The following is a 72,089-nucleotide window of genomic DNA, read 5'->3' on the forward strand; positions in this document are numbered from 1 at the left end:
TCCACCACATTAGTTGTATAACTAACTGCCACCAGAGGGTGGAACATCAGCAGGCTTCAACAGTGAATCAAGCAACAATAACAGAAGTTATTGCTTAGGTAGCAATTACCTACTGTATACTGAATACCAGTGGGAAAACATGTGTTGCACATAATGTTTTAAAAAATACTGTCTCAATTAATCCTCACATTCGTAGGAGATCAACACTAACTTTGCATGGTTTTTATTTCTGCTTTAGAGAAAAGAGAATTAAAACTCAAAGAAGGCAAAATAATTTTCTGAAGTGCCCATAACTAGCAAATATCAGCTAAAGTTGTATGTTTTGACTTCAAAACTTTTTCCACCCTGAAATGCAACAGGATCCCCAAACTTAGCGGATTATCACATTCACCAGGGAAGGTGAAAGAAAGAAAAAGAAACAAACAAACAAACAAAGAAACTGCTTTCAGGCACCTGGGTGGCTCAGTCGTTAAGTGTCTGCCTTCAACTCAGGTCATGGCCCCAGGGTCCTGGGATCAAGTCTCACATCGGGTTCCCTGGTTGGCAGGAAGCCTGCTTCTCCCTCTCCCACTCCCCCTGCTTGTGTTCCCTCTCTCGCTGTGTCTCTCTCTGTTAAATAAATAAATAAAATCTTTAAAAAAAAAAAAAGAAAGATACTGCTTTCCTATTTACCCATATACACAATGAACAAGTGGAATGTGAAATGAGAAGCACAATAACACATTAACACTCCCAAAATAATACAGATATGAATCTAACAAAACGTGTACAAAATCTAAGAAAAACTACATAACTGATGAAAGAAGAACTAAATAAATGGAGAGATATTCCATGCTCATGGATAAGATAGGAAGACTCAATATTGTCAAGATGTCAGTTCCTCCCAAATTGATCTTTAGAGCCAATAAAATTCCAACCAAAATCCCAGAAAGTTATTTTGGAGATTTTGAAAAACTGATTCTCATGTTTATATGGAGAGGCAAAGGACCCATAACAGTGAACACAATATTGAAAGTTGGAGGACTCAAGGTACTCAACTCTAAGACTTAGTATAAAGCTACAGCAATGAGACGAAGTGGTGTTGGTGAAAGAACAGATAAATACGTTAATGGAAAAAAATAGAGCCCAGAAACAGACCCACATAAAAGTAGTCAACTGATCTCTGACAAAGGAGTAAAGGCATTATAACTGAGCAAAGAAAATCTTTTCAACAAATGGTCCTAGAACAACTGGGCATCCTCATGCAAAAACAAAAATGAATAGAAACATACCCTTGACAGAAATTAACACGAATTGGATCTCAGGCCTAAATGTAAAACACAGAACTCTAAAGTCCTAGAAGATAACAGGGGAAAATAGAGATGACCTTGCTATGAAGATGACTTTTTATATACAACATCAAAGACACAATCCATGAAAGAGGTAATTGAGGGGCGCCTGGGTGGCTCAGTTGGTTAAGCGACTGCCTTCGGCTCAGGTCATGATCCTGGAGTCCCGGGATCGAGTCCCACATGGGGCTCCCTGCTCAGCAGGGAGTCTGCTTCTCCCTCTGACCCTCTTCCCTCTCATGCTGTCTCTCGTTCTCTCTCTCTCAAATAAAATAAAATAAATAAATAAATAAATAAAAAAAAAAGAAAGAGGTAATTGATAAGCTAGACTTCATTAAATTAAAAATTGCTCCTCTGCAGGGGTGCCTGTGTGGCTCAGTTGTTAAGTGTCTGCCTTCAGCTCAGGTCATGATCCCAGGGTCCTGGGATTGAGCCCCGCCTTGGGCTCCAGGCTCCGTGGGAAGCCTGCTTCTCCCTCTCCCACTCCCCCTGCTTATGTTCCCTCTCTCACTGTGTCTCTCTCTGTCAAATAAATAAATAAAATTTAAAAAAAATTTGCTGCTCTGCAAAAAACACTGTTAAGAGAATAAAAAGACAAGCCACAGACTGGAAGAAAATGTTTGCAAAACACATATGTGAGAAGGGACTTTTATCCAAAAGATACAGAGAACTCTTAAAATTCAACAACAAGAAAATAACTTGATTTAAAAATGGGCTAAAAGCCGTAAAAGATACCTCATAAAGGAAGATATACAGATGGCAAATAAGCATATGAGCTGTACATCATATGACATCAGGGAAATGCAAATTAAAATAAAAATATAATACTATTACACATGTATTATAAGGGCTAAACTTCAGAACACCGACAACACCAAATGTTGGTGAGGGTGTGGAGCAATAGGAACTCTCATTCATTGCTGGCAGAAGTAAAAATTACTGCAGACACTTGAAAGACAGCTTGACAGTTTCTTACAAAACAAAACATCCTCTTAACATGTGATCCTGCAATCATGCTCCCTGGTATTTACCCAAAGGTGTTGAAAACTTATGTACACACACACACACAAACTGCACACAGATATTTATAGCAGCTTTACTCATATTTTTTTTTAAACTTGGAAGTAAAGAAAATGTTCTTTAGTAGGTGAATGGATAAATAAGCTGACACATCCACACAATGGAATATTATTTAGCATTAAAAAGTAATGAGCTATCAAGCCATGAAAAGACATAATGGAAACATAAATGCACATTACTAAGTGAACAAAACCAATCTGATAAGGCTACATACCATTTGATTACAACTATACGACATTCTGAAAAAGGCAAAACTATGAAGACAGTAAAGAGATTAGTGGTTGCCACAGGTTAGTGAGGAAGAAGGAATGAATCACTGTAGTAGAGACAATTTTTAGGGCAATAAATCTAGTCTGTATGATACTATAATGGTGGATACATGTCATCGTACATTTGTTCAAACCCATAGAAAGAACACCAAGAGTGAAATCTAACATAAACTACAGACTCTGGGTGATAATGCTGTGTCAGTGTAGGTCCGTCCATTGTAACAAATGTACCACTGGGTGGGGGTGAGGGTGTGGATGGTATTGATAACAGTAGAGACTGTGCGTGTGTTGGGCAGTATTGGGGAAATACCTTTTATTCAAATTTTCTGTGAATTTAAGTCACTCTTAAAAAAATACTCTATTTAAATAGAGATTTCTGAACACTTGTCCAAGATTTACTGAATCAGAACTTTTGACTTCCTAGTATCTACAATCTTTAAAGTACTCTGTGACTCTGACGATCACCCTGGTTTGCAAATGACAGGCCAAATTGCAATTGAAGCTGAATACAATCAATTAGAAATTATGAAAGGTTCACATAAAAATTGTATGAGGAAACTGGGACATTATGAAGGATAATGACTTAAGGAGAATGGATTCCCCCAAAATCTCATTATGCATTGTCATTCATATCTAAGTCATGATCAATGTGTGTATGAAAAGTGATGTCCTTCTCAAATGACCAAAGTTATAAAAACAAAAGAAAAAAGAGAGAGAGAGAGAGATGATGTTTGACACTGTTGTTCCATGGACCCTCTTTGAATAGTAAGGTCGTAGATTGTAAGCTCAATGAGGACAGAGCTCTCTTTGTTTTTGTCTATGTACCTAGCATCTCTCCTAATTCCTGGCACATGGTAGGTCCTCACATTGTGTCTGTTGAATGAATAAATCTCCCCCTCCTACAAGAATACCTGGGTCTGATTAAGGCCTTTTTTTGTGTTTTCCGCAAAATCTGTGTGTGCAGATATGACATATCTTTGCCAGCATTTATAATAGTATACTCAAGTAGAGCTTTTGCTTGTTTGTCCCTGCTTTCCTTTCACTAATGATAAATTGCCTGAGGGCAGGGACCATATAATTTTCCACCATGTTTCTCAGTACTTAGAACTGAAGGCACTTAGGAAATGTCTGTTAAATAAATAAATAATTTGAAAAGGCAAAATCTGCTTTTTTATCTTGCAAAGCTGCAATTGAGCTTCCACTGCCATGTATTTCCCATATTCTCAGGAGAGTGGATGGATGAAGAGGCGCGTATTGAAGACAAAATAGGAATGGGTGTCTGGGAAGGTACATTCTGGAGCAGAAATTCACAAATGGCGTCATCATTAGATAAGATGCAGGAGTTCAAAGGGCTCAGCAAATGAGGAAATGTCTCCACAGAAGCAGACTCAATACATCAGCAGTTGTTATTTTCAACTGGTACCTTCTGTCACGAAGAATAGCTGCTCTGCCAGGTCAGAATTATTTTGGCCACCTTCAAGGTCATTGTACTTTCCCAGATCTGGCACTGAATCTAGAGGCTGGTAAATCTGGCTTCTTAAAGTGGATTAGGTGGGCCCCACACAGAGCTCTGTGTCCTGGCTGTATTCCCAATTCTTACAGCCTAAAGCCCTGGGGATGTTTCTCTGAGGACAGCCACCTCTTTTGTCCCTATTTGGATTTGAGTCTAGCCCCCTGGACCTTAGCCTTGTGCACTACTTTATATACTCTCATTGCCCACATCTGCTCTGCTACAACTGCGAGCTTTTTCTCACCATCATAAGGGTATTCTGGTAGGGAAGACATAAATTAACCCGTGGCCAGAGTCCAGAATCAGAAATTGACTTATATATAACTGTCAAAAACAAAATCAAGAATGAATGAATGAATGAGTTTCTGTTGAAAAGCACTTGAGTAATGATATGAAATTCCATCTCTGTTTTCTGTCAGTTCCTTAAAATTGCTTAAATTCATAACCCTTCCATGTAAAAATGGGAGTTACATTGAAAGACTTTCTAAACCTTATCCAGAAAATCAGTGAGCTAATTATTTGAACCAGATGAAAGAACTGTCCATGCAGACCCTACTCCCTTGTCCTAATTTCTGTTTGAATTCCATCAACCTCTTATCTCAAACAAGGTGATTGGATGCAGTTACTGTTTATACAGAGAACAAAGCAAAGAAGTAGTGACAAAAATTTGAAAGTTCATTTCCAAACCCATCATAAGAAAATGGGGAGTGGTCTAAAAATTTTACCTAGAGAGAGATGACCAGTAATTACAGAATACTCTTACTTATTCTATCAGTTACTAGATTTTCATATTCCATTGTTCAATAGACTGGCATAGTAGAGTATGGAAAAAAAAGAAAATGACCAGAGGGGCTTGTGGCTTTGTGACTTGTGACTCTTCTCTCTCTTTTTCCATACACTCACAGATGTATATAGATACACACAGATATCTATATCTATCAATATATCTATATATCTAGATATATAAATAGAGCTATCGATGTGTAATTATATCCATGGATATATAAATAATCTAGGCATTAAATATAGATATCTAGGGATAGATGATAGATAGATAGATAGATGATAGATAGATAGATAGATAGATAGATAGATAGATAGATTATAGATAGATGATAGATAGATAGATGAGAGATGATAGATAGATAGTAGATAATTTTAAACTTATACAGTAGATTTTTTGTAACGCTGAAATAGGATATTTGGGTGGGCAAGCAACCCAGTTAGCTCTACAAGGAAAACTATCTTGTCTGGCTTGTGTGATAACTTCATTGTTGTTTTGGACAACTCTTAGGAGCCTTTCATTTTAACCCCATTTTTAAGCGGAAGGGACATGAATTTAAAATGACTTTGGAAACCTTCCCAAAATATCTTCAGAGAACCCCCTCACCAGGGCAGCCGGAACCATCCTCCACCCAAGGCCCATGGGAGGCAGTGGGAGAGGCCCTCTACTCAGTAAGAGATGTAAGAAACCATTTCAGGCAAAGTCTGGGAAGACAACTCTCGCCCCTTCCTCTCTGTTGGACTTCCAGCTGCTCCATCTGAAAACACGATGCGCTGAGACCCTCCCAGCCTCTCCATTCCCGGCTTCCAACTAGAATCCTGGGAAAACAGAATGCGAAATGACCCTCGGGAACACGCCCTCCTTCCCGGAGGAGGGAGAGGGAGTGGCCGATACCCGGCCAGCACCGCCAGGGCGCGGGATACCGCCCAGGCTCTGCCCCAGTCCCTCAGCCACCTCCTTCCGCACCCCCCACACCCACCCAGCGCGCGAGGGCACTGTCCCCAGCACCCGCCTCAGCACCACTTTGCTCTGACGTCCGCCTCTCCAGCTCTGACGATCGCCCCCGTCGGCCACCCTTATAAAGGGGACTTTTGCCAATACTGGGATCGATCGCCACCTAGCCCGAGTCGAGAGCCCTCCGCCCCGGCTCACACACCTGTCAGCTCCGCGCGCGCCCAGGTTCTGGGAGACCGGGGACTGGAACCCCGCCGCCTGGCCCTACCCCTCTCCCCTCGGCACCCCTGACCCTCCCCCGCCCTCCGCACCCTTGGAGCCCCCAACCCCCACGGGGCCTGGGCTGTGGTCCCGGGAGGAGCCCCAGACGGCGGAGCGCTTCCCCGCGCGGCGACCACTCCAGGTAGGAACAGAGCGGTCATCCGGGGCGCCTCGGAGTCCGCTCCCCCTGGGACACGGTGGCCGCCCCATCGGCGTTTTTAGGTAGAAGGGACGCGGCTTTTTCGCCTCTCGGTGGGGATGCGCGGGCGGGCCCACTGTCTGGCACCCATGGCTCTCGAGGTGTATCGGCGGGAAAGTCGGGGCGCTGGAGAGGGCCGCGGGGCCGCGGGAAGGATAGCAGGGAGCTGGGGAGCCGCCAGGCTGGGTCGGGGAAAGAAAGAACTTCCCAGCTCCGGTGTTCACAAAAGCGGAGCGCATCCAGCCTGCCCGCGCTTCTTTCGCTTCCCCTGAATCCGAGGGAGGCTAATTCTTTCGCCCAAGGTCTCATCACCCACCTGCGGACACAAATACTTGTATTTCCCCCAGAAACCTGCTTGTGTGAACGCGAGTGCATGAAATAGCCATAGTCACGAGGGCTGAAAAATAACAGAGAACAAAAATTCCAGAAAGTGCAGGCGTTAAAACTTGACATCTGTCTCTTAAGAGTTCTGTTTTTACTACCTTTGACGCCCTCATATTTTTAGGCAATGTATTTTTAAGTCGTTTTCTTGCATATACCATTAAAAGGGTGGGGGAGAGATGAAAAGAGCAAAGAACAATGGATGAGGAAGAAGAGCTGCCCAAGAGGGTGCACCCTTTAAACAATGTAACATCTTTAGTTGCTACAATAACTCGGACCACAGGCACTTGTTGAAAATTGGAATTGATGTGTTTTTGAAACTGATTTTCCTAAAGTATTTTTCCCCCAGATATTTGCATGTCACATTTCTTCTGGAACCATTCCCTGAAATTGTTTGAAAGGAGAGATAGAGGAATGAATGAATGAATGTAAGACTGTTAGAATTCTCAGAGTACCCTTTAGTCACTGAATAATGTAAGTTAGTTCCAAAAGCCAAGTACATAATCTTTGTAAATGATTTCTTGACCAAGTTACAAGGTTAATTTTAAATTGTAAGAATTTATTAAACACAAAAAATGACGGTGGTTACATTTGTTAAGCAGCATTTTCTATTTTTTTTCTTTTTCTTGAAAGCTCAAAACAATATTAAACTGTTAAATAGTAATTAGAATAAAATAGTGGGCATGTGTTCACAACTGGTAGTGTCATGTAATTTCAATGTGCTTTGTCTGTAAGCGACACAGGATCTCTCATGAGCCAGCTGGTTTATTCCCAGCTGCCTATGCATGCTTGGCTGGTTTATAATGTATTACTGTATTTTCTTCAGAAATCTTAATGAAGTAGCTAGCTGTGGAAGAATCTGGACCCCTAAATAAAAATGGCTTTCCAAGTGGAAGGACTGATAGCTATCATCGTGTTCTACCTTCTAATATTGCTGGTTGGAATATGGGCTGCCTGGAGAACCAAAAACAGTGGCAGCTCAGAAGAACGCAGCGAGGCCATCATAGTTGGTGGCCGAGACATTGGTCTGCTGGTGGGTGGATTTACCATGACAGGTAGGTTCTGATAACTCCGCTCTGTGCTGCCCACCCCTCCTTAGCTTCTCAGAGTGACAAAGCATACCTTAGTCTTTGTCCTTTGGGGATCCCTTATATTCACTGCTTATATATTCTAAAAATAATTTTACATTTATCTAAAACAAAAATAAAATGGTTTCAACTCAGTAGTACTTAAACAAAATGATTTTATAATAAATCGCTGGACAGAATATCAATGAAATGAATCTGGGCTATCTGGACAGTTCAGTGGGTGGGAACAGAGTAAAAACAAAGAGGTGGAGAAAAGTGTCTTAGTCTTACAAGTTATGTGATCAAGTCAGTGTCTCATGTTCACTAACACAGGCACAAAGTTGTGACTTTGGGTTGTCTTAAATGATGATGGTTTTCAACTAAATAAATCAGTTAGGGGCAACACAATTCCAAATTGATAGATGCCCTGTCTTGAAACCTAATTTTCCCATTTAATAAACTAATTAACTAATTCCCTCAGGGGAAGACAATCACATATTAGGAATCCACAGCACTGGAAACAAAACAAAACAAAACAAAACAATGATTTCCATGAACCTTGATATAAAAGGGGAAAAGCTAGGGCGTGTCCTAACAGGAATGCCTCAGCCAGCATCTGCAGCCCTCTCCCTCTCAAACCACCTTTGGACTCTGACGGTCTGATGCCCTGAGATGGCTCTGTTTAAGTGGTGACTTGTTTCTCTTTTATATTCTTCTTGGTTGTGGAAAATGTTTCTGAAAAACAACAATTTAAAATTATATCTTTAATATTCACTAACAACACACATTTCACTTCTGATTCTTACTAGGTTTTTAAACATTAGCAATATAATCCACACTAACTGGAACTCTGAGGGCCCACTGGAAAATATCCCATCAGAAATCATATCCAAATGATGCCCAATTTCATTCCTGACGTGCTATTCAAACAATTCATCTGTAAATGGAATAGTTTACCAAAGCAATCTGTGAAGACTACATCCCTGCTGGCCATCTGAAACCTACCATGTTCTAGAATAGTTTAGGGACTATAGGTTTTATTTTTCAGATATGCATATTTTATGTTCTTTAACTCTTTGTCAACTGTATATGGTTTCATATGATCTTCATGAAGCTCTTTATGTTTGTGCACCGTGAAAGGGCTCTGGGGTTAAGTAAGGACACAGAGTTATGTGGTTAACAAGGACAAGAATCAGCACCAAACCCATGTCTTCTGGCAGCAATGCCCTGAAGCCCCTGCAGGGTGCACTGCATGCAGACCTCCAGCTGAATTCACTTCCTTTCTTTATAAAGGCACTTCCTTTGTAAAGAGGTCCTTTCTTTTTTACCCTCTGTTGCTCAGTTTTTCCATAAACACATATATAGAGCAAATTGTATCATGCAAAATATTTTCTGTGCTAGCTAATATACACAGTTAGATAAGTACAAAAACAGTAAGAATCATCCATAAGCCTACCACCTGCATGTATGTTTACTGAAATGTTGGTATACATTTTCAGATGTGGTTTCTCTTATTATCCACCTATTGATGAACACCATACACAACTTTACATCTTCATTTTAATTGTTTATTATACCACAAACATTTCTTCTCTACCCTAAAGATCCAGATGCGATACTGGCATCTGAAGTGAATTAAAACATTGTGATTATATTCCCTTCAGGTTTTTCCTGTACAAAGAAAATGAGAAGAAAAACAAAAAACAGTGAAAGTTGATCTCCCTTAAGAAACTGTTGAAAAGAATAAATGAGCTGCTCTATATCAAAGTCTTTGTTCATTGTAAATATTGTTCATTATAATGTTCTATTACTCTAATGTTATATCTATTGTGTTCATAAAGATAATATTTCAGAATTTATTCTTTTATCATCTAGAATGATTTTTTCAATGTAATAGTCTATTAAAGTATATAGAAAAATTTGAATCATGATATTTCATATGAAGTGTCATGGTCTAGCTCATTTTTTAAAGATTTTTTTCAGTCTTTCAGAACTGAAAAGAATCTTGGTCAATATAATAATTCATTTAAAATCTGAACCATATTATCTAAACCTTGTCAGATTCATTAATTATATACATTTGACAAAGAATAAAGATTAAAAAATAAAAATGCATATAGTTTGAAAGAATTCTTGTTCTCACTGGTGAATCTGACATGAAATATACAGACATGAAGAGCAAATTCTGGCCTAAAAGGGATGAGACTGGTAAAAATAGGAGGACTTTAACATGATAAGTAACCAAGTCTTCACTTCTATATTATAATGTTGATATTCAGTCACCAAGTTTGTTTTGGACAAGGGAGAGGAGACCTGCACAGTGAAAAATGATCATTAATAAGCTTTGTGCTCATAAGACCATTTACTTTATGCAATGAAAACATTGCTTGCATGTTGTTCCAGTTGCCTAGCAGGAAAATCAGGTCTGCTTCTGCACCTGTGAGAATCATTTCTTCAAGTCCTAGTTAGACATCCAGTGGAGGGAGGAAACCCTATTTATTTTTTTATTTTTATTTTTATTTTTATTTATTTTTATTTTTTAAATTAACATATAATGTATTATTGGTTTCAGAGGTACAGGTCTGTGATTCATCAGTCTTCTATAATGCCCAGTTCTCATTACATCACATGCCCTCCTTAATGTCCATCACCCAGGTACCCCATCCCTCCAACCCTCTCCCCTCCAGCAACCCTCAGTTTGTTTCCTATGATTAAGAGTCTCTTATGGTTTGTCTCCCTCTCTAGTTTCATCTTGTTTTATTTTTTTCCTCTCTTCCCCTATGATCCTCTGTTTTGTTTCTTAAATTCCACATATGAATGAAATCATATGATACTTGTCTTTCTCTGATTGACTTATTTCGCTTAGCAGAATACCCTCTAGTTTCATCCACATCATTGCAAATGACAAGATTTCAATTTTTGATGGCTGTGTAATATTCCATTGTGTGTGTGTTTGTGTGTGTGTACCCTATCTTTTTATATTCATCTGTCGATGGACATCTGGGCTCTTTCCATAGTTTGGCTCTTGTGGACATTACTGCTATAAACATTGGGGTCCTTTGGATCACTACATTTGTATCTTTGGGGTAAATACCCAGTAGTGCAATTGCTGGGTCGTAGGGTAGCTCTATTTTCAACTTTTGGGGAACCTCATACTGTTTTCCATAGTGGCTGCACCAGCTTGCATTCCCACCAACAGGGTAAGAGGGTTCCCCTTTTTCTGCATCCTCGCCAACATCTATCATTTCCCAACCTGTTAATTTTAGCCATTCTGGCTGGTGTGAGGTGGTATCCCCATTGTAGTTTTAATTTGTATTTCCCTGATGCTGAGTGATGTTGAGTATTTTTTCATGTGTCTGTTGGCCATGTGGATGTCTTCTTTGGGGAATGTCTGTTCATGTCTTCTGCCCAGGGAAACCCTGTTTAAATTTTCTGGAAGGCTTAGAATGAGAGAAACAAGTAATAGCATTTGTTTTTTGTTAACACCCATGTAAAATCTCCCAAGCAGATTAGAGTGGCTGCTAAGTGTGTATTTGTCCACTTTAGGATTTTGTATATAAACTTTCCATTTAAATGTGTCTAAAATTCCTTTGCGGGGAAGTCTTTTCATGTTAACCTTTAAATAATAGTACTAACCCCACAACATTCTCTTCTTTGCTTTGTATTTGGATCAAAAGCCAGATAAATTTTGGCATGAATACAATAGGTGTCTACCTGTCTTTGATAGTTCCATGTACATATTTTTTATTTTACTTACATTCTGTGAGATTTCAAATAATTTTTCAGAGTCAAATTTCATTCCCAGCTGGATGATATAGCCTAGAATTCAGACTCATATCTGGTAAGCCAGGCTTTGTTCCTCATAATTTTATACAAATTCTACAAGAGATTTTAACATTTTGGCAATACTCTTGAAAGGATATAAACTATAAAGATTTAAGTGTTCCATTAACTTTAGCTTTTCAGGAATAATCAAATATGATATTGTCTTCTCACAGAAAATGGTAGAGTTTATAGATCCTTCTTGGCCCAGCCTTGTTTAACCAACATGTCTTTTCTTTTGTTCCTTGACCTCCTCCTTCAACTATTATGTTACAGATGTTCTATTAAATAATACCTGAAGAAGATAATATTTCTTATTTTTCTCCATGAAATATCAAATATCTTACTAAAAGACCCAGATTAAAACAAAGAATACAAGTGGGTATGCAGTCAACATTTCAAATTTAAATTATTTCTTATGCCTAAGTGCATGTTGGGACTTGGGAAGAAGGAGGGAAAAGATAACTTATACTCACTTTAGGAAGCCTTGGAGCAAAAGTGTCATCTCTCCTTTAACATTTTAAGAAAGTAAGTAAGATGTTTAAGGTGTTTAAGAAGTGACCCTATTAATAAAAATAAAATTTAAAAAAAAGCACATGCATCCACAACTGCACATGTGCATACTCCCCCTGCCACTCCCCTGCACCAGGAATATAATTGTGATCAATGTGAGAACATAAATACAGTTAAAACAGAAGGCCCTTAAAATAAAGAAACTTGACCTCATGTTATGGAGGCTGGAGCGTAAGTTATACTATTATTGAGAATAGAAATAGTCATACAATATTTTGTATATAATGTCAGACTTTGGGATATAACAATATTGTTTGAAAATATTGATGACTAAATAGACTCAGAAAAGACCCAGGGCAACACTGTCCAGAGAAATATGATGTGAACCATAAAGGGAATGTTAAATTTTCTACAAACCACTTTAAAGAACATTAAAAATTAAGGGAATAAATATAAATAATAGAATGTATTTAACTCAATACATTGAAAATGTTTTCATTTCACCAGGTAATTAATACAAAAAAAAATACTGAGACAGCTTACATTTACTTTTGCATACTCGGTCTTTGAAATCCAATGTGTATTTTACACTCAGAACATTTCAAACCAGAGTAGCCAAATTTCAAGTGCTCAATAGTCACAGGAGGCTAATGGCCACTGTGTTAAACTGAGCAGTATGCTAAGTATGGCCGTGTCTTTCCCTCACTGTTCATTCTATTTCAGCCACCTGGGTCGGAGGAGGTTACATCAATGGGACAGCTGAAGCAGTGTATGTACCAGACTATGGTCTAGCTTGGGCTCAGGCACCAATTGGATATTCTCTGAGTCTGATTTTAGGTAAGTGAAAGTTTAAACCTTAGTGACCCACTCAGTAAAGCATAAAGAACAGAAGTACAAACAACAAGTGCAATAACAAGTCAAACTGTGAATAACTATTGTAAAAAAAAAAAAAAATGTTACCAGAAATCTCTCAAGTAGATGTTACCAGAAATCGGTAACACTAATGCTTAAGATTATTTGATCCCTTGATTATGGAGTATGATTTTAAAAAATCCCTTGATCTATGGCAAGAGAATTATGAATTTCTTAACATATGTTTTTTTTTCTTTCAAAAATAGTATAGAGGTATCATTAACAATGAATCAACTTGAATTGTACCTGAATTTCTTTTTGTAAATCAAACTAAGAAAAGGTCAAGAATATTATATAACAGAGTTCCTTTTTTTTTTTTTTTTTGCACTTAAAATACATTTATTGGATCTTGTGCTTAATCAGTATCTGAATGCTATGCTGGGTGATACAAAGTCATTTTAGTGAGTGCCACACTGGTCCATGTTTTTCAATCCACATGCCTTAGATACACCATTCAATGGCCCTTTGGCTGCATACAATGACAAATGTATTAAGAAGTTCATGTTTGGTTGCTAAATATGTCTTGGTTCTGTACTCACAGTATATTTCAGACTAGTTCTTCCACACATATCAGTGTCCTAAAAAAATTATTTCCCTTGAGAAATTATAGCATAGTAAAAAGTTGGCAAAACTATTATCTTATGAATTTTTTATTTTCTCATAAACACTTGTTTAATTTATTTTAGGTGGTTTGTTCTTTGCAAAGCCTATGCGTTCCAAGGGATATGTGACCATGTTAGACCCATTTCAGCAGATCTATGGAAAACGCATGGGTGGGCTCCTATTTATTCCTGCACTAATGGGAGAAATGTTTTGGGCTGCAGCCATTTTCTCTGCCTTAGGTAAGGACCTCTGCCTCTCTCTGGTTAACGGAACATCACATACCCAACTTTACTCCCTTAAGCCACAGGCCAGGCCGCCTGCAGCCTCCCTCACCTGGATGAATGCAACCATCTCCCCGCTTGTTGTTCAGCACTCCTCCTCTAGTCTACACATAGTACAGACTCATCCTTCTAAAATGCAAATCTGATCATGTCCCTTTACTGTTCCTTTCCAAACTTTTAAGTGCATAAAGCTTTTTATGACTTAAGCTCTGATTCCTCTCATCATCGCCCCTCCTCCTTCCTTTTTCCAGAACTCTAGACCTCACCTCCTCTCTTGCCTCCAACACTGTACAAGTCCAGATGCCCTCTACTTTGGACTCATTCCCCCCTGCCCTTTTGCACATCTGCCTAGCTAACCAGGAAATGTCCTTCAGTCTTCTCTTAGATGTCACTTACTCAGACCAGTAATCCTGACCTTTCTGGATGCCTTTCCTGTGGGCTTCCTTAGGCACCTGGAATTTTGTTTTCACTGGACTTGTCACTTTGTATGATATGTGCCTGTTTATCATGCCCAAATCCAACCTCACAAAAGGGATTATAAATTTCTTGAAGGCAGGACTTGTGCCTTGTAATCTTATCACGAATGAATGAATGAGTGAATGAGTGAATCCTCTCTACTTTCTTCAAAAGAAAAACAATATTACTTCTTTTCTCAATGTAATCCTAAAGTACTGGGTTCTACACATGTTTAGGGATCTAGAAAATGAACTGAGACTCCAGTAAATGCTAAGGACCACCTATCCTGGGCTCAATGATTCTCAGCCCACTTAATAAGGTTTAGAAAACGAGAGATTTCAGTGGGATGGTGGGAGATTTTCAGTCAGGTTTGATAACCTGCCTTTTGGTCAGGGGAAAATATAAACTATTTCACTGAGCGTTGAGTTCCTTCTTGAAGATCAACAGAGTTGGAAGTTCCACAACCTTCCTCAGTGAACTATGTCTGTTTGACATCAAGGTATCTATGTATGTTTCTCTCCATCTGTTCTTAAAAATGAAGATAAAGGGCTTCAGTCTACAGCTAGACCCCAAGTAGTCAAAGCAAAAGTAAAATAAGATGAATGTCCTTCTGTGGTATTTATTCCAGACCACAAACTTGTCTTTTGGCTTCAGTATTATTATCATATCTAACCTCTGTAATATCAGATATTAGTTTATGTTACCTTTCACTCCTTTCCTTTTCAAACTCCCATATAATCTTTCCTTCTTGATCTCCATCTGTAAACTGAATGGATGATTTGATAGAGAGTTTGATAACTATAAAATGCTGTATAACTCAGTTGAAAATGTTGCACTTTTTTGGTGCAATATAATAATACTCCACAATTACCATTGCACTTATATCCTAATGAAATTATGTGTAAAAATACACCTCCCTTCCCACCTTGCTCTCATTAGCCAAGAAGCAAGCAATGGGTAGTTTATTTGTCATTGGTTTCAACACTAGAAAATGTTGATTTTAAGAACAAGCTGCCTGCTGAGATATTAAAAAAGGAGTGGGCTGAATAGCTAACAAAGTGTTCACTCTCATGGAATAAAGATCAATTTATATAACAGAGCCCTAAAGGGAGGATTGAATTAATAAACTAATATTTCTTTTTTTAAAAAAGATTTATTTATGTTAGAGACAGAGAGAGCATGAGCATGGGGAGGGGCAGAGGAAGAGAGAGAAAGAAGCAGACTCCCTGCTGAGTGCGGAGCCTGAAGTGGGACTCGAACTCAGGATCCTGAGATCATGATCTGAGCTGAAATCAAGACTCAGACGCTCAAACAACTGAGCCACACAGGTGTTCCAACTAATATTTCTAAAGTATTTTGGAAATATAAACTTGAACTACACTCTGAACTTTGTTGCAATTAGTTGCTTTTGTATATGTGTGTGTCTATGTCTGTGTGTGTGACAATATATATGTAAAATATATGACAATATTTATGTAAAATATGTTGAGATATATATATATATATATATCCCTCTCTACATAGATGCACACACATATCAAACAACGTGTATAGAATCATTGCTGCTATTGCTTGAAATATATGCTCTGGTAAACAGAATGTGTATTTTTAAATTAACACATATTTTCTTCAAAGATAATAGTTGGACATAATTCAAAATTAGAGTTTATTAGAAATGACTTGGAATGCTTAAGAATAGACAAATATAAGATCTATTACTACCTTCCTGTGAATGTGCTTAGTTCACCACTGAAACTGGGGAGAATTTTAAACTCTCTTCTTGGCATAAACAGACAACATCCTTCACATGCATTTTTTTAAGAAATACATATTTAGGGGTTCCTGGGTGGCTCAGTCAGTTAAGCATCCACCTCTTGATTTCAGCTCAGTTCATGGTCTCAGTGACATGGGATCAAGTCCTGCATCAGGCTCCACACTCAGCTCAGGGTCTGCTTAGGATTTCTCTCTTCCTGTCCTTCTGCCCCTCTCCCAACTCTAAATAAATAAATAAACTCCCATTCACTATAAATAAATAAATAAATAAATAAAATCTTAAAAAATGTATGTTTACACTTCTCACAACTCAAACTCAGTGAATTTTTATAACTTTATTTATAGTATATTTATTTTTATGGTTGCATGAATAAAGTAATATTTCATAGCAGATCTGGAAGTATAACTTATTTTACTCACTACAAATGATGGAATTATTTAGAAAATATTTTAGGGGCACCTGGGTGGCTCAGTTGTTAAGCATCTGCCTTTGGCTCAGGTCATGATCCCAGGGTCCTGGGATCAAGCCCCACATCGGGCTCCCTGTTCCATGGGAAGCCCGCTTCTCCCTCTCCCACTCCCCCTGCTTGTATTCTCTTTCTCACTGTGTCTCTGTCTATCAAATAAATAAATAAAATCTTTAAAAAAAAAGAAAATATTTTAGAGAAAAAATTGATCCTAATCTTAATAGTGATGGAAAAGTGGGTAACTTCTTTAAAACCACTGAGTTGCAACCAAGTGGTAGTATTTACCAGTATCCAAATCTTTAGAATCCTAGTTCAGTGATCTTTCTTCTATACAGTCTCCCTCCCTACCTTTTGGAGGTATAGAATTAATAAAATTTTAACTAATGGGTAGAAAATTAAACAGAAGTCCAAAGAGGCAGTACTTTTCATAATTCATGAGATATGACTTAGAAATGTTGTTATTAAAGAAGAAAACCAGGCCAAAAGAAGAATGGCAAAGAATTGTAACTAAAGTTTCAACATGAAGTAAATAATTGCAGGGAAAAAAAGCTTGTTAAATATCTATACAACAATAACTCAGTCAGTTATCCAAAGTCACTTATAAATAATTGAAATAATTGACCGCCTTCCCTTGCCTTCATCTTCCAATTCCATACCAGAATTTTCATCTTATTAGTTGGCTTTACTCAAGAAAATAATTTTGTTACCAAATCCAAAGCACTAAGAAAAAAAATCCTGAAAAAAATTTTATATTTTTATCTTAGATCTAAATATTTTATGCTGCTCTTTCAGAAAATGGATTTTCATCTGTGGTAGGTTGCATACACAGTTAGCATGCAATTGAGGAGCGGTGGCAGAACATAAGATTGCAATTAATGATATAAAAAAATCACAGATTTGTTCCATGTATGTTAAGATTCCTATAATTGCTGTGTTTAACAATATAAAATATATTACTTTTGAGAACAATGGGGAAAGGGTTTGTAAAGCAGCAAGTGAATTCTGAACTGGAAATCCAAGAACCATAATGGTCCAATTGTCCATTCCCTAACATTCTCATTGGAAATATAGACACCAACAAACAAAACAAACGAAGTCATAACATAAGAAAAACATAAATTTTATTTCTAAGGCAGGTTTAAAACTCTGATAAAGAAAATTACTTAAAAAGATGATGTTGAAATCTAGGGCCCTTCAACACATTGGTGTCTTAGCAGTGGGACTGGAATAAAATTTACCAATTTTACTATTTTCTTCAACAAAATTATCTTAAACCTTGGTACTTTATACCATCTGTCATCTAAAAAAAGTTAACAAGGAGGCACCTGGGTGGCTCAGTTGGTTAAGTGTCTGACTCTTGGTTTCGGCTCAGGTCCTGATCTCATGAGTCATGAGATGGAAACTCAAGTTGCGCTCTGCACTCAGTGGGAGTCTGCTTGGATATTCTCTCCTTCTGCCCCTTCCCCTGCTTGCTCTCTATTTCTCTCTCTCAAAAATAAATAAATCAATCTTTAAAAGAATAAAAATAAATTTAAAAAGCTAGCAGAGGTCAAAGTTAATGCAAAATGGAAAATGGGTGATTGTGCTTATCTCAAGGATTTGAGTAAATATAATGCATATAGCTAGTAAAAATTATTGCAAGTTCTTATAGTAGTATTAAATTTAGTATATTTCATGGAATTCTGAAGTCATGTCATGAATTTTGGGCGTCGCACATAAACAAGTTACCAAAGCATCAATTTCATAAAGAAAGAATATTTTTAAACATACGTGTATTTATATGCATAAGTATATATATGTATATACATATGCAAATTATAGAGATTTTAAGATTTTAATATGAAAACTTACATTAACTGTTATCATCCAATATATTTCGCATGACACAGGGAAATACCTGCTGTCACTGATCATTCAATATATCCTTGCACAGAAAATGGAATCCATTTGAGTACCTTGACAACAGCATTCTCTTGTCCGCTTTCTTCAGGAGCCACCATCAGCGTGATCATTAACGTCAACGTGCAAGCTTCGGTCATCGTCTCTGCACTGATCGCCACTCTGTACACGCTGGTGGGTGGTCTCTATTCTGTGGCCTACACCGATGTAGTTCAGCTTTTCTGCATCTTCATAGGCCTGGTAAGTGGAGCCATTCACAGACTTTCTTTGTTCTTTTACTTTCCTCTCCTTCTTTCTAAAATGTAATGTGGTATTTTATATGAACTCAGCAAACATTAATAGAAATGTTATTTTCCATCATGAGTAATACATAGTAAGTCATGTACCATTTGAAATTTTAGATTTCTCAGTGAATTAATTGGACAAAAAAATGTAATCATTTTGTTAGATTTTGACAGAAAATATGCCCTCAGTTTAATTCTTAGAAAGGTCTAGGGCTTCCTTTCCTTCATGCCTATGTTTGATGGAAACTTACGTGTGCTCTTCCTTGAGTTTGAAGGCAACACACTTTACTCAGAGTTAAAATGTAACTGAGCAGGGAGTCTGAGGTGGGGCTCGATTCAAGGACCCAAGGATTATGACTTGAGCCAAAGACAGATGCTTAACCTACTGAGCCACCCAGGTACCCGCTGCACTGGTCTCTTAACCTTCCCCTGTAATTATTTTAAGTGATCCATAAGACTTCTCATAAGACAGAAATTATCACATTTGAAAAACTGCAGGTTTCAATATCAATCATCACTATTCGGGGCCTAAAAACAAAGAAAAGGTTTAATTATATAAGATACTAGAGATATTTATTATATATTGCTTATAAATCCTAAACTAAATTAGGTAATATATGTGTGTTTTATTCAGTAAAAGGTACTGTATAATTATGAGACGTATTATTTGTATTACATTAAAAGTGCTTTTGTGTATTATGAACACATTTTAGTCAACATTGAGCCTTTGCAAACTCAACATCTTAAAATGTGAAGACTGTATTATTATACATATAATAATATCCAACACCTAAGACATATCCAAGAAAATGGTGTGAGTACTCCGTGCTGGGCACTGTAGTGGGTTCATACACATGTATGTTATCTCAGCTGTGTAGCCTATAGGACCAGTGCCCTTGGAGAAGGGCCACAGAGAGAAGCAGCTAAGGCTGCACATCATGACTCCCTTCCCATGGATAATTAAAGCACCCTGAGCCTCCTCTTTTTTCCTTCTTTTTCTCAGAATGAAACGCTCTTCACTCTATTTTAATGCTTACACTAGACATTTAGGAATGAAAAATGAAGTCGAAGCTCATACTCATTTTTGTTTTGTTTTTTATTTTCTAGTATCTGTAATAATGGGAGGAGCATTTTAAAAGAACTGACTACAACTAAAATTACAGTTTAGCCATAAATTTACATATGCTAGCAATGATCACAACATTTCCTCTTTTTCCCTTAGCATCTATGTGCATTTCATGGAATCTCATTCACTAGTATCCTAGTTGAATTCGAGTCATTTTAATTTGCTTAATTACTCCTACTTTCTTATTTTTAAATTGTCAAAAGCAAGTGGGCAGTGCTGAAATTCAGAATTCTGCTTAGTATCACCATAAACTTCCAGAAATAAATCTCTGTTCAGAACTTGGAGGCAAGTTTGGTTTGGCAATGACAGATCTCTTAGCTGATGCACTTGGTATACCAAGAAAGACAATGCTAACGGATGAAGTTATTTATTGATGATATATGTAATTTCTCATTGCTTTTCATGAGATCAGAACTTAAAATACACAGGAGCATAAATCAAGCATGCAAGTATAAAGATGATAGGACAAATATATGTGGGGATAGATGTTAGAGTGGTTTTCTACTAAAAATGTAACTAAACTAATGAGGAATCGAGTTGTCTTGGTTACTAGTTAAGAGCCTATTGACTTGACTGAGTAAAAGGCCAAGCTTGATTTGTTTTCCAAGCTTCAAATGGCTATACATGCATACATAATTAATGAATCAATTCACACCTTAAATGATCTCCTCTCAAATTCTCCAATTCTGTTGATTTTATCACCATCCTTGGAGCTCCACAATTGTAAATTTGAGGTTCATCTGTTTATTTTCTTTCTCTAACCTCTTCCTACTGTTAATCTAAGGGCTGCTCAGTCTCCCTTCAGAACCCTTTTCGGTACCAATGTCTTTCCATTTCTAGTATCATGGCTCTATTTAAGGCCTTTATCTGGGTCATATCAGTGCACCTACTGCTTTTCCTAATTCCTCCTTCTCCTAAGCTCACTGTTCACATCTATAATATTAAAATGCAGAAGAAATCTACTAAAATCTTTTTACAACTCAGAAGAAATGCCTCTAGCTTCCAGTTGCCCACAAAACAAAATATAAACCCCTTAGCTTGCAATTCAAATTTCTTGCCATATATTTATGTTTATCTCTCCCATTTCCCTAAGCCACTCCCATGCCAGCACACCTTGTCATGCAAAAGATCTGTGTGCACACCCTGTATGTTTTTCTCCTGTTTGCCTTGTTCCACCTAGAAGGCCTCCCTATTCTCTTCCTTCTTTTATTAGCACTGGGCTTGCCCTTGAAGTTTTGTCTCACCCACCAAGTTCTCAGTCAGATCTTTCCTCTTCAGTTTAATAAATGGACATCTTTCTCTAATTCAAGGAAAACATTAAAAGTTTATATATCGATATAATGTTCTCAAATTCAATGTTTTCTTCCCAAAGTATGGCTGACTGCCCCTATAATTGATATGACATGGTATAATTAAGCACAGGCATGGATAATGTGTTCTTCTAACTTTTGTAAATCAGTATTTCATGGTGTCCCACAGAGAACGTGATTCCAGGTTCTTCTCTGTCTGAACAAGAAGAACAACCAACTATGTGGTCTATGAGAAAGTAAACACATGGTTAAAACTTGTGTATATGAGACAGGCAAAAGCCATAGCTTAACTCTGTCATGTCCCTCTCTGGTTGCAGTGGATCAGTGTCCCTTTCGCCCTGTCACATTCTGCAGTTACTGACATTGGGTACACTGCTCTGCATGCCAGATACCAAAAGCCTTGGCTGGGGACCATTGAATCATTTGAAGTCTATACTTGGCTTGATAGTTTTCTGCTGTTGGTAAGTAATGCCCTTACCTGGGGAAGGCAATCTCATTTTTCCTAAAATCAAGTGCATTTTTCAGATTTAAGGTTTATATGTAAATATCACCTACTGGCTCATGTCTATTTCTGCACTGACTACTTCCTGTTGGAAGGATGGAGCCACTTACTATGGTAGCTGACTAGTGTCAAAGTGGAGAGAGAGTGAAGCCTTAAAGGGAGAATGTCTACAGGGTGATGTATGGTGTATCCACATTTCTATTGTGCTGTAAGTAAGGAATACCATGTCCTACCCCCAGGGACTTCCCCAGTCTGAGGCCAAGCCATCTAAAAGTTTTAATTTGTATTTTGGATTAAGGCATTAAAACCAGGTTCTTCTGAAATAAGTAACCCATTCAGTTTCTAATTACTGAGTAAGTAAATTATTGCCAAAAGCCCTTTAGTGCAGACAGAAGTTGGGAAAGGAGGTGTCATTCAGGAAAGATGCCAAGAAAAAAGAGCTGGGAAGACAGAGACAGCTTAGGAACTTGCAGACATCGGGGTGAAGGTGTCGGTAGTGAGACGTGGGGCACAGAAGAAATAAAGGTTTTCTTTTGGAAAACCAAAAGAACCTGCCAGATTTTGTGATTTTGCTAACTGGAGGGGTTACTTACAAAAGTAAAACACTGTATTTAATTTCAAAATAAGAAATAGATTAACGTTTCTATAAAAATTAAGGGGAAATTATTTTGTTTCCTTTTTTGAGGGTTCACAATATTTTATGATTTCACTTTGTATTTGTGGCACTTTGCTAAATTTCAGCACTAAAAGTAGATGTGTCTGTCCCAGTAGAGAAATTCCTGGTAAGAAGGCAGGAAAACATGCAAACAAGTTGTTTCCAGGGGTGGGGGGGAGGGCTTCTTTCCCAAGGATTGTTAAGAAATGTATTGGCTGACATTTTTCTAGAATGGCTTATAATTATGAATTGAATGGAGAAAGGGGTTAAATATTATAAGTATGTGAAATTATATCTGCATGGCAGTTACGTTTATGATTATAAGGAGGAGATTATGGCACTCAGAGAAGATAGGCAGTCTTTTGATAATCACACCATTGTGTGAATGAGGGATTGAAATAAAGCATCAAGACCCTAAAATCATTTCTCCTACACTACACTTTAGTCCTCAGATTTATTAATCTTCAAGATAAGGCATTATATCCAATGACTGCTAAAGTTTCTTCCATCCCCCCAAAATTATATGACTAAGTCATATTCATTCTTCAAAATGTAGCATAAGTGGTAGTGAAATGATAGATGTTGAATGAACGAATGAGTGAAATGTAGAAGTATGCCTCGAAATGTTTCACCAGGGGTCTCTGATCTTCCAACTGTCTCTCTCAACTTCTACTTGTCATAAGTGACTTGTGGAGTCCTGCTCTGGATACCTTCCACCTTCCACGGATCTCCCAGCCCCACCCTGAACCTGCTCACTGACAGCATTCCTCAGCTGGCCTATTGTGGTGGCCCTTCACAGTCTCCATGTGGCAGCCCACCCGCATCTCACTTGTCCAAACCCTTCTTCCACCTTGCCATCAGGCCTTCTGTTTGTCCGCGGAGGTCAGATTTTACCTTACTTAGAAAGCTCTGATGACTTAAATGTCCAGAGAGATTGGCATGTAAATTACGGTGTATCAATTCATACAGGCATTGAATATTAATGAATATTCATTAACATAGAAAATGTTAATGATATTCTGACAGTCCTGACTTATAATGGTTTGACTTAACAGGTTTTCAACTTTGCAGTGGGGAGAAGGCAATAGCAGTCAGTAGAAACCCTAGTTTGAATTTTGGTCTTTTCCCAGGTTAGCAATAGATGGTATGATCCTCTCTCATTGTGCTGGGCAGCGGCAGCAAGCCACAGCTCTTAGTCAGCCATGAGGGTGAACAACGGATACACTGACAAACATTCTGTACCCATACACCATGCTGCTTCTCATTTTCAGTATAGTGTTCAATAAATTATATAAGATATTCAACACTTCATTATAAAGTAGGCTTTATGTCAGATGATTTGCCCAACTATAGGCTAATGTCAGTGTTCTGACCATGTTTAAAGTAAGCTAGATTGAGCTATGATGTTCACTAGGTTAGGTGTATTAAATGCATTTTTGATTTTGACTTCAGATATTTTCAACTCATGATGGGTTTATTGGTATGTAACCTCATCGTAAGTCAAGGAAGATCTGTATTGATTAACAGGTTGCAAACCAAAGGAAAAGTTTTGGAAGAATACAGACTTGACACATGGATTATGAATTTTAGAATTTCTTCTTTTACTTTTTTTTTACTTTTGAACATGTATAGCTTTTATACAGAAGAGATTATCCTGGAATCAATATGTAAAAAGCACACTGATTAACACAGAGGTGAGAGTGATAAACAAGACATCCCAGAATTTAGAGCTCAGTGAGAGACAGGAAATTAAAGAAATAACTTCAGTACATTGTAATATGGAAGATTCATTCACCAGTTCACTCATTCATATGATAAATATTTATTGAACACCAACTGTATGCAAGTCAGAGAACCATGGCAGTAATCATGGGTGGAAGGTATTCCCCAGACTCCTCTTTAGCCACTCCCACACACCCTAACCTTTAATTAAGCCAAAGACACAGTGGTCTCAGAGCTGTTTCATTGCTCTTTTTTCTTTCTTCCTTTTTCACACTGAATTCTCTGCCAGGGGCTCTCTTCTCTCTCCATCTCTATATAGTGACACCCTCTCAATGCTTTGGAACTGACTCCATGCAATTCTGTAGGTTTTCCTGATTACCATGCAGTTATCCTTTGTCCCACTTTCCCTCCTCCCTCTGTTACTCCTGAATAATTAATTTTCTCATTTTTCTTCCCATACATACCTCCTTATAGCAGGCTACAAATTACATTATAGTTCGCTGTCTCCAAAATGCTTATGAATGCATATCCTCAATAAGAATTTTAAGCACACTCCCAATGTAGATATATGTAGTTATGAATTACTTATACATAGTGTACTAATACATTACATAATCATTTAATAAAAAGAATGTAACATATAAGTATGAGGTAAAAAAGGGTATAAATAGAAATTCTAATGTTTTATTTGATGCTATTGTCTATATTGTCTTGAGCACTCTGCACACTCCACTTTGGAAAACAGTGTGTTGCACTGACTCTCCGATATGAACAGGTTGCTCCAGAGCAAGAAACCATTCCCCTCACTACCATCCTATTACCTGGTTCAGAAATATTTATTGGGTTTTATTGATTCAAATTAAAATTCCTCCTTTCAGAATCTTAATTTTTTGAGACAATTTTGTGATGGTTAAAACCTCCAGATGAAAACAGATTGAAGGCTTCTGGATAGTTGTAATGCAGTTTGAAGTAGGTAAATTAAAAAATAGAAAATGTTGGGCTACGTAATGATGAAGAAAAAAAACTTGAGAAAATTCTGCACAGTTGAAGACGTGACAATGACATGATTGCAGTTGAGATGTTTGTCATGTAGGACTCTTTATGGTACATCATGTAGGACTCTTTATGGTACATAACTATCCATATGACTATTGTGAATGTGACTGTAAAAAAAAAATCTTATTTAAAAATACCGAATAGATGTTGTTTGCCTCCAATTCATTCTGAGTCCCTGTTGTTCCCATGCAGATGCTGGGTGGAATCCCATGGCAAGCCTACTTCCAGCGGGTCCTCTCTTCATCCTCAGCCACCTATGCTCAAGTGTTGTCTTTCTTGGCAGCTTTTGGGTGCCTGGTGATGGCTCTACCAGCCATACTCATTGGGGCCATTGGAGCATCAACAGGTATATCTCTTGCCGCTTCACTGAGGCTTCACTGAAGTGACTAATTACCACCCACTGCCCTCCCTCCCCCACTTGCCCTCTTACCCCACTTAGTTAATTGTTTCTCATCGTATTCATATAGACTTTTATTATAGCATTCAAACAATTGTATTATAGCCCAGTGCCTCCAAACAGTTTTTGACTGCTCTCACCACTAATAAAATATATGTGAGCATACCCCCCATGGTGATATACTTAAGAATTGTGTATATGTAATCCTGTCAGCAGTGATTCTCAGTCAAGGTGCACATTGACATCATCTGGGGAGGAGAAGAGATGCTTTAAAAAAAACCTATTTCTATCCTACCCTACAGGGATTTTATTTTAATGATCTAAGATGGATCCAGAGACCAGTGTTTTTTAAAGCCCCTTGGTTGGTCAAAGTTGGCCTGAGTTGAAAGCGACTGGCTTAGAAATTTAACTGACACCTAAGGACCACTTTGAACTGGAGATTCCTGCTTTACATTTTTAATAGTTTGTTAATTAAAAATTTTCTTTCTTGGAGAAATAAATCAATAAGTGTGCAGGTAAAGGTAAACTTAAGGTACTGAGACTTAGAGAATAACTTACTCAAAATTGGTAAAAAGAGTGTAATGAGATGCTTGTCTCCTAGTTAGCCTCTATCTAAGACATTTTTAAAATCTCACCCTTAATTTAATTGAAATTGTTAATTTTCCTGAAATTTACATATCTATGCTATATAGCTTCCAAGAGCATTCATGAAAATACATCACACTAACCCAAATTCAAAGAATTCCTATAGGTAGAAATCATTAAAACAGACTAAAGAAGTTTACCTTTCACTCCACTGTGTTTTGTAAAGATGGTACAGGTGATACACCCATAGCTATTTTGATTTTCAATTAGTAGAGCTACTTTTTGGATTATGTAACTTTTACAAGAGCAGCCATGGTTCATATTCATATTCACATTCTCCATTCCAGTTGTTCATCCATAGCATAAACAAGCACTTAAAAAGATGACTGACAAAGGTGATTGTGTGCCTTTGAATAAAAGATAGCATTTCTGTCACAATCAAAAAACAGATCTGGCTGTGTACTCATGCTTGTGCATGTGTGTGGGTGTTCATGTGTGTGTGTTTGTATGTGCGCGTGTGTGTTGTAGGACAGCAGACTGAAAAAGCCAATGTAAATTCTATTTTTTTCTCGGATTAGGTACACATTCTTGGTTGTTATTTCTGGTACCATAACATCTCAATGAATGCTATAAAATTGGCTTCAACAAAGCATATCTTTGAACAACTGTAGCGGAAAATGGGGGAAGAAAAAAGTGATAGGATCCAAGGGAAACCATTCCTATTTGGTCCTGGAATTATGCCATAGAAGTTGAGCAAATAAAAAAGGAGCTATACTAATGTACATTTAAAGATTCCATTGTATTCTTCAGTACATGATAGTATAACTAAACAGTAAAGAACTATATATTCAAAGATAAACTTATTTTTTCATTTGTTTTCACCATGATTTTCTCCATCTTGCATGGTGCACAAGGTATTTTTGTACCTTTTACAATAAAGCCTTATTAGACATTTTCTAAATAATAAGAAAAAAACAGATTAGTACAATGCAGAATTTCATCTGTAAAAAAATCAATTCAAAGATATAATTTCTTCTATTAATTCTAGAGTTCAGCAGACCAACTCATCATAAAATCTAAATAATCTTATAGCCTATTTTACTAGTGGCTTATCTCAGATTCTGTTGAAGAAGAATAATATTAATGTTGGTGAGTCTTAGACCACTAATGGACAGGTTTGTATAAATCAAAACATACAGATTTTTGGTTGCATTTAAAACATTAATGGAAAATTTTGGAAAATAATGCTGACAGTGTTTAATTGATCATGCAATTCCTTCAATTATGATAAAAAGACAAACTTTCTGAAATAAAAAATACAGTGTCTTATTTTCTTCATAGTATCAATATCAGATATAATTTCTAAGTTTCAAATTTTAAAACTTCAAAGCACATTTGCCTATTTTTTTCAAAAAACCATTTATATATTTGAAGAAACTGCATGTTGCTTACTTGGCTTTGTGGTTTTAAAAAACATTTTCAGACACTTACATATATTACTTATTGTATGAAAATGTGTGGTTGTATAATTTATGAATGTAGTTTTTCTAAATCAGCTTCACAGTGTTATTTTGTGAGATAAAAAAATTGATAATACTCTGTAATGAAATTTTACTCCAAAGGTTAATCTATTGCACTAACTATAATTTGGTGAATTCCCAGATTTGTCTGAATATTATCATCATTCAGACTTATGCAATCAGAATCTTTCAGTATACTCTGCATTGTAAAGGCATGCCTGAGAGATCCCAGTGTTCATTAAGGTCTGCAAACCACTGAATTAATCCAATGATGATTCTTCTTTTTACTTCTTGCTTTAACAAAATCAAGCACTTGCCATTCTCTGCCCATTTCTTCCTTATCTTCACAACTGTCAAACTGGTTCATTGCTTTTAACAGCCTGGCCCACACACTTAGCCAGAGATGTGCTGCAGACAGTTGCCTGTGGATCTTTGGTGCCCGTGCCCTCCTGCTTCCTTGAGACTCTTTTTATCTTTTATGTTTTGAGTCCTTTTAACAACGTCCAAAATCCTCCTGAAGTGCAGGCTCATACCTGCACTTTCTATTCGATAAAGCAAGGACTTTCCTTTACGTATCATGCCTCCTGTTTCCAGGAGGTAGAATCCAATCCAAGAAGGAATTTAGTTGGGAGAAAAATAATGTTTGGAGCTCCAAAACCAAGTTTATATACAGGAAGAGGATGGGTGAGAATTTCTCCACTATTGTCTATACATTAATGCATGTATGACTGAGGACTGAGGACTGAAACAGTGTCCTCTCACATCTCCAACTGGTTGAAGACATACTCTTTTCTATGATTCTGTACAATTTGATGTCATAATTACAGAATAGAAATAGGTAATAGATAGGTAGGTAAGTAGATAGATGATTGATGATTGATAGGCAGATAGATGATAGAAGATAGATAGATAGATAATAGGTCTTATGAATAAGGCTAAGTGTAACCAAAACCCATTAGAAGCCAGAATTGTATATAAGACAATGGACTTCCCACCTACTCAGACCAACATACCTAGTTAGATTTCTAGACCGAATTATAGACTTCTCCCTTAATTAGACTTATTCATACATTCTGAATTTATTTCAAAAGCTCCTAGTAAATAGGATGAGCCCCAGATGGATAAAGAACATATGGTTCTTTGGTTGTGTTTATATGTGTCTTTTCTATTCAACAGACTGGAACCAGACTTCATATGGGCCTCTAGGTCCCAAGGACAAAAACGAAGCAGACATGATCTTACCCATTGTTCTGAAGTACCTCTGTCCTGTGTACATTTCTTTCTTTGGTCTTGGTGCAGTTTCTGCTGCTGTTATGTCATCAGCAGATTCTTCGATCTTGTCAGCAAGTTCCATGTTTGCCCGGAACATCTACCAGCTTTCATTCAGACAAAATGTAAGAGTGGTTTTTCCAAACGTAATGTTGTTGTTGTTGTTGTCGTCATTGTATTTACTGTGTCTGTAGTATTACATCTTTATTAATATCCTATATTAAAATTGGACTCTAGTTTGATTAAGCACACAGGGTTAAATAATGCTGAATTTTGTTTAAGCAGTACATAAACATTTTTAATGCATGTTATCATTTATGTTGGTATGGAAGGGACCAAATCAACACTAGCATTTTTCGAGAGGTACAGTCATATTGCTATAATTTACATTTCTTGTCTTTCTAATGAAAGAGTCATGAAACCTAAAACATCGAAAAACTTTGAGTTTAATCAAATATGGTAAGAAACTTGAAGCAGAGCATAGTGAGTAAGTTATTTCCTGGGCATTTGTGTAGCATCTGTCCCACTCTTCACTTGAACTCCCAAGTCTATATTGGTAAGAAAATTGCTTTTCAGTGTGATTGACCTTATTGAATCAAGTAGGTGCAGAACGGCACCTGTGTCGTTGTGTCATTGAGGAGCCAATAGCCCCTATTCACCTTCTTCCTTCACTAAGGTTTTGTCTTTCTCTAGTTTTTCTAGGTCATAGTGAACAAAGTGGTCCCACTTGTTTTTAAGGTGGATAGACTTAAAGATGGTAAGACTCCCAGGAGAAAGCAAGCAAGGGTGGACCATATCTCCTCACAGCCACATAGGAATTATTCCTTAATTGTCCTTAATTCCTTATGTAAATTATGTGAAATCCTTTCTTGCATTATTTTTCCCCTATGAAAGCATGTTAGTTCATCTCACCTCTCCTGTGCACGTTCAGGGAAAGGTGTAGCTGCCTGTGCTTCTGCACATGGCACACAGAAACCTCCCCCAAAGGCCCACCAGGGTGGCCACCTAGATGGCTTGCTCCCTACGATGTGGTTTAGGCGATTTTGGCCACATTGAACTATATGAACCAGGGGAATTTTTTACACCAGCTTTAAAGCACAGAGATACATCTCATTCTTCACCTAAATGATCCAGTGCACTATGTGAAAAGCTGTTACTGTGGCAATTTCTTGCAGGCATCAGACAAGGAAATCATCTGGGTCATGCGAATCACTGTATTTGTGTTTGGAGCTTCTGCTACAGCCATGGCCTTACTAACGAAGACCGTGTATGGGCTCTGGTACCTCAGCTCAGACCTCGTTTACATCATCATCTTCCCCCAGCTGCTTTGTGTGCTCTTCGTCAAGGGAACCAACACATATGGGGCTGTGACAGGTTATGTGTCTGGCCTTTTCCTGAGAATAACCGGCGGGGAGCCATATCTGTACCTACAGCCCTTGATCTTTTACCCTGGTTATTACTCTGATAAGAATGGCATATATAATCAGAGATTCCCATTTAAAACCCTTGCCATGGTTACCTCATTCTTATCCAACATTTGCATCTCCTATCTAGCCAAATACCTATTTGAAAGTGGAACCTTGCCGCCCAAATTAGATGTGTTTGATGCTGTTGTCGCAAGGCACAGTGAAGAAAACATGGATAAGACAATTCTGGTCAAAAATGAAAACATTAAGTTGGATGAACTTGCACCTGTGAAGCCCCGACAGAGCATAACTCTCAGCACCACTTTCACCAATAAGGAGGCCTTCGTTGACATTGACTCTAGCCCAGAAGGCTCTGGGATTGAAGATAACTCATAATGACCCCATCCAAATAAAATATTGCTTTCACAAACAGAGCACTACAGCAGGCTAGTCTGGGTTGCAGCATATAAAAAATATACTTTAAAAACAAACAGCATTCAGGAAGACAAAAATCCATATAAAAGTGCAATTGCAAAAATGCAAGCCAAGCTAGAAGGAAGCATCTGTGAAAGCAACAGCTTGCTTTCTCATCGATATTTCTCATCCTCATTTGATCCTGACTCTAGTTAGTTTTGTTAAGTATTCAAAATTGAGTTAAGACCTGCTCAAAGAACAGAGGGCCAAACAGAGTATTTATTCTGAAAAAAAGAAGTAGATACAAAACTAAAGAGCCAAGGAAATTAGGTGGACTTGATCCAGACCTTGTCTGCTAATGCACTAGTGGGTCTAGTTTACTGTCACAGTGAAGTCACGAGAGGAACTTGCCATCACTCCAATGAATGGTGCAACAAACTAACCACTGATTGTCCTGATGTGATGATTAATCCCTTCTTTCATGTTCTTAACTAGAACATTTGCTGAATATGCAATTCGTTTCTCTTTTTGTAGTGGCACGTATTATTCTGAGCACAGACAAAGCAAACACACACAAAATATCATGTTGTGTCATTTCTTTAGGTACAAGGTAATAGGAAAGTAGAATCCATCTTTGTAGAGGAGCACTGGTTCCTTTGAGTGTGTCTAATAGCTACCATATGCATTGAGACTCATACCTGGACGATGGAAGTCTTGATTATTAGGCAACCTTAAAGCAATAAATCAAGAAGGCCATTAAGCAGAAAGTGACAGGAAGAAGAGTGGGTTTTCACTTTCATCTGAAGTTTATATAGTTTTGCTTCATGATAAAAGAAGTAATGTCTTGGCTTCCTATCTAAATTGGTATTGGAAGTGAAATTGAGCCATATATAAGGTGAGGTAGCAGCGTAGCACCAATTAAGGTTAATGAGAGATGAACAGCACCTCTTGATAAAACTAGAAAAACAAAACCCTCTCAGTTTTGAACATTCATTCATTCATGAGAATGATTTAGTGTCAAGAGAGTGATTCTGTGGCACTTTTTGCAAAAGCCAGTCTTAGGTACTAGACAAATCACCACTATAGAGAATTTTAAAATGCAGAAGAAATCAGAAAATAAAAATAAGTCCTAAAGGGAAAAAGCCATCAATTTTAGCATTTGGTGTCCACATAACTTTCATGAGGTTGGTCATTAAATATTATTTTACTCCTTTTCTGGAGTTAAAAAATACATATGTGTATATAAATATGCAATGGTTTGTATCCATTTTAGAATTTTAAATGCTTTCCCAGTAGTCACATTATAGAAATAACCATAGCTGTGTCTACAAAAACAGAGTGAATTGATGAGCTAAAAAATTATCTGAGCATTTGATCCAATAAGGAAAAGCAACATGACTTATTTAAACTAAAGCACATTGTCCAAAAACATTTGTTTTGCAATTCATAGACAAAATGAAGTTAATTCAGTGTTCAACATTAAGTATAAAAGTTGTGTTCAGGAAGCTAGAATTCCTCTTTTTAAAAATTTTTAATTATCTAAAAGCATCAAATAATGCATCTGTTTATTATTAAACATGAATTAAATTCACAGGGTAATTTCTTAAATATTAATTAAATAATTTTACATGTTGTGATGTCCCATATTTTAATGCTTTATCAAAACTTGATGGAGAATATGATGTTGCATTCAAAATCTTTATAGAACATCATCTATACTTAAATGAAAAGAGAATTCTTTTCACTCAACTATTTGCTCAGAATCTTCTTTATGCCTAGTACCCAGTGGAGTACTTGGAAGGAGCACATTTTTGGAACCAGTGCTGTGGGAATCCCAAGATTCTCAGACATGGATGGAGAGAAGAACCCAGGGCAGGAAGCTCACGAAGGACAAAGTACAATGATGGAAACATTTGGCATGGAAAAGTGAATTGTTGGGGACCGCAGTTCCTGGTACATCTGCTCCTTCGGATGTTCCATGCTCTCCAGCACACTACCTGAATAATTGTTTTTATGCACCCCATCACCCTGAATTTTTGTTTCAACCTATTTAGGCACCAGCGTCCATAGACGATATCGCCCATATTGTAATAGAATATAACAGAGATTTAGTCTCTTTGAAGATGTTATAGTTTACTATTTTACTGGACAACAGTTGTCCAAATATGTTCAGATATGTGCAATAACCATATTTAAATCCAGTGAAATAGAATAAATATTAACAGTGAAAATTTCTTCCATTCCATTCATTTTGTAATAATAGAAAGATAAAAGGGGGGGAGGGTTTACTTTGTCCAAAATATTAAAAACTATGTATTAGGATAAAACACATATTTTATTTTCATACTTCTACAATAATTGTAACATGATAACATGGTTTCTTGGGTAATTTTAATGTGTTTTTTCCCCCACACATATTTTCCAAAACATTAAGCTTGTAGCTGGACTGAAAAGTCAACAAGCTTTCAAACAGTGTAAAATTTAACTTTGTTGCTACTGTTAAAAGTAATGAATTTTATGTGAATGTCAAATGAATGTAAGCTTGAAATAAGTGAATCTAATGTAATGGCTATTAGCTTATTTATTTGGAAATAATGAATAGGCATTGTATTTTAAACATAAAGTGTGACATTTTCTTTTTAGTCTTTGAGAAAATTTACTCCAGCATAATGTATAATTTATTGTAAGTTTGCTACTGAACAGACAGATACATATAATGGTTCTAAACATCTATTTTTATCTGTCAAAATATTATATAAACTATGCTTAAAATAAGTAGATTTGCAACTGTACATGTAAATGTTTTCAATGTAATGGTATTGTATTAAATTGTGCTGGTGCAATTCAGGAGATCATTGTCTAGGTTTGGCTTTTTGGGGCCCTCCCTTAAAACAAATATAAGTGGTACTTGGAGACAACTATGCAATGGAATTGAAATAAACCATCTCACTGCTGGAACATATAAAAACATAAAATGGAAATGTTGCACCTTGCATAAATCTTAGGGCAATATATGATATCATATCTCAAAAAATATGAATTATTGTTCCTGGAAAAGAAGTTCTGCCACTGCACACAGGCCTTTCTTTGAGTCAAACAAATCAGTAGACAGAATATCTATTCCATTCATATCAAGATAGCTGCATCTTAAAAACCAAATAGGTGTCTGATAATTATTGATCTAGGATACACAACCAATCACTAAGTGAAGAACTGTCTGCATGGTGCTCTAAGTATATACTTCACATCTCTTACTAACTCTCTTGAAAAGTGTAATTATATATATATCCTCAGAAGAACTTTGGCCTCTTACACTTTAATCATAAGCATTTGTGCCTTTGGATATATAGAGAGGAGGGGCCTAGAATGAGCTTAAGGATAAATGAAGGAAAGAATAAGTAGTTACAGGAAGAAATATACCAGTTTGTCTGCCATTATGGACACATTTCTGAAGAGCCTGTATTTTGCTTTATCAGAAATCTATACTACAGGGGAAATTATTAGGAGCTAGAAAAGACAATGTGTATTGGAGCCTATGTATGCTTTCTTCATTTTAACCCTAGTATTAAGAGAGTTTAATTTGATCATTAGCATTCTCCTCTCAGGCACATATTCTGAGAGAGGTCCAAAGAGTTACAAGATCATGATAAATGATTACTTCTTTATATTTTTTATTTTAATTTTTTTATTGTTATGTTAATCACCATATATTACATCATTAGTTTTTGATGCAGTGTTCCATGATTCATTGTTTGTTCATAACACCCAGTGCTCCATGCAGAACGTGCCCTCCTCAATACCCATCACCAGGCTAACCCATCCCCGTACCCTCCTCCCCTCTAGAACCCTCAGTTTGTTTTTCAGAGCCCATCATCTCTCATGGTTCATCTCCCCCTCTGACTTACTCCCCTTCATTCTTCCTCTGCTGGTATCTTCTTCTTTATCTTTTTTCTTAAAATATGTTGCGTTATTTGTTTCAGAAGTACACATCTGTGATTCAACAGTCTTGCACAATTCACAGCGTTCACCGTAGCACATACCCTCCCCAATGTCTATCATCCAGCCACCCCATCCCTCCCACCCCCAACCACTCCAGTAACCCTCAGTTTGTTTCCTGAGATTAAGAATTCCTCATATCAGTGAGGTCATATCATACATGTCTTTCTCTGATTGACTTATTTCACTAAGCATAACACCCTCCAGTTCCACCCACGTCGTTGCAAATGGCAAGATCTCATTCCTTTTGATGGCTGCATAATATTCCATTGTGTATATATACCACTTCTTCTTTATCCATTCATCTGTCGATGGACATCTTGGCTCTTTCCACAGTTTGGCTATTGTGGACATTGCTGCTATAAACATTGGGGTGCACATACCCCTTCGGGTCCCTACATTTGTATCTTTGGGGTAAATACCCAGTAGTGCAATTGCTGGATCGAATGGTAGCTCTAATTTCAACTGTTTGAGGAACCTCCATACTGTTTTCCAGAGGGGTTGCACCAACTTGCATTCCCACCAACAGTGTAGGAGGGTTCCCCTCTCTCCACATCCCCGCCAACATCTGTCGTTCCCTGACTTGTTAATTTTAGCCATTCTGACTGGTGTGAGGTGGTATCTCATTGAGGTTCTGATTTGGATTTCCCTGATGCCGAGCGATGTTGAGCACTTTTTCATGTGCCTGTTGGCCATTTGGATGTCTTCTTTGGAAAAATGTCTGTTCATGTCTTCTGCCCATTTCTTGATTGGATTATTTGTTCTTTGGGTGTTGAGTTTGATAAGTTCTTTCTAGATTTTGGATACTAGCCCTTTATCTGATATGTCATTTGCAAATATTTTCTCCCATTCTGTCGGTTGTCTTTTGGTTTTGTGGACTGTTTCTTTTACTGTGCAAAAGCTTTTTATCTTGATGAAATCCCAATAGTTCATTTTTGCCCTGGCTTCCATGCCTTTGGCGATGTTTCTAGGAAGAAGTTGCTGTGGCGGAGGTCGAAGGGTTGCTACCTGTGTTCTCCTTTAGGATTTTGATGGACTCCTGCCTCACGTTTAGGTCTTTCAACCATTTGGAGTCTCTTTTTGTGTGTGGTGTAAGGAAATGGTCCAGTTTCATTCTTCTGCATGTAGCTGTCCAATTTTCCAAACACCATTTGTTGAAGAGACTGTCTTTTTTCCATTGGATATTCTTTCTTGCTTTGTCAAAGATGAGTTGACCATAGAGTTGAGGGTCCATTTCTGGGCTCTCGATTCTGTTCCATTGATCTATGTGTCTGTTTTTGTGCCAGTACCATACAGTCTTGATGATGACAGCTTTGTAATAGAGCTGGAAGTCCGGAATTGTGATGCCGCCAGCTTTGCTTTTCCTTTTCAATATTCCTCTGGCTATTCGGGGTCTCTTCTGGTTCCATACAAATTTTAGGATGATTTGTTCCATTTCTTTGAAAAAAGTGGATGGTATTTTGATGGGGATTGTACTGAATGTGTAGATTGCTCTAGGTAGCATTGACATCTTCACAATGTTGGTTCTCCCAATCCATGAGCATGGAATGTTTTTCCATTTCTTTGTGTCTTCTTCAATTTCTTTCATGAATATTTTCTAGTTTTCTGAGTACAGATCCTTTGCCTCTTTGGTTAAATTTATTCCTAGATATCTAAGGGTTTTGGGTGCAATTGTAAATGGGATCGACTCCTTGATTTGTCTCTCTTCTGTCTTGTTGGTGATGTATAGGAATGCCACTGATTTCTGTGCATTGATTTTATAGCCTGCTACTTGACTGAATTCCTGTATGAGTTCTAGCAGTTTTGGGGTGGAGTCTTTTGGGTTTTCCACATACAGTATCATATCATCTGCAAAGACTGAGAGTTTGACTTCCTCTTTTCCGATTTGGATGCCTTTGATTTCTTTTTGTTGTCTGATTGCTGTGGCTAGGACTTCTAATACTATGTTGAATAGCAGTGGTGAGAGTGGACATCCCTGCCGCGTTCCTGACCTTAGGGGAAAAGCTCTCAGCCTTTCCCCACTGAGAATGATATTCGCTATAGGTTTTTCATAGATGGCTTTTATGATATTGAGGTATGTACCCTCTAAACCTATACTCTGAAGAGTTTTGATCAAGAAAAGATGCTGTACTTTCTCAAATGCTTTTTCTGCATCTATTGAGAGGATCATATGATTCTTGTTCTTTCTTTTGTTAATGTATTGTATCACGTTGATTGATTTGCGGATGTTGAACCAGGCTTGCAGCCCAGGGATAAATCCCACTTGGTCATGGTGAATAATCCTTTTAATGTACTGTTGGATCCTATTGGCTAGTATTTTGATGAGAATTTTTGCATCCATGTTCATCAAGGATATTGGTCTGTAATTCTCCTTTTTGATGGGGTCTTTGTCTGGTTTTGGGATCAAGGTAATGCTGGCCTCATAAAATGAGTTCGGAAGTTTTCCTTCCATTTCTATTTTTTGGAACAGTTTCAGAAGAATAGGTATTAATTCTTCTTTAAATGTCTGATAGAATTTCCCTGGGAAGCCATCTGGCCCTGGGCTTTTGTTTGTTGGGAGATTTTTGATGACTGCTTCAATTTCCTTAGTGGTTATAGGTCTGTTCAGGTTTTCTATTTCTTCCTGGTTCAATTTTGGTAGTTGATACATCTCTAGGAATGCACCCATTTCTTCCAGGTTATCTAATTTGCTGGCATAGAGTTGCTCATAATATGTTCTTATAATTGTTTGTATTTCTTTGGTGTTGGTTGTGATCTCTCCTCTTTCATTCATGATTTTGTTGATTTGGGTCATTTCTCTTTTCTTTTTGATCAGTCTGGCCAGGGGTTTATCAATCTTGTTAATTCTGGTTCTTTGAGAACCACCTCCTAGTTTCATTGATCTGTTCTACTGTTCTTTTGGTTTCTAGTTCATTGATTTCTGCTCTGATCTTTATGATTTCTCTTCTCCTGCTGGGTTTAGGCTTTATTTGCTGTTCTTTCTCCAGCTCATTTAGGTGTAGGCTTAGTTTGTGTATGTGAGACCTTTCTTGTTTCTTGAGAAAGGCTTGTATTGCTATATACTTTCCTCTCAGGACTGCCTATGCTGTATCCCAAAGATTTTGAACAGTTGTGTTTTCATTTTCATTGGTTTCCATGAATTTTTTTAATTCTTCTTTAATTTCCTGGTTGACCCATTCATTCTTTGGTAGGATGCTCTTTAGCCTCCATGTATTTGAGTTCTTTCCGACTTTCCTCTTGTGATTGAGTTCTAGTTTCAAAGCATTGTGGTCTGAAAATATGCAGGGAATGATCCCAATCTTTTGGTACCGGTTGAGACCTGATTTGTGACCGAGGATGTGATCAATTCTGGAGAATGTTCCATGGGCAATAGAGAAGAATGTGTATTCTGTTACTTTGGGATGGAATGTTCTGAATATGTCTGTGAAGTCCATTTGGTCCAGGGTGTCATTTAAAGTCTTTATTTCCTTGTTGATCTTTTGCTTAGATGATCTGTCCATTTCAGTCAGGGGGGTGTTAAAGTCCCCCACTATTATTGTATTGTTGTCAATGTGTTTCTTTGCTTTTGTTATTAATTGCCTTATATAATTGGCTGCTCCCATGTTGGGGGCATAGATATTTACAATTGTTAGATCTTTTTGTTGGATAGACCCTTTAATAGGATATAGTGTCTTTCCTCATCTCTTATTACAGTCTTTGGTTTAAAATCTAGTTTGTCTGATAAAAGGATTGCCACTCCAGCTTTCTTTTGGTGTCCATTAGCATGGTAAATGATTTTCCACCCCCTCACTTTCAATCTGGGGGTGTCTTTGGGTCTAAAATGAGTCTCTTGCAGACAGCATATTGATGGGTCTTGTTTTTTAAACCAATCTGATAGCCTGTGTCTTTTGATTGGGGAATTTAGCCCATTTACATTCAGAGTAACTATTGAAAGGTATGAATTTAGTGCCATTGTATTGCCTGTAAGGTGACTGTTAACTGTATGTTCTCTGTGTTCCTTTCTGATCTTTGCTGCTCTTAGGCTCTCTCTTTGCTTAGAGGACCCCTTTCAATATTTCTTGGAGGGCTGGTTTCGTGTTTGCAAATTCCTTTAGTTTTTGTTTGTCCTGGAAGCTTTTGATCTCTCCTTCTATTTTCAAGAACAGCCTAGCTGGATATAGTATTCTTGGTGCATATTTTTCTCGTTTAGTGCTCTGAAGATATCTTGCCAGTCCTTTCTGGCCTGCCAGGTCTCTGTGGATAGGTCGGTTGCCAATCTAATATTTCTACCATTGTAGGTTACATATCTCTTCTCCCGAGCTGCTTTCAGGATTTTCTCTTTGTCTCTGAGACTCGTAAGTTTTACTATTAGATGTTGGGGTGTTGACCTATTATTATTGATTTTGAGAGGGGTTCTCTGTGCCTCCTGTATTTTGATGCCTGTTTCCTTCCTCACCTTAGGGAAGTTCTCTGCTATTATTTGTTCCAATATACCTTCTGCCTCTCTCTCTCTCTCTTCTTCTTCTGGGATCCCAATTATTCTAATGTTGTTTCGTCTTATCATATAACTTATCTCTCGTATTCTGCCCCTGTGATCCTGTAGTTGTTTCTCTCTCTTTTTCTCAGCCTCTTTATTTTCCATCATTTGGTCTTCTATATCACTGATTCTCTCTTCTGCCTCATTTATCCTAGCATTTAGTGCCCCCATTTTTGATTGCACTTCATCAATAGCCTTTTTGATTTCGACTTGGTTAGATTTTAGTTCTTTTATTTCTCCAGAAAGGGTTTCTCTAATAACTTCCACGCTTTTTTCAAGCCCAGCTAGTATCTTTAAAGTCATGATTCTGAACTCTAGGTCCAACATCGTACTAATGTCCGTATTGAGTAGGTCCCTGGCTGACGGTACTACCTCTTGTTCTTTTTGCTGAGGTGATTTTTTTCGTCTTGTCATTTTGTCCAGAGGAGAATAGATGAATGAGAGAACAAAATGCTAACAGGTTTACAACGTCCCCAGCAAATATACTGTATACAAATCAGAAAAGACCTGAAACCAGGGGAAAAGAAAGGGAAAGAAAGAAAAAAGAAAGAGAAAAAAAAAGATAAAAAAGATAAAAACAAAAACAGAACAATACAAAAAAAGCAGAATATGATCAAATATGATCAGGCTAGTGCATAGATCAGTGCCACACACTAGATTTTGGGCGTATTTTGGTCTGTGAAAAAAGTGCCTCCTAAAATTTTAAAGGAAGAAACACATATATGTACAAAATAAGGGTTGATACAATGAAGGGATGGAAGATGACTGTAAAGATGAAAATTATAAAAGATTTTATAAAAGGACTTGACAAGATAAGAAGTTGTTTGAAAAAAGAAAGAAGATTTAAGGAAAAAAAAGAAGATTTAAGAAAAAAAAAGGAAAAAGGGAGAGAATGTGATCAGGCAGGAGACTAGAACAAAGCCATACACTAGTGATTTAGGGTATATTTTGATCTGTTAGAAGAAACTGTATCTCAAAATTTTAAAGAGAGAACAACTTATATATATATGCCAAAAATAAAGGTAACTACTATGAAGGGATAAAATATGACTCTAAAAATGAAAAATAAAAAAAAAATTTTTTTAAAAAGGGATTGATAAGATGTTGGTTGAAAAAGGGAAAAAGAAAAATAAAATAAAAAAAAACAGTCAACAAAAATTAACTTTGATGAACTAATGAATCATGGTAAAAAAAAGCCATGAATTCTATGTGCAGTATTCCCCTAGCGCTGGAGTTCTCCCGTTCTCCTTGATCGGTAAACTTGGTCTTGGCTTGCTGGCTGTTCATGCTGATCTTCTGGGGGAGGGGCCTGTTGCTGTGCTTTCCAAATGTCTTTGCAGGAGGCTGAATTGCCCCGCCCTTGTCGGTCCGGGCTAAGGAAGCTGCTCCGGTTTGCTCTCAGGAGCTTTTTTTCCCTGCAAGCTCTCGGTACAGCTTTGGAAGACCAGGGCAAAAATGGTGGCCTCCCAATCTCCCCCCGGAGGAGCTGAGAACTCGGGGCCCCACTCCTCAGTGTGCCCCAGAGAAAAGCAGACACTCCCGTCTCCCTGGTCTCCGGCCGCACTCTGTGCTCACCCGGCCTGTGACCGAGCGTTGCTATCTTTGGCACCCGACCCCGTGTGGAGTCTCCAAACCCAGCAGATCCCTGCAGTGCACTCCCGTGCCACTCCTCCCCGGGAAGGAAGGGGAGTCTCCCTAGCTCTGCCGCTTGTTGGGTCCCTGCTGGAGGAGCAGTGCCCCGACTGGGCTGTGGATCACAGTTTATGGCAACCCCGAGCTGAGAGCCCGCACCTTGGCTCCGTCTCTGCAGCCGGCTTCCCCGCTCCGATACCTGGGAGCTCTGGCGCACTCAGGCACCCCCGGTCTTTCTGTGACCCCAAGGGTCCTGAGACCACACTGTCCCAGGAGGATTCCACCCCCTGCTTAGCCACTGCAGCAACGTCCCTCAGCCGAGCCAACTTCTAAAAGGTCCGATTTTGTGCTCCGCGGCTCTATCACTTGCCAGAAGCAGCCGGCGGAGGCCCCTCCCCCGCCGTCTATCCTCCCGAATATCGCCCTGGATTCACTTCTCCGCACGTCCTACCCCCGTCCAGTAAGTGGTCGCTTCTCTGTTCAGAGAGTTGTTGCTATTCTCCTCTTCGATCTCCTGTTGAGTTCGTAGGTGTTCAGAATGGTTTGATTCCTATTCAGCTGAATTCCTGAGACCAGACGAAATCTAGGTCTCCTACTCCTCCGCCATCTTGCTCCGCCCCCCTACTTCTTTATATTTTATACAATCATCCAAAGAAGAACCCCAAAACAGTAAAAGCCTAGTATTTAAGTTCTTTATAATCAAGAAGTATATGGTAACTTTGTTTTGGTTTTTGGTTGGAAAGCTTTGGTTATCTATTTAAAATAAGCACCATCTTATGTATTTTGAAGCCAAAATCTTGTGTTGGCTTATGAATTTTTTGAACTAGGAGTAGTTAAAAACATAAACCAGATAAAATCAAAAGGCTAATAATGATAGAGTAGTGGATATTAATGAAAAGAATAACTGAAAATGGCCTCCTGATGGTGCTGCAAAATGCATCTAGAGTAACTGAGCCACAGCAGAAGAATGGCTTGGACTCACTGGCCTCTGGCCTGGTTGTAGCATAACAGTAGGTAAGAAAGGAAATGCAGAGTAAGACACATATGGCTTCAAACAGCTGCTCTGCCTCAGATTGAGGATCTCAACAGTCATAATCTCAGTCAAGGCATTTAACCTCTAGGGCCTCAGTTTCACAAATGAGAATTGCATTTGTCTGTTACTAGGCTGAAATTATATGATACCTTAGAGGGTATGTGGTACATAGAACACACTTAACAAGTGTATATGGAACTATAAACATAGCTCTCCAACTGGGAGAATTGGACCAAACACGTCTAGCGATTTGGGAAGTTACTTTGCCTGTGAATCTTGTCATATTCTACTAGTTTTAAGCCTGGATTCTAAATTAGGGGTGAAGAAAGAAGAGACATGTTTTAAAGTACATTGACATATGGTTAAATTTGCTTTATTTGGTTTTTCAAGGACCTAATGTAACAGAATTTTAGTGCAGCTCTGCATGCACCCCAGTTGTGGTCCATGCATGAATATGAACTTAACAAGGAGTGATGAAGCCTATGGGAAAGTTTATCTCATTATTTGTGTGGGAATTTTCAGGCAATACCACCACCTAGAATACTTTGTGCTTGGAGTAAAAAATGGAAAGCCTATGGGCCATTTGTAGGTTTGGAAAAGTCAATCAAAAGTTTCTTTAGTTTGGCTGTTTTGTGTATTTTTGATCATCCCGTGTAAAAGCATCACATGACTCAATCAATTATTTAAAGGTAAAAAAAAATGATAGGAGATTGAAAAAGCAAATATTGTTTTTTGAAAACCACTCGAAGCTGGCCTTCAAAGCTCATAAATATTTATGTTGGGGGTGGGAGTGGAAATGTGCTGATGGACACCAATAGAAATTAACATGAAATTTAGAAGTATCAGGATCACCAAAGCATTGCAAACCATATTACTCTATATAGGTTAAGATGTCCTGAGCACAGATGGCCATGGGCATAAAATATAAATTATGACTTAAGTGCAGGAAGCACTCTGGATTGAACACATGCAAAGCAATTGCAGCCCCAACCATGTTTGTTTGTGTTCACAGAGCATGAATAGATAAAATGGATGCCACATGATCTATTTTCTGTTACTCAATGTTGAGCTGACATTTAGCCTTCAGAAAAAATCTAACCCACATAGGCTTCCATTTCATAACAACTTGCTTTTCACTTCATTTTGGTTTTTAGAATAAAATTTCTATTAAGTAACACTATGTTTAGTATTTTCCACATTTCACTTTTCAGAGAGAACTATAAATCTCCAGTAAACCAGTTCCTACTAAAGATTTTAAAACATAATATAAAATAAAAATCATCTAACTATTTAGCCTTATGCATATTTGATTCAGTCTTCTATTGTTTTTATGCCTATTATCTACAAAACAATTCTGAGATACTGGTTTTAGAAAGATGGTTAGGAAAAAACCTTAAAATTAATTTTAGTTCACTCTACCTTCTAATTTAAGAAAAGATGTAGAGAACTTTAAACAATAAACCCTGAAGTGAAACCAGTTTTCAAAATTCATGTTGCTGACCTATTATTTTCTTACCTTCATGTTACTGACCTATTACTTTCTTATCTTCATCCCCAATTGAACAAGGAGTTAGGAGACGTTACCTTTCATTCATGGTTTAATCTTAGATAAGCTAATTGACCTTTCTTGGTGCCAAGTAATTTTCTATAAACGATGATCTTTAGAGATCTCTCTGACTTGGAATTTAACAACTACATGAGTCTACATCTCTCCTCCACATCAGTCCAAACATACTTTCATTACTTATCCTGGAACTGTTCAAATTATCAGATTTCCTGGATCTCAAATTCCTCATTTGCTGTGAACTGAAGCATTATGGAAATGGCAAGAGAAAATTGTGGTGATGGACCTGTTCTGTAACTTGATTGTGGCAGTTATGCAAATCTATACATCTGACACAACTGCATAGAACAATGGGAATAAGACTTCCCTTCTATCAGTGTTCCTGTGAGATCCCAAGCATTCTGCAACTCTAAATACCATGAGCATTAGCTCTGAGGCCATTTTTCTAGCTAATTGTTCTGACCCAAAATATAAGAAGACTTCTCCAATACCAAATGACCAAAACTTCTCCTATACCAAATGAATACCCACAGTAGGGCTCTGGATTACATCCAAGGATGTCAGGAAGATTGGAGTGTTTTCTTATTATGTATTTACATTTCAAGAGAAATGAAGCTCAGAACTTGGAAGAGTCTTAGGTCATAAAAGCCAAATTTTGAGATTTTAAATACTAAAAGGGTTGGAATTAGGACCCATGCCCATTATCCTTCCAAGGAGACAGCTGCATTCCTCACCTCTATAAACAAAGAAAAATAATTTTCTTCATCTCTCATCTGTAGAGTATTCACTGTTCAGGAACACTGTGTGCCATATACCATTGTCATACTTTTTATGAGTGAGCTACCCTTAATGACCACCCAATCTTGTTGCCTATTACAATAATTGTGTCTCCTGCCTCCTGATAATTGAGTACCTCCATTTGGACTCTACTGTTTGTTTTGTTTTGTTTTGTTTTTAAGATTTTTATTTATTTATTTGAGAGAGAGTGAGAATGAGAAAGATCACAGAGGAAGGGAGGAGAAGCAGACTCACCACTGAGCAGGGAGCCCAATGCGGGGCTTGATCTCAGGACCCTGGGATCATGACCTGAGCCAAAGGCAGATGCTTAACTGACTGAACCACCCAGGCACCTCAAGGACTCTACTGTTTTGTGGTCTTATCTCTTATCATTCTGACTGCTATCAATGAACCCTGCTACCATCTGCTTTGGCCTACAAAGGAAAGCACCACTGAATTTCCAACACTACTGTGTATTACACTCCACTCCAGTAAGCCCATTTCCCAGAATGTTTTAATCCCTTCCTCTACTATTTAATATGGCAATTCTGCTCTTTCAATTTCACTGAGCCAGGCCAAAACATTTTCATGTTTCTTTTTTTAAAAAATTTTTATTTATTTATTTGAGAGAGAGAGAATGAGAGATAGAGAGCACGAGAGGGAAGAGGGTCAGAGGGAGAAGCAGACTCCCCGCTGAGCAGGGAGTCCGATGTGGGACTCAATCCCGGGACTCCAGGATCATGACCTGAGCCAAAGGCAGTCGTTTAACCAACTGAGCCACCCAGGCGCCCCATTTTCATGTTTCTAAGGCCTCCTAGTAATGAGTTCACACCCTCTCCAGGGGTCCTTGCCAGAGATCCTGTACCTCAGGCAAGTGCTCCCATCAAAAAGCTTCTCATCTGGAAGAGGCACCAATAACCAAGTATACAAGACAGTCCTTGTCATCGGCCACTTAAGTGCTGACATGGTGACCACATGAATGAAGTGGCTATGGTGGCATGGGATAGAGGCTATAGATGAGACTGGCAACACAGGCTCCTTTTTACCAAGCTGATCTGGATACTACTGCCCAGTGTCCAGTCTACCAGGAACAGAGACTAACAGAGTTGTGATGTGGCATCATTCCTTGAGGAAACCAACAGACCACATGATGGCAAGTTGATTTCATTGGGTTTCTTCACTCTGGAAGAGTAAGCAATTAATTCTGACAAGAATAGAATACATATATATATTTTTTTTCTGGGTATGGGCTGACTTTCTTGACAGTATCTCCATCTAAGTGTTGATAGACTGTTGTTCCTCCAACACAGGATCCGTTATAACCTCACATCAAACCAAGGGACCTACTTTATAGCAAGCAGGTATGCAAGTAGGCCTATGTCTATGGGATTCTTTGGTCATGTTCTACAACATATGACCTAGAAAAGCCTGCCTGTCAGAGTGTAACAACCTTCTGAAGGTACAACTGAAACACTGCCTCAGTGATAATACAATGCCATCTTCTAGGATGCAGTATGCACCTTGGATTAAAGAACTTTACCTGAGGCTGTGTGCCCAGTAGGAAAAATAAATATGTCTGGGAACCAAAGAATGGGGAAGCAGAATTGACCCTACTAACCAACACTCCTAGTAACCCAATGGGGAATTTGTGCTACCTATCCTTAGAGCTCTGAGCTCTGCATAGTTGGAAATCCTGACCCCAAAAGGGGAATCACTTCTGCCAATGAAATCAGCAAGAATCTCATTGCATTAAAAGCCACCGCTGTTGTATGGTGACTAACATAACATAATAAAATAAAACTTTTTAAAAAAAGCTACCACTGTCACCTGGGCACTTTGAGCTCATTTACCAAGGCTCTGGCAGGCAAGAAGAAAAGTTACCATCTTAATGGGGATTTTGATTTTGATCGTGAGAGAGAACTATAACTGCTTTTACCCAGTGAGAGCAGGGAGGAATACATTTAGCATCCAAGTGATTACTCTATGCCTTTTGGTATTCTCTTGCTTACTTGAGAGAAAAAAAATGGACAAGTTCAGCAAATATGCCTGAAAAGGGACATGGTGCCCCACTCTTAGACCCCTCAGGGATGAAGTTTGCATGAGTCACCACCAGCAGTCTTGCTAGGGAGGGAATTTAAGATGTCTAGCAGAAAGAGGAGACGAGTGTTAGTCATAGCCCTGAAAGCAGGTGCTCTGGTAGGTCTGTAGTTGGTTCCATTTGCTTTCCTTTTCCAGGTTTTACCAGAAAAAGAGATCCACTGGAATCTTGAAAGAGTCCGTTAAAATTTCTGGACCTCTAAGTAATGTTTGCTTACTTCCTCCTTCCAGGTGGTCTTTCAGTCCCCCTTGGAACATACTGGTGAAGGATACTCACCAACTCCTGAGTCAGCCGACCCAAATATTACAAAGTTCCTACTATTTAGCATATATTCATTTTATTGAACAAAGTCTGCATTTCCCTTAAACTTGAAACAAAAACTTTGTCTATACAACAAAGTGCAAATTAACCTCCCTACCCACAATTTTGATTGAAAACTGTAACAGAAGAGTCGCACTCTTGCCACTCAAATAGTTACAGATGATGCTATATGGACAGCAACAAATAATCTGACCAATATAGTAAACTCCTGTCACCTTTTGTCCTCATGGAAAAAAAATATAGTTAAGGTGGTAGAAAAGTGATGAACTGTAAGATAGCAATTCAGAAAGAGAAGTCTTTGTCATAGGTTCCATTCAAAGCAAATACAAATTCAAGTCTAATACACTTTCATATAATTTGCCATCTTGAAGAGGTGACAAAGGAAAATTCCACCACTCCACATGAAGTCAAAAGTTATCCACATAAGTCTTCAAAATTCCACTGTGCCTGGTCCTATCCTATGTCCCTTCTGTCTTTCTCTCCCAAAATTTCTGGCCATGTTCTCTGACTCTCTCTTGCCTTTTCTTCCTCATGGAGAAAGATTCAGCCCTTTTCCTTTTTTTTTTTTTTTTGTCTTCCTGAGGCCTGTATCTTTACTCTGTACTTGGACGAGCAGAACAAAGGAGGCAAGCCTACAAAAGCCCTTTTTAGACCATGAGAAAAGTAGAAGCTATACACACATCCATTTTTATAAAAAGGTATTCTACCAATATTTGGGCATGTCAATTCTGCTAATATTCTAAAAGCACAATTTTCTCATGGTTTCTAAAACCATATTTAGGCATGTCTACAAAATCTAGAGCTAAAATAAACTAAAATAACAGAAAAAATGAGAATGCTTTTAATTTTACAGGCAAAAGCCATTGCTTATCAAAGACCACTGTCATAATGCACATGGTTATAAGATACCATATTCTGTGTACTAATCTCTCCCTCTTCACTGAAGGAATAACTTCCATGAGAGCATGAACTCATCCATCATTTATGTGGAAGCTATCTTATCTGGCCTCTTGATTATAGAAAATGATTGTTGGTTACAGACATATCTTACAAGGGACTTCAGATAATTCCAGGGAAGTGTCCTAATTTATAAATCCTTATAAATATATCAAAAATTGAATTGAATAGAGAGGAAGCAAAGAGTAAGATTCCCCGCCTTTGCCCTTTGTAGTTCCCTTTCTAGAGATATTTCAGCTAATTAAGGGTACAGAGGAAACAAAACTTTACACATATTCCATTCTGGTTTTTATTATAGGAGAACAGTTGTGAACCAAAGCCAATCCAAGTCCCTAAAAACATGATTTTGTCCATATTATTCCAGTTGTTATACAAAGAAAACTTACAGATGCTTAGAGAATTATGGAACTCAGATATCTTTCCTCTGAGGATATTAATAAGATCACAGGTCAGAAGTATCATTCCAGATATTACCTAGTACAAAAATAGTATGCTTGGTTAGCCAACAAAAAGGCCCTGAGGCTCTTAAGACTATTTCTGGGGTAGAAATAGAATCATTTATTCAATTTTATGAGACCAAGCAACAATTTTGGGTACTAGTAGAAATCAAAGATCAAGCAATGATAATACTTCTAACTATAGTTATTAGGAAGCAGAGGGCTCATGTTTTTTAGAAACACTCTGATTTCATTTAATAAACCATATTACAAAAAGACTTTAGGACATCACCAGGGTGGCAAAGTAGGAGACCCCAGCCTCCATCCTCCCACGAAGATCAATAATTAGGCAGCTTTCTATGAACAAAAACATCCTTGGGAGAGCTCAGGAGTCCACTTAAGAAACTTCAGGAACACAGTGGGAAAACCTGAGAATAACTGCACAAAAAGGTTAGGAAGAACAATTTCATTTTGCCTGCATCATTCCATTGCCCAGGCCAGCACTACTGAGCACCATATGTGAACTCCCCAACTAGAAAGAGAACCCCTCAATAGAAAAGGCAGAGCAGGGTGAACAACCAGCTTCCCCAGCCTTTGGGGCACCACATGAAGGCCTCACTTCAAATTTACCCCAATCAGAGACTGGTAAAGCTAAGATGAACAGAGATCAAGGAATAAAACCTAGGATCAAGGAATAAAAGCAAGAGCTACTGGTCCCAGCCATGTTGAATGACTGAGGTTCCCATAACCTCCACAGAGGACCCCAGCAGCTTTCATCTCTGAAGAAACATAGCCAGCACAGCATCAATGAACTCACTGCAGATTTTACCATGTGTTCACACCACACCTATTTGCATTCACACATGGCCGTCATTTGAGTCCTTCCCTGCCCCCTTCTGCTCCCACCATACCAGAGCCCAGGAAAAGCACCAATAGGCAGCCCAGGTCTCTGCAGCTGTGTGAGCACAAAACACCAGCCTAAACCTTTGCAGGTAACCCCCATTGCATGTATTTGCTTAAGGCCAACCCCTCTAGCTGTGCATTTACACATCACTAGACTCTACCACCGTGTATGTGCCCATGGCAAGGTCTTACAGACACAGAAGTACCTGAAAAGCCTAGATCCTAATAGATGTTTGTGGACCCAGATCTGGTCCTGTCTCCAGTACCTGACCTGAACCACTGGCTCATCTGCAGCTAGTTCACACAGTTGATTGTAGGCAATTCTGCCTCCAGCAAAGACATTTGGGAACCACGGTAAAGGCCCCTCCCCCAGAAGATCAGCAAGAACAGCCAGCCAAGACCAAGTTTACCAATCAATGAGAATGGAAGAAATCCAGCACTAGGGGAATACTGCACATAGAATTCATGGCATTTTTACCATGATTCTTTAGTCTTTCAAAGTTAATTTTTTTTGAATTTTTCTATTTCCCTTTTTCAACCAACATCTTATCAATCCCTTTTTTAAAAAACATTTTTATTTTTCATTTTTAGAGTCTTATTCTATCCCTTCATAGTATGTACCTTTATTTTTGGCATATATATATATATATAAGTTGTTCTCTCTTTAAAGTTTTGAGATACAGTTTCTTCTAACAGATCAAAATATACCCTAAATCTCTAGTGTATGGCTTTGTACTAGCCTCCTGCCTGATCACATTCTCTTGCTTTTTTTTTTCTTTCTTTCTTTTTCTTTCTATTTTTTTAATCCGCTACTTTCTTTTTTCAAACAACTTCTTATCTTATCTATTCCTTTTATAAAATCTTTTATAATTTTCATCTTTATAGTCATATTCCATCCCTTCATCATATTAACCCTTATTTTTGTACATATATAAGTTTTTCTTTCTTTAAAATTTTGGGAGGCACTTTCTTCTAACAGACAAAAATACACCCAAATCTCGGGTATGGCACTGATCTATGCACCGACCTGATCATATTTGATCATATTATACTTTTTTGTTTTGATCTGTTTTTGTTTGTTTTTATCTTTTTCTTTTTTTTTTCTTTTTTCTTGTTCTTTTCTTTCGTTTTCTTTTCCCCCAGTTTCAGGTCTTTTCTGATTTGTTTAGAGTATATTTTCTGGGGACGTTTTTACCCTGTTAGCATTTTGTTCTCTCATTCATCTATTCTCCTCTGGACAAAATGACAAGATGGGAAAAATCACCTGAACAAAAAGAAAAAGAGGCAGTACCAACTGCCAGGGACCTACTCAATACAGACATTAGTATAATGTCGGATCTAGAGTTCAGAATCATGATTTTAAAGATACTAGCTGGGCTTGAGAAAAGTCCTTTCCAGAGAAATAAAAGAACTAAAATCTAACCAAGTCGAAATCAAAAAGGCTATTAATGAGGTGCAATCAAAAATGGGGGCAGCTTTAATGGAAAAAAGACAGTCTCTTCAACAAATGGTGTTGGGAAAATTGGACAGCCACATGCACAAGAATGAAACTGGACCATTTCTGTACACCACACACAAAAATAGACTCCAAATGGTTGAAAGACCTAAACGTGAGACAGGAGTCCATCAAAATCCTAAAGGAGAACACAGGTAGCAACCTCTTCGACCTCAGCTGCAGCAAATTCTTCCTAGAAACATCACCGAAGGCAAAGGAAGCAAGGGCAAAAATGAACTATTGGGACTTCATCAAGATAAAAAGCTTTTGCACAGCAAAAGAAACTGTCCACAAAACCAAAAGACATCCGACAGAATGGGAGAAAATATTTGCAAATGACACATCAGATAAAGGGCTAGTATCTAAAATCTATAAAGAACTTATCAAACTCAACACCCAAAGAACAAATGATCCAATCAAGAAATGGGCAGAAGACATGAACAGACATTTTTCCAAAGAAGACATCCAAATGGCCAACAGACACATGAAAAAGTGCTCAACATCGCTCGGCATCAGGGAAATCCAAATCAAAACCTCAATGAGATACCACCTCACACCCGTCAGAATGGCTAAAATTAACAAGTCAGGAAATGACAGATGTTGACGGGGATGCGGGAGAAAGGGGAACCCTCCTACACTGTTGGTGGGAATGCAAGCTGGTGCAACCCTTCTGGAAAACAGTATGGAGGTTCCTCAAAGAGTTGAAATTAGAGCTACCATACAATCCAGCAATTGCACTACTGGGTATTTACCACAAAGATACAAATGTAGGGATCTGAAGGGGTACGTGCACCCCAATGTTTATAGCAGGAATGTTCACAATAGCCAAACTGTGGAAAGAGCCAAGATGTCCATCAACAGATGAATGGATAAAGAAGATGTGGTATATATACACAATGGAATGTTATGCAGCCATCAAAAGGAATGAGATTTTGCCATTTGCAATGACATGGATGGAACTGGAGGGTGTTACGCTGAGTGAAATAAGTCAATCAGAGAAAGACATGTATGATATGACCTCATGATATGAGGAATTCTTTTTTTAAGATTTATTTATTAATTTTGAGAGAGTGAGAATGAGAGAGAGAGAGAGTACATGAGAGGGGGGAGGGTCAGAGGGAGAAGCAGACTCCCTGCTGAGCAGGGAGCCCGATGCCGGACTCGATCCCGGGACTCCAGGATCATGACCTGAGCCGAAGGCAGTCGCTTAACCAACTGAGCCACCCAGGCACCCATGATATGAGGAATTCTTAATCTCAGAAACAAACTGAGGGTTGCTGGAGTGGTGGGGGGTGGGAGGGATGGGGTGGCTGGGGGATAGATATTGGGGAGGGTATGTGCTATGGTGAGTGCTGTGAATTGTTCAAGACTGCTGAATCACAGATCTGTACTTCTGAAATAAATAATACAATATATGTTAAGAAAAAAAAGAAGAAGATAGCAGGAGGGGAAGAATGAAGGGGAGTAAGTCAGAGGGGGAGACAAACCATGAGAGTTGGTGGACAGTGAAAAACAAACTGAGGGTTCTAGAGGGGAGGGGGTGGGGAGATAGGTTAGCCTGGTGATGGGTATTAAAGAGGGCACTTTCTGCATGGAGCACTGGGTGTTATGTACAAACAATGAATCATGGAACACTACATCAAAAACTAATGATGTAATGTATGGTGATTAACCTAACAATTAAAAAATTTTAAAAAATGAGGGCAGCTCTAACTGCTACGATAAATAAGGCAGAAGAGAGAATTAGCAATATAGAAGACCAAATGATGGAAAATAAAGAAGCTGAGAAAAAGAGAGATAAACAACTACTGGATCACGAGGGCAGAATTTGAGAGATAAGTGATACCATAAGATGAAACAACATTAAAATAATTGGGATCCCAAAAGAAGAGGAAAGAGAGAGCGGGGCAGAAGGTATATTGGAGCAAATTATAGCAGAGAACTTCCCTAATTTGGGGAAAGAAACAGGCATAAAAATCCAGGAGGCACAGAGAACCCTCTCAAAATCAATAAAAATAGGTCAACACCCCAATATCTAATAGTAAAACTTACAAGTCTCAGAGACAAAGAGAAAATCCTGAACGCAACTTGGGAGAAGAGATCTGTAGCCTACAATGATAGAAACATTAGATTGGCAACAGACCTATCCACAGAGACTGGCAGACCAGAAAGGACTGGCAAGATATATTCAGAGCACTAAATGAGAAAACTATGCAGCCAAGAATACTATATCCAGCTAGGCTGTCATTGAAAATGGACAGAATCTACGGCCATACCACCCTGAACAGGGCGATCTCATCTGATCTCAGAAGCTAACCAGGGTCAGGCCTGGTTAGTACTTGGATGAGAAAATAGAAGGACAGATAAAAAGCTTCCAGGACAAACAAAAACTAAAGGAATTTGTTAACATACATTGCATTATTTGTTTCAGAGGTACAGACCTGTGATTCAACAATCTTGCACAATTCACAGCACTCACCATAGCACATACCCTCCCCAATGTCTATCACCCAGCCACTCCATCCCTCCCACCACACCTCCACTCCAGCAACCCTCAGTTGTTTCCTGAGATAAAAAAAAAAGAAGAAGAAGATAGCAAGAGAGGAAAGAATGAAGGGGGGTAAATTGGAGGAGTACACGAACCATGAGAGACAATGGACTCTGAAAAACAAACTGAGGGTTCTAGAGGGGAAGGTGGTGGGGGGATGGGTTAGCCTGGTGATGGGTATTAAAGAGGGCACGTTCTGCATGGAGCATTGGGTGTTATGCACAAACAATGAATCATGGAACACTACATCACAAACAAATGATGTAATGTATGGTGATTAACATAACAATAAAAAACTAAAGGAATTTGCCGTATAAGAAATATTGAAAGGGGTCCTCCAAGCAAAGAGTCTAAAAGCAACATAGACCAGAAAGGAACATAGACAATATACAGTAACAGTCACCTTACAGGTAACGCAATGGCACTAAATTCATAACTTTCAATAGTTACCCTGAATGTAAATGGGATAAATGCCCCAATCAAAAGACACAGGCTATCAGATTGGATAAAAAAACAAGACCCATCGATATGCTTTCTGCAAGAGACTCATTTTAGACCCAAAGACACCCCCACATTGAAAGTGGAACACAATTTACCATGCTAATGGACACCAAAAGAAAGCTGGGGTGGCAATCCTTATATCAGACAAATTAGATTTTAAGCCAAAGGCTGTAATAACAGATGAGGAAAGACACTAGATCCTACTTAAAGGGTCTATCCAACAAGAAGATCTAACAATTGTAAATATCTATGCCCCTAACATGGGAGCAGCCAATTATATAAGGCAATTAATAAAAAAAGCAAAGAAACACATCAACAACAATACAATAATAGTGGGGGACTTTTACACCCTCCTCCCTGAAATGGACAGATCATCTAAGCAAAGATCAACAAGGAAATAAAGACTTTAAATGACACACTGGACCAAATGGACTTCACAGATATATTCAGAACATTCCATTCCAAAGCAAAAGAATACACATTCTTCTTTAGTGCCCATGGAACATTCTCCAGAATAGATCACATTCTAGGTCACAAATCAGGTCTCAACTGGTACCAAAAGATTGGGATTATTCCCTGCATATTTTCAGACCACAGTGCTTTGAAACTAGAATTCAATCACAAGAGGAAAATTGGAAAGAACTCAAATACATGGAGGCTAAAGAGCATCCCTCTAAAGAATGAATGGGCCAACCAGGAAATTAAAGAGTTTAAAAAATTCATGGAAACAAAAGAAAATGAAAAGAACTGTTCAAAAAATTTGGGATGCAGCAAAGGCAGTCCTAAGAGGAAATTATATAGGAATACAAGCCTTTCTCAAGAAACAAGAAAGTCTCAAATACACAACCTAACCCTACACCTAAAGGAGCTGGAGAGAGAACAGCAAATACAGCCTAAACCCAGCAGGAGAAGAGAAATAATAAAGATCAGAGCAGAAATCAATGAAATAGAAACCAAAAGAAGAGTAGAACAGATCAACAAAACTAGGAGCTGGTTCTTTGAAAGAATTAACATGATTGGTTAAACCCCTGACCAGACTTATCAAAAAGAAAAGAGAAATGACCCAAATCAACAAAATCATGAATGAAAGAGGAGAGATCACAACCAACACCATAGAAATACAAACAATTATAAGAACATATTATGAGCAACTCTATGCCAGCAAATTAGATAACCGGAAGAAATGGGTGCATTCCTAGAGATGTATCAACTACCAAAACTGAACCAGGAAGAAATAGAAAACCTGAACAGACATATAACCACTAAGGTAATTGGAGCAGTTATCAAAAATCTCCCAAAAACAAAAGCCTAGGGCCAGGTGGCTTCCCCAGGGGAATTCTACCAAATATTTAAAGAAGAATTAACCTATTCTTCTGAAATTGTTCCAAAAAATAGAAATGGAAGGAATACTTTCAAATTCATTTTATGAGGCCACCATTTCCTTGATCCCCAAACCAGACAAAGACCCCATCAAAAAGGAGAATTACAGACCAATATCCTTGATGAACACAGATGTAAAAATTCTCACCAAAATACTAGCCAATAGCATCCAACAGTAGATTTAAAAGGATTATTCACCATGACCAAGTGGGATTTATCCCTGGGCTGCCAGGGTTGTTCACCATCTGCAAATCAATGAATGTGATACAACAGATTAATAAAAGAAAGAGCAAGAACCATATGATCCTCTCAATAGACGCAGAAAAAGCATTTCACGAAGTACAGCATCCTTTCTTGATCAAAACTCTTCAGAGTATAGGCATAGAGGGTACATACCTCAATATCATAAAAGCCATCTATGAAAAACCCACAGCAAATATCATTCTCAATGGGGAAAAACTGAGAGCTTTCCCCCTAAGTTCAGAAACACGGCAGGGATGTCCACTATTCAACATAGTATTAGAAGTCCTAACCACAGCAATCATACAACAAAAAGAAATAAAAGGAATCCGAATCGGCAAAGAAGAATTCAAATTCTCACTATTGCAGATGATATGATACTTTATATTGAAAACCCAAAAGACCCCACCCCGTAACTGCTAAACTCATACAGGAATTCAGTAAAGTGGCAGGATATAAAATCAATATAAAATCAAATGCACATTGATATAAAATCAATGCACAGAAATCAGTGGCATTCCTATACACCAACAAAACAGAAGAAAGAGAAATTAAGGAGTCGATCCCATTTACAATTGTACCCAAAACCATAGGAGACCTAGGAATAAATCGAACCAAAGAGGCAAAGAATCTATACTCAGAAAACTATAAAATACTCATGAAAGAAATTAAGGAAGACACAAAGAAATGGAAAAACGTTCCATGCTCATGGATTGGAAGAAAAAATATTGTGAAGATGTCAATCCTATCTAGAGCGATCAACACATTCAATGCAATCCCCATCAAAATACCATCCACTTTTTTCAAAGAAATGGAACAAATCATCCTAAAATTTGTATGGAACCAGAAGAGACCCCGAATAGCCAGAGAAATGTTGAAAAAGAAAAGCAAATCTGGTGGCATCACCATTCCAGACTTCAAGCTCTATTACAAAGCTGTCATCATCAAGACAGTATGGTTCTGGCACAAAAACAGACACATAGATCAATGGAACAGAATAGAGAGCCCAGAAATAGACCCTCAACTCTATGGTCAACTAATCTTTGACAAAGCAGGAAAGAATGTCTAATGGAAAAAAGACAGTCTCTTCAACAAAGGTGTTGGGAAAATTGGACAGCCACATGCAGAAGAATGAAACTGGACCATTTCCTTACACCACACACAAAAAGAGACTCCAAATGGTTGAAAGACCTAAATGTGAGACAGGAGTCCATCAAAATTCTAAAGAAGAACACAGGTAGCAACCTCTTCGACCTCAGCCGCAGCAAATTCTTCCTAGAAACAAACCCAAAGGCAAGGGAAGCAAGGGCAAAAATGAACTATTGGAACCTCATCAAGATAAAAAGCTTTTGCACAACACAAGAAACAGTCCACAAAACCAAAAGACAACCGACAGAATGGGAGAAAATATTTGCAAATGACATATCAGATAAAGGGCTAGTATCCAAAATCTATAAAGAACTTCTTAAGCTCAACACCCAAAGAACAAATAATCCAATCAAGAAATGGGCAGAAGACATGAACAGACATTTTTCCAAAGAAGACATCCTAACAGCCAACAGACACATGAAAAAGTGCTCAACATAGCTCAGCATTAGGGAAATGCAAATCAAAACCTCAATGAGTTATCACATCACACCATTCAGAATGGCTAAAATTTAAAAAGTCAGGAAATGACAGATGTTGGCGGGGATGCAGAGAAAGGGGAACCCTCCTGTACTGTTGGTGGGAATACAAGCTGGTGCAGCCACTCCGGAAAACAGTATGGAAGTTCTTCAAAAAATTGAAAATAGAACTACCATATGATCCAGTAATTGCACTACTGGGTATTTATCCCAAAGAAAAAATGTAGCAATCCAAAGGGGTACATGCATCCCAATGTTTATAGCAGCAATGTCCACAATAGCCAAACTGTGGAAAGAGCCAAGATGTCCATCGACAGATGAATGGATAAAGAAGATGTGGTATATATATATATATATATATATATATATATATATATATATATATACAATGGAATATTATGCAGCCATCAAAATGAATGAAATCTTGCCATTTGCAATGACATGGATGGAACTGGAGTGTATTATGCTGAGCGTAATAAGTCAATCAGAGAAAGACATGTATCATATGACCTCACTGATATGAGGAATTCTTAATCTCAGGAAACAAACTGAGGTTTGCTGGAGTGGTGGGGGATGGGAGGGATGGGGTGGCTGGGTGATAGATATTGGGGAGGGTATGTGCTATGGTGAGTGCTGTGAAGTGTGCAAGACTGTTGAATCACAGATCTCTACCTCTGAAGCAAATAATACATTACATGTTGAAGAAGAAGAAGAAGAAGAAGAAGAAGAAGAAGAAGAAGAAGAAGAAGAAGAAGAAGAAGAAGAAGAAGAAGAAGAAGAAGAAGAAGAAGAAGGAGAAGAAGAAGAAGAAGAAGAAGAAGAAGAAGAAGATAGCAGGAGGGGAAGAATGAAGGGGGGAAATTGGAGGTGGAGACGAACCATGAGAGATGGTGGACTCTGAAAAAGAAACAGGGTTCTAGAGGAGAGGGGGTGGGAGGCTGGGTTAGCCTGGTGATGGGTATTAAAGAGGGCACATTCTGCATGGAGCACCGGGTGTTATATGCAAACAATGAATCATGAAACACTACATCAAAAACTAATGATATAATGTGTGGTGATTAACATTACATAAAAAAATAAAAGGACAATAAACAAGATCAATGAAACTAAGAATTTGGGGTTTTTCTTCTTTTTTTATGTTTTTCGTTTTTGTTTTTTGAAAAGATAACCAAAATTGACAAACCTTTAATATAGATTCACCAAGAAAAAAAGAGATGATTCAAATAAAATTAGAAATGAAGGAGGAGATTTTAAAGCTGATAACACAGAAATGCAGAAGACCCCATGTGACAACTATGAACAATTATATAGCAACAAATTGGACAACCTGTAAGAAATGGATAATCCTAGGAACATAAAACCTACCACAACTGAATCATGAAAAAATAGAAATCTGAACAGACCAATTACTAGTAAGGAGATTAAATTAGTAATCAAAAACCTCCAAACAAACATACAAAAGTGCAGGCCAGATGGCTTCACTAGTGAATTCCACTAATCATTCAAAAAATAATTCATACCAATCCTTCCCAACCTTTGCAAAAAATAAACGAGTAAACACTTCCAAACACATTTCATGAGGCCAGCATTACTGTGATACCAAAAGCAGACAAGGAGGCCTGAAAAAATAAAATCAAAATATTCATAAGCCTTCTTATGAGTTGAAAATTTTAATTTTTGTAAGATTTTTAAATTTTTATTTTTTCAATTCTGTTTCGGTAATACCTATTGGTGATTCATACACTATGTACAAACCAGCTCATAGCTTCTTAGTTTTACTGTCTGTAAAATGGGATGCCAGGAAGATTAATTAGGAAGATAGGATTAAATGGATGATATGTGTGAACTATAAAGAATCACAGATGACAAGACTCTTTTATTGGTTCTCTATTTCTTTTTCAAGAAAGATGTTTTTAAACTGGAAGGTTGTAATAATATGGTTAAGAGCAAATTGGAAACTAGGAACTCTCTGTGTGTGGTGTATGTGTGTGTATGTGTGTGTGTGTGTGTGTGTGTTCTCTTTTGTCTAGAATTCTAGTTTCATAAAGGAATATTCTGCTTATTTAGTCTGAAGAGTTTCATACCATGATTCTTACCTTGGCTACACATTAAAATTTCCTGGGAACACTTTTAAGAACCCAGAGGCCCACTTACCTCTCCAGAAGGCATTAAATCAGAGTCTCCTACATGGGGGTCACACATTAGGATTTACTGGTCTCAAATATTTTCATTAACATTGTCACTTACCTTCGTAAAACTTGTAGAATAAATTACAACTTACATATCAATAGACTCATTTTATCTTCAAGGATTCCAAAAGACTTTTCTCTAAAGAGGAAATTCTTTAGAGAAAAAAGTCATCAATGAAGCATCCTTAGTATATATGTCTTCACTTGAAGCAGAGTGAATGACAGAAAGTGACTCTGGTTGAATCTTGAGTGGAAGTGTTTGCTCTTTAAATGTACAACCTTAGATGAACTATTCTGTAGGTCACTCACTCATTTCAAGTAGAGGTGGAGGGAAAAGAAGGTCGGGGCATATCCATCAATCTTGATGTTAAAGACAAGGTTATTGACAAAAGGGAGCTGATCCATGACACACAGAGCAGTCCCCTTCAAATAAAATGCTTTCTCTTTGTCATGTGCATGATGCATAGATATATCCACAGGGCTGATGCACTTATTAATGCACGTGATGGATATTTTCTATTTTATCCTTTCTTTTTCACTTGTTCTGGTCTACTTCTGATAATTTCTTAAAGGGAACAAAATGAACACAACTTTCAGTGCCAAACTTTATAAAATGATCAGCTTCAAAAATTAGTGCAGTTTATGTTTTTTAAATTTAAAAATGATGTGTTTTTATTCTTTTCCATAGAGCATAATGATTAAGATCAAGGATGATGGAGCTCATGATTCAAACGCTTGCTAGCTGTTGGCAAGTTTCTTCACCATTTGGAGCCCACTTTCTGTATTGATCATGAATGAAACACTTGGAATACTGCCTGGCACACTGTAAGCTCCATTTTATGTTCTGTAATACTCATCACACACACTTGTATTTACAAGTGAGGAGATATTTCTGCAATAAGAAAACAAAACAAAGCACCAGTGATTATAAAGTATTTCAAAGAGAATCTGAAGTCTGTTGCTTAGACCCAGTGTGTAGTCTGGGACTGGAGTCTTAGCTTTGTTAGCTCTTTGATGAAGATAAATCCTATTAACTCCCACTGTTAGCCTAATCCAGAGTTAAAAGGACAGGTGGCTGGCATGACACTGTGAATCTGATTATTAAAATGACCCTGCTTGTGGTATATCTATGATTGGGCTATGTGCCCAACAGAAAGCTCGAAGTTCAGAGAAGATAACTATTTTAGTTCAAGCCAGACATTGATGGCTTCTCTTGAATTGAGAATTTTCCTTATCAGAACAGAAATCTAAAGCTCGCTGCTTCTGCATTACTAAATGTACAATTGTTTCTGAGGCATCTCTGATCCTGTCATTGTTGAGACCAGAGGCTACTTCTCAGGTAAGTGCAGAATGCCACTAACTGGCCACTGCAGAGCGGGGCCAGGAATGACTCTTGCAGAAGACAGGTCATGGTTTGCAGAGGCTCTGGGAATTATTCATAGTGTCACAGTCCTTCCCAATTGTCCTCCAGTGTAGAAGTGCTTTGAAAGTACCTCCCAAGTGACCAGCTCCTTTTAGCATAAAACCCTAAATTCACTACTACTGAAAATAAATAGACCTGATTAAAACCATTGGAGAAATAGTCCTAAGATTAAAGACTTAAATAAATATACATATTATATAAAATATAATATTTATAATTATATACAAATATGTGTGATTAAATTTAGTTATAAATATTATATTTATATATAAGTGATTACTTAATTATAATGATGATTCAGTAATATGTGTATTACATATATACTTATATATATATAATATATATACTTATATATTATTGTCTCCTCTGCTTCCCCTAAACTCATGCTTCTGGTTCCATGTTCCATTTCCCAGCAGGAGTTTGTAAAACTCCCCAAACAAAACTATCAGGACTTGTTAACCTCCCATTAATGCAAGAAAGGCCTGCAACTCACAATTTGGTTGAAAAGAAAAAAAAATTTTAACCTTGACTCTTCAGTTAAATCTTTAGAAAATACTATAGCCTACTAAAGGCCAACTCCTCACATTTTAAAATCTGCTCTATCCAAATAGAGCCCTGAGACAGATCTCACTACTTTGGGCTCACAAATGCCCTTACTTAGTTCAGATGTTATTTCTTCTTAGAACATTTTTATTTCATTTACAGAGAGGTTAAGTTCGCATGATCAATTGCCATTTGGCAAAAAGAAGTTGCAAGTTTCCTTTTAATTCTACTGGCCACATTGGCTGTAACTAATCTTAATTTTCAGTCTTCTACTAATTTTTTACTATATCAAAACTCACTCTTTTGTTACATATAATTTGCTATAAAAATTGCACATATAATCTCAACCAGAAACCAAAGAAATATATAATATGTAACAACAAATACATAAACATTTCAATATATATGTATATATACTTGCATTTCCTTATTTTGCAGCAATGCAAAAAGATAAAGTGAGATATGGCTGTCACTATTTGTAAGTCTTAGGCTGTCATCTTATTGACAATAAATCAAAATGTGGATGGTGATAATATGTTTTCTTCCACAAGGGTAATTTACTGAAAAAAAAATGGAACAGTCTAAAGGAGAAAATATTAAGGATGCAGCTGCTCCTGCAGCCAATTTTGCCATATGTTAATATTGGATGTGTTTTTTGACACTTGATATATTTCAAAAAAAAATTGAAATAACACTCCTGCTGAGTCATGTAGTATGGATTTCTGAGGTTCTAGTAACAATGTTCCTATTGCAACTTCTAGAAATCTACCACAGCATTAAGCAGTGACACTTTGAGAAGGCAGGGAATATTAACACCAAATTGAAACCCACAGATGGCCCCAAACTCTAACTTGAGTTGGTAGGGTCAATGTCTTCTACTTCCAAGTATTTACTGAACTGCATTAATTTATTTTGCAATTTCTTCAATTTGATTTTTTCTACTCACCTAGAAGTCAGCCAGACCAAGGAGGAAGGACCTCCATGAATTACACACTGGCCCAACAGCCTCCATTTCTAAGACTTCACTTATAGAAGGGCACCTTCACCGACCAGACCTGGTAGCAGGTTCAAACAAAGGACACAGCTGAATACAACCAGAAGCTTGGCCAAATAGGGACTGCTTGACTGCTACATACTGAGCACAGAATACCAAAGAGACAGAAAACTGTCCCTTGGGGGACTTTGAAGGAGCAGAGCCTTAATAAACTCATCACTTATAGAAGCTGAACACCTGCCTAGGGACAGACAAATAAATGGCAGAGCTGTCACATGAACCCATTTCTCTTCCTGTGGAGCTTCCCAGGACTGAAGCTGATATCTTTCTGTGAATGCTGCCCATGAGGAGGCAGGTGGCAGAGCAGGACTGAGTGAAACTAAACCTGCATTAGCCCAAAGCAACATCTTATATTAACAGAGTTGAGAATAGAGAATGCAGTCTTCTTTATTAAGATTCTTTATTGGAATTTGAACTCTGTTCTTTCAGGGCAGCAAAAGAATGATTCTTTTCAAAATGTGTTTGCCTCTAGTTCCATCACAAATGATGAATCCCTGAACTCTACCTCTGAAACCAATAATACTCTATATGTTAATTAATTGAAATTAAGTAAAATAAAATAAAATTTAAAAATGCGATTTCTTCTACAGAATGTGTTACATATATATATATAATGTTATATTATATTATATTACAGACACACACACTCCAGAGGAATTCTTTTAGTAGGTATGAATATCTATGTTATGGAAACATACTTCAAATTGCTTTCAAAATTTACAGGTGAAGGGGCACCTGAATGTCTGTCAGTTAAGTGTCCAACTGTTGATTTCAGCTCAGGTCATGATCTCAGGATCCTGAGATGGAGCCCCATGTCAGCTCTCTGCTCAGCAGGGAGTCTGCTTGAGATTCCTTCTCCCTCTTCCTCTGCCCCCCCACCCCTCACTCTCTCTTTCTCTAAAGTAAATAGATAAATATTTTTTTAAAAATTTGGAGGTGCAGGGCATCACCCTTCAGCATACATTAATTATCTTTGATATTTTCTTATCCCAGGTGAAATAAGCAAAATAAGAAAAAGACCATATTTGGTTCTGTTGTTGTTTTTTCTACTCTACAGACTATAAAACTAGTACATAAAACAAGAAGCAAAATTATGATACATAAAGGTTGGCAATAGGCCTTAAGGAATGAGTTTCTCTGGGGCTTAAAAATAAGCTTGTTTTGTTCCTGAAAGAAAAATATTATTTATATCTTCAAATATAATGTGGAAGTTAATTATTGTAGAGATGTTATTTTTGTTCAGTGTTTGCAATCTCTAAGTAGAATGATAGTTTGCAGACAGAAGGCAGGAAAGGTTGACATTTAGAAAAACAATTTTGCCATGCACTGTTTCAGTGTAGAGGCCTAAACTAAGAAGTTGTGTCAAAGGTCTGGGCCACTAAAAATCCAGAATGTAGCTGTGGGAGTGGGAAGCAACAATTGAATAATATGAAAGTTAAAATGAAGGCATAATTTGGAGCATTAAAGAAAGGTGGAGAGTCCCCTGCATAAGTCCTCAATGAGGGGCTCCTGGATGGCTCAGTCAGTTGAGTGTCTGTCTGCCATTAGCTCGGGTGGTAATCTGAGGGTCCTGGGATCAAGCCCTGCGTTGGGCTCCCTGCTCAGCAGGGAGTCTGCTTCTCCTTCTCTCTCTGCCCCTCCCCCTTCTTGTGCTCTCTCTCATGCTTTCTCTCTCCCCCCCCCAAATAAATAAATAAAATCTTAAAAAAAGAAAGCCTTCAATGAATAAAGAGGAGTTCCAGAAAGTTGTTCCAATTATGGAAACAAGAAAAGGGGATGATAAGAGGGAGGTTTTGAGGGTGCCTGCGTGGCTCAGTTGGTTAAGGACTGCCTTCCCTTCAAAGAGAAAGTTTCCAGGAGGAGAAACAATGTTTCAAAGTAGCACTGGATGGTGGGAGAATGTTAATGGATTCTCTATGTTCTATAGCCTGTGGTGTGTGGGTTAATAAGGAGGTTCCAATCTAGAAAATCAAAAAGGATGTAGGGTCTTTCAAGGAGAACTAGGAATCAAAATTTAAGTAGAAGAAGCACCTTCTGAACATATAAAGGATTCAACAGAACAATGGAAAATAAGATAACTTTAAGAGACATAGAAGAAGTAGAAGTAGGATCTTGGTGGAGGAATCCCAAAGCCTCAGGGCAATGGATTTCAGGTGTCAAAAGCCTGAAGAGCTCGAGGGTCACCCCAGTGGAGTTCTCAGAGGAGTGCATCTGTGAGGCTTCATTGCAGCACCCCAGAAGAGAGAAATGAAGATACATTCCATTTGTGGGAAGAGCAAATCCTCCAACTATTCCCAGGGAAGTTAGAAAGAAGGTGTATGCTTGCAGGAAGTCTGGAAAATATAGTTTAGATACCATATTATTACTATTATTACAGAAGGATCTGCCCAGGGTAGGTGTAGATTATCAAATGTGCAGGCAATATGCAAAAGATGTCAGCAGCCATAGATGACCCATGTCTCTCATATCTTCATTACTCATGTCCTTGCACAATGCCTGACACAAGTAGAAGTGCTACAGCTATTGAATTGAATATGAATGAGCATAACATAAACAAGTAGGACTTCAGATCTGTTTCAACAAGAAGTTCACCTGGTGACAAAGTCTGCCACCCAGGAAATCTGAGCTGTCTCCCACACAGCTGCATGCATCACAGCCAAGGGTGGCCAGGGCAAAAGTGGATCTGCACCATACCCTACAAGTGGATGGAAAAGGGGACATATTTTTGTAAGAATAAATTCATTTCTCATCACTAGGGTCTGAACTTGTAAATGTTGATGAAAAATATACATTATAATTGCTATTCTTGTGGCAAATAGTTTAGCAAATTATCTAAAGAAAGCCAGCCGGCTTATGTGAGAAAACAAGCTGGTTATTGCATATGTGTCACCCTGACTGTGTAACCACTGTGGCTTTGGTGCTGTGCTGTGATATGATGCAGGTTCTGTGGCGCACGGTGGAATTGCGTGGTAGTATTGCAGTACCGGACACTTCCATAGAGAAATGGCTCAGAAGGAAAGAGAGAATATGCGGGGAAACCCTGGGTGGGTAGGAGAGGCATCTGGGAGGGGACTATGGGGAGACATGTGTTAGAGAGGGGAGACAGGCCAGGAATAAGGTAGCAGGAGGACCTCTCTCTTTTCCTGATAGCTCACTCAGAATGGTGGGACTTAGGAGTTCCAGAGAGATTATACTTTTGAGATTTTATTTTTTTTTTCTTTTTAAGATTTTATTTATTTGACAGAGACACAGCGAGAGAGAGGGAACACAAGCAGGGCAATGGGGGAGAGAGAGGCAGGCTCCCCGCCGAGCAGGGAGCCCTATGCGGGGCTCGATCCCAGGACCCTAGGATCATGACCTGAGCCGAAGGCAGACGCCCAACCGACTGAGCCACTCAGGTGCCCCGAGATTTTATTTTTATTTCTTGATTTTTCTCCTAATTTCCCCTTTGTTATTCCTTTGGTGCAGCTTCCATAGGTTATTACTATTTCTACCAAGAGGAATCAGGGAAATTTTGGACTCCCTCTTGGCTCACATATTGAGAGTACAAACAATTTCCCTACTCAACTCCTACCAGGGGCCAAAGTGATGATGGAGGTGAGCTCAGGGGCAGGAAATGTAGGGGACAGAGTGGCACCTGTCATTCAGCTTTCCTTTCCTGATGGGAGAGTCTCCTTCCACTGGTAAGCTCGGAGGTTTAGGGTTTTATTTTGTGAAGTAAGATCACAATCCACTGACCATAATAACCAATAGTAGATAGTATTTATCCCTTGTAAAAAAAATAACCAAAAACAATCAAAATAACAACTAGTATTTATTAAGCAATTTATTAAACAATGCCAGACCCTGTGCCATGCCCTTTACACATTTTAACTTATTGAATATTCCCCTAACATCCCCTGCTTCATATGAGAATTTGCAGGTCAGAGAGGTTCAAGAAATGCCCCATGACCATTCAGCTAGGAGGTGAGGGAATCAGAATTAGCCTTAGGAGTAGTCACTGAATGTACCACAATGTTTGCTCTAAAGATGGGCAGTGGGTGTCAGCTCACACTGTTCTTGTCAGTTTTTAAACCGATGACCTTAACAGACCCCTGCACTCTAATAGGTCATCTTACCTCTCCCTCTCCTTGACCCCAAGGAACCGCCCAAGTTCCCCCAAGGAACCCCCCAAGTGTAGGGTCATGTCCTGCCTCACTTGCTTTGGGTCTGTCCTGGTTCTTGAATAAGCTCCCTTAGATGTCATACTTGACATCTGACAGCTACTGTTCAGAACTGCTTTTGACCAAATCTCAGACATCCTATTTCTTTTTCTCTTTGGTGAGCACACCCAAACCACCTTAGGCTACTCCTACGCATGGCTCTAACTTGAAGGGCAACAATAGCCAGGTTGCTGAGTTCCTAGAGGCATTGTTTAGAGTCCTCTCCATTATTTTAGGTGCCTAGTCACTCCATTATTAGCACAGACAGGTAAGTACTGCCTACAGAAATTGCTCTGTAAATCTAAACCTCTCTACCCTAATAAATTTCAACGTGGCTAAAATCTATCTCAGGTAGTACACAGGTAATCAATAAGAATATAGTTTCTTTCCCTTACTCTCTATTAACATTTGCTAGCATGAGCTGGAACCCTGGGAGTAAATGAGGTGGGTTATAATTGATTTTTACCTCCCACCTGGAGTCACTGACGCAGACTCAGGGTGCTGGTGGGACTGAGTTTACATCTTTTCTAGGGTGAAAACAGAGTAGAATTAAAACTGTGTGCTGCCAGAGTCTTTGCTTGTGGAATGCAGAAGCACAGGCTGGTAAGAGCCCACCTGATGGAAAGATTGAGAGCAGCTTCCCCTGTCCTGGGTGCAACACACTTCCAAGTTTAGGAGCAGATGCCCTCCAGTGATGACAAGAGTGTGAAAGAACTGCTGCTCTGAGCCTCACTTGAAGCAGGCCCTGGCCTGTGTGGGCCTGTGCCCTGATTTTAGCCATGAGCAGCTACAGTTAAGGGATTTTTTTTTAAGATTTTATTTATTTGACAGAGAGAGAGAGCACAAGAAGGCAGAGTGGCAGGCAGAAGCAGGCTTTCCAGTGAGCAGGCAGCCCGAAAGGGGCTCGATCCCAGGACCCTGGGATCATGACCTGAGCTGAAGGCAGACGCTTAACTGACTGAGCCACCCAGATGCCCCAATAGTTAAGGGATTTTTTAAAAGATAGGTCTATAGACAGAGGTGGGGACAGCCAGAGTGTGGGAAGGCTGTGATCCAGCTACTTTCTCTGAACAGCAAATCTCAACTCTGCCCTTTGTCCAAAGCAGAAAGAGCTCACTTTGGATTAATGTCCACCACCAGAGAAAATAATAAAGTCCCTTTACCTGCACAAAAAAATTCTATGACGACCTTCATGGGTATAGCAACTAAGAGAAAAAGGCACTGATTTTCTGTAGCAACAATAATAAGGCATTCCAGCTCTGGTGCTTTTGTTGGCTTGTCAAGAATAAGCTTAACTCCTTGGGCAGTGTTTCTGAGTGCCAGAGAGGCCTGACATCTGAGTGGGAGACCACATGAGGACAAGATATGTGGGACATGACTATAGCTTGAGGGCCACATTGGGAGAAGCTAGGGCCTGATAACCAATCACAACCTCCTACTGGGGCAAGTACCAGGGAAGAAACTCTTTAAAGCGAATAAAACATGGCACCCTGAGGATACATAAGGTGGAAAACATTGCATGATTGCCTAGTAGACCCTGTTTTTCAAAGTGTGGGCCTTGGGCCAGTAGCAAAATCTGGGAGCTTGTCAGAATAGAGAATGTTGGGCCCCATCCCAGACCTAATGAAATGCAAGGTGGCCCTCATGTACACAAAAGTCTAAGCAACATCACTCTAGTCCACTGGTTTTGAAACTGGACTGCATGTTAGAATTACCAGAGGAGTATTCAAAAATCCTGATCTTGAAGAGTGGAGTGAGTTCTGCGCCCATTAAGGTAACACTATGTCAATGAAAGCTAATCAGATGTGATTCATCTTCTCCTGCAGTATCTGAAGAAGAACAGTTTACATCAGTCATTAGCTACCTTGCAGGAAGAGACTACTATGTTTCTGAATACCATGGACAGCACTGAGAGTGGCTGGCATTAATAGTAGCCATTGGGATACTGGTTTCAGGCTATATGGTCTCTGAAATTGCCAGACAAAATCCTCACTGAACTCTATGAATGGGTTGTTCTGGAATGGATAGAGTTGAATGAATTGGGAGCTGCCAAGTCACTCCTGAGACAGACTGACCCCATGACCATGTTAAAACAAACACAGCCAGAGCAGATGTTCATTTGGAGAACTTCTTGGCCAGATCTTATTGTGATTCTCATGGGGAATACCAGATAGAAGTAGTCAGGAGGGGTCACAGCCCAGACCCTGGCTGGGGAAGTCAGTGTGGTGCCTCCATCTCATCTCTAAGCATTGATGGGACAGAGACTGAAGTGGCAGCAGCACCAGATGTTGTTTCCTCCTGGGATGACCATATGTTTGTTCCAAGGAAAAGCAACTGTCAAAGATGTGGAAAAAGAAGCTTCCTACACAACTGAACAGGTGTATTAAGTTTGGTCAGAAATCACATGTGGAGTGTGCTCAATTCTCCAAATGGTCAGAATTTGGTCACTGGGTCTATTGTTGGATTCACTGAAGTCTGGAACTTTATGACTGGAAAAATCAGGCAGGATCTTAAATAGCAGGCCCAGGATGACTTTATAATGATGGATGATGGTGTCCTCTGCATGTGCTTCAGCAGTGATGCAGAAGTGTTAGCAATGGGGCCCCAAGATGGACAGATAAAGGTATGGAAGACTCACAGTGAAAAGGATTTAAGGAGATTTGAAAGGGCACACAGTAAAGGTGTCCCTTGTTAAGCTTTTCTAAGGATAGCTGTCAGATCCTTAGTGCCTCTTGTGATCAGAAAATTAAAATTCATGGTTTAAAATTTGGGAAAACCATGAAGGAATTTCATGACCATTCCTCCTTCATTAATGAAGCAACTTTTATACAAGATGGATTATATTATTAGGGCATCCTCTGATGGCACTGTGAAGATCTGGAATATGAAGACCGCAGAATTGTCAAATACCTTTAAATCCCTGGGCAGCACTGCAGGAACAGATACCACTATCAACAGTATGATCCTGCTTCCTAAAAACCCAGAGCACTTTGTGGTGTGCAACAGATCAAATACAGTGGTCATCACAGGCAGGGCAGATTGTCAGAAGCTTCAGGTCTAGTAAGAGAGAAGGTGGGGATTTTTTTTGCTGTGCTCTCTCCCCATGGCAAATGGATCTACTGTGTAAAAGAAGACTCTGTGCTCTCCTGTCTTAGCACAGTCACTGGCAAACTGGAGAGACCTCTGACAGTTCACAGGAAAGATGTGATTGGTATCCCACATCACCCTCATCAGAACCTGATTGCTACCTACAGTGAAAGTGGACTCCTAAAGCTCTGGAAACTCTAATTCCTCTTTTCTTTTAAAACTTGCCTGAGAGCATGTACTTGTGGTGCCTGAGTGACTCAGTCAGTTGAGCGTCAGATTCAATTTCAGCTCAGGTCATGATCTCAGAGTCCTGGGATTGAGCCCTGCCTCAGGATCCATACTCAACAGGGAGTCTGCTTAAGATTTTCTCTCTCTCCTGCCTCTGCCCCTCCTCCCCAGCCTTGCATGCTCTCTCTTTCTCTAAAATAAATAAATAAATCTTGAGAAGAAAACAAATAAAACTCGCTTGAGAGCATATACTTGAATGAAGACCAAATCATGTATTGCTTTTGGGGGGGGTTACCTTTCCTAAGCAATTGTCTGAATTAAGCACAAGAATAATTTTGGGACATCTCACGTTCAAGTAGCAGTTACCCTTTTTTAATTATTTGTTTAAGGTATTCATTTATCTGTTTCTAATTGGGGCAGTCACTCAATGTTTTCAGTAGACTTCTACCTAGAGAGTGAATACTGCTGTTTGTAGAAAGAAGTAGTACTCCTCTAATTATTTGAAATGGTGATTAAAACATACCTCCTGGGATGCCTGGGTGGTTCAGTCAGTTGAGTGTCTGCTTTCTGCTCAGGTCATGATTCCAGGGTCCTGGGATCAAGCCCCACATCAAGCTCCTTGCTCAGCGGGGTGCCTGCTTTTCCTTCTTCCTGAAGCTCCCCCTGCTTGTTCTCACTCTCTCTCTTTCTCTCTGACAAATAAATAAATAAAATATTAAAAAAAACATACGTCCTGCAGTAAAACTTGTAAATAAGGTATTATTCCATATTCAGTAGCTCTTTGCTATTCCTTTGTTTTTAGATGTTAATAAATTTTACACGTTTAAAAAAAATCCTGATCTTGAACCTCCTCCCCAGAGATTCTGATTAATTGTTCTGGGACACCAAATGAGCCCTGGGATGTTTCACAGTTCCCCAGTTGATTCTAATTTGAAACAAATATTGAAAGCCACATTCTATCCAGGCAGATGGTCCTCTCTACAAGAAGAGCCAGCAAGAAAGAGCCAGCTGGAAAGGTGAAGGCGATATTTGCAGACTCAAGGAGATAGGCAGTTGGGCAATGAGAATCACAGACCCCAAAAGGAAGTGTTAGGGCCCCAGGCACAGAACAGAAGCTCAGAGACACACAGCAGTTTCAGGTAATGGATAGCTGATCAAGACAGTCACACAGTATATCAAAAATGTGTGAGTTGGAGGACATGTCAAGGAACAGGGCAGAATCTTAGTAACCAGGATGATAGCAGGAGTCAGGGAAAAATTACAGTCAGTTCTGCTGTAACTCAGGTTTTGAAAACACAAGTCTATTCCAATGTGATTGATACATTAGGGAACCGAGCACAAGGCAAGTTTTGTTTTTGCTTATACATGATGTAATCCATAGAAACACTAGGTGAAGAAGAAAACTGTCCCCCAGCTGAAAGGAGCTGCGTTGGAGCACACACAATGCATACATATGCACCCCTCAGATGCCCTCTGCTCAGCATGTTTCTGCATTGTGTTACAACTTTCCACCTGATCTCCCATCACCTTTCTTCTCCCCCATCACTCTCCCGCTCTAACTCACAAGCTACACTCCCATGCAGCTTGGCCTGGGACTTTTTCAAGGTACAATGCCATATTTATTGTGGTTTGTATGTTTTTCTTGATCATTGAACATGTGCAAAATGGTGTTATTATTTTTATTAGATTCTTACTTTTTTCCTCCTACCCTTTTGAGATGAAGGTTTTGAGTGTTGTGGCCTAATCCCGTTATTCCCATAAACCCTGTGGAATTTGTTGTGCAGTTTTGCATAGCACTGTTGTTTTTTGAAGTGCATACATTTCATTAGAGCAGACCCGACTGTAAAATCAAGTGGATTTGATGTAGACTCATTTCACTTCAAATCAATGCTCTGGAAATTCCCCTTAAGGACAGGATCAAGTAATAGCTATGAATGGGGCCATTCTCAGCTCTGGAGAGAGGAAAGAGAAGGTAGTGTGGGACAGGTTGTCAGGAAGTTCTTTGAAATGCCCAGTGGAGGGAATGATATAATGTGGGTGCAGAGGGAAGGGAGTGCCAACTGATCAGATAATGGAAAGGGGACCTCCTTGCTGACCTCACATGCTTATAGAAGGGAGAAGGTAACAGAAATTTAGAGAAGTGGAGTGCAGCTAAACTCAGTGAGAAGCTGAAGAGTTTGGCTGTCTTCTCCCAGTAATGAATGTACTTTGTGAAGGTTTGGAGCAGGAAAATTACCTGCTTGTTTTAGAAATAATAATATGATGCTGTCATACAGGCTGGATTTGGGGGACAAGGGAGAGCAGAAGAGGGAGGTTAGTGCCATGGCCTTTGTGGAGGTAACTGGCTCTGAGTTTGGGGGTGCCCAGGGGAATAGGAGCCTGCTCTCTCCTTGCCTCCTCCTCGAAGCCTCCCAAAGAACTAGCTTACCCTGGCTCTGCTTCATTAACTCTTCATGCCTGAATCTGTCATGCAATGTCATGCCCTGAAAGGACCTCATAGGAAGGCCACCAAAAACTCCTTTCAACCAGATCTCA

At 38.6% G+C, this 72,089-nt stretch overlaps 1 protein-coding gene and 1 pseudogene across 2 annotated transcripts; both read left to right on the forward strand.

Annotated features, from left to right (window-relative positions):
- Positions 1–6,187: 6,187 nt before the first annotated feature.
- SLC5A7 (solute carrier family 5 member 7) lies at positions 6,188–33,648 on the forward strand. 2 transcript variants are annotated; one of them, XM_027622542.1, is made up of 9 exons: positions 6,188–6,328; positions 7,593–7,821; positions 12,892–13,005; positions 13,767–13,922; positions 18,651–18,799; positions 21,597–21,740; positions 25,407–25,560; positions 28,893–29,110; positions 30,161–33,648. In XM_027622542.1, the coding sequence occupies exons 2-9, from the start codon at positions 7,644–7,646 to the stop codon at positions 30,785–30,787; spliced, it is 1,740 nt and encodes a 579-aa protein (XP_027478343.1). In that variant the 5' UTR covers positions 6,188–6,328; positions 7,593–7,643; the 3' UTR covers positions 30,788–33,648. The 2 variants fall into 2 exon arrangements, with proteins under 2 accessions (XP_027478343.1, XP_027478345.1); XM_027622544.1 differs by lacking the exon at positions 21,597–21,740.
- Positions 33,649–64,918: 31,270 nt separating this feature from the next.
- On the forward strand, positions 64,919–69,527 carry LOC113938441 (annotated as a pseudogene).
- The last annotated feature ends 2,562 nt before the right edge of the window (positions 69,528–72,089 follow it).

The sequence above is a fragment of the Zalophus californianus genome, chromosome 8 (genome assembly GCF_009762305.2).
Source record: "Zalophus californianus isolate mZalCal1 chromosome 8, mZalCal1.pri.v2, whole genome shotgun sequence".
NCBI classification, from domain to species: domain Eukaryota; kingdom Metazoa; phylum Chordata; class Mammalia; order Carnivora; family Otariidae; genus Zalophus; species Zalophus californianus.

What these genes read in the sequence shown, in the direction of transcription:
- SLC5A7 (XM_027622542.1), top strand. Translation starts at nt 7,644, where the DNA reads ATGGCTTTCCAAGTGGAAGGACTGATAGCTATCATCGTGTTCTACCTT. An exon ending in TTGATAGTTTTCTGCTGTTG is followed by an intron (nt 21,741 to 25,406) that starts GTAAGTAATGCC and finishes GTTCCCATGCAG; the next exon opens with ATGCTGGGTGGAATCCCATG. An exon ending in AGCTTTCATTCAGACAAAAT is followed by an intron (nt 29,111 to 30,160) that starts GTAAGAGTGGTT and finishes AATTTCTTGCAG; the next exon opens with GCATCAGACAAGGAAATCAT.